The sequence below is a fragment of the Humulus lupulus genome, chromosome 3 (assembly GCF_963169125.1).
Source record: "Humulus lupulus chromosome 3, drHumLupu1.1, whole genome shotgun sequence".
NCBI lineage: Eukaryota > Viridiplantae > Streptophyta > Magnoliopsida > Rosales > Cannabaceae > Humulus > Humulus lupulus.
This window is the reverse complement of record NC_084795.1, coordinates 135,917,783-135,989,871: the sequence shown is the minus strand read 5'-3', so window position 1 is coordinate 135,989,871 and position 72,089 is coordinate 135,917,783. Positions and strand designations below refer to the sequence as shown.

Here is a 72,089-nt window from a genome sequence, read left to right as displayed (position 1 = left end):
AATCTTTGAGAACACTGAAGCCCCTTGTAGCTGATCAAAAAAGGTCGTCTATCCTAGGCAAAGGATACTTATTCTTAATGGTGACCTTATTGAGCTCTCGATAATCAATGCACATCCTCATACTCCCGTCCTTCTTCTTCACAAATAGGACTGGTGCTCCCCATGGCGAATGGCTAGGTCTTATGAACCCTTTGTCCAACAACTCCTGTAGTTGGTTCTTAAGTTCCTTTAACTCTACCAGCGCCATTCGATAGGGTGCCTTAGATATCGGTGCAGTTTCAGGTGCAAGCTCGATCACAAACTCGATCTCTCTGTCTGGAGGTAGTCCTGGTAATTCCTCGGGAAACACCTCCGGGAACTCACAAACGATGTGAACATTTTCTGGCTTTGGTTCTGACTCCTTGGTCTTATCCACTACACTGGCAAGGAATGCCGAACATCCATGTTGCATCATATTCCGTGCTTCCAGTGCAGATATTATGGGTGTTCGAAGGCCTGCTACTTCACCTTTAAAGGAGAAAATCTCTCCTTCCTTTGGCCTGAACTCTACGATCTTCTTTCGACAGTCTATCGTAGCTCCATGCTTGGATAACCAATCCATGCCGAGTATAACATCATAATCCGGTATACTTAGTTCTATGAGATCTGCTGGGCACTCTCTACCTTCTACCGTTACAGGTGTTGACGGTAACCACTTATTTGACAACATCATATCTCCCGATGGCAACAATGTACTAAAGTTATGTGCAAACATCTTACAAGGCATATTCAGTCTATCAATCACATTCATGGAAACATAGGAATGAGTTGCTCCAGAATCAATTAAGACTCTACACATTGTACCATATATAGGGAGCTGACCTGTAACCACGGTGTTGCTATTGGCCACTTCGTTCTGAGTTAAGGCGAAGACTCTTGCTGGCACCAGATTGTTATTGGTATTCTGTCCCGCCTTCCATTGTGGGCAATTCTTCCGCAAGTGTCCTGCCTGGCCGCACTTGAAGCATTTGTTGGTACCGGCCTGACACTCTCCTGGGTGTTTCCTTGTGCATTTAGGGCAGGTAGGATGCTCAACTCGGTTGCCCTGTTGGTTCCCACGGTTCCGGTCATTGAAGCGGTTATTGCGGTTGCTATGGTTCTGAGAGTTGTGGTTGCTACTGTTCGGGACTGGAGGTCTAGGCCTTTTATCAACCCCACTATTCTGCCCTTCAATATCCTTTCTCTTGTTGTTCTCATGGAAGTTCTTGTTACGGTGGCTCTCTCTTCTAGCGACATTATCCTTCCATATTCGATCCTCCAAATATTCAGCCTCAAGAGCTCTATCCAATACTTCTGCATAACTGGCCACCTCAGCGCTGGTCATCCTAACATCCCTTGCTATCATTGGTTTGAGTCCCTTTACAAACCTCTGAACTCGCATTGCATCAGTCGGCACCACTTCAGGGGCAAACTTGGCCAATCGATCGAACTTCTGTGCATAGTCGGTGACCGAAAGGCTCCCTTGAACCAGAGTTATAAATTCATCAACCTTAGTTGCTAGCACCGCTGGACTATAATACTTCTTACTGAATGCCTGGACAAACTGCGCCCAAGTCATGGTATTTGGGTCATGGGTCTGTTTAGTCACGTCCCACCAAATACGTGCATCCATCTTAAGTAGATAAGCTGCGCAGGAAACCCTTTGGCGATCATCTAACTCCATACGATCAAAAATAGCCTCGACAGACCTTAGCCAATCTTCTGCCACCATTGGATCAGCTTTCCCCTCAAACGTCGGTGGGGCTTGTTTCCTGAAGCGTTCATATACTGGTTCAAACCCATAGGCTACAGGTTGTGGTGCAGGTGGTGGTACTGGCTGCTGCGGTTGTGCCACTGGTACTTGGGGTATAGGGTGCGTTTGAGATGTCTGTGGTGCTTGTCTAGCTTGCGCTAGCTCCTCATCTCTTAATCTCAACTCTTCTCTTAACCTTGCCACCTCTGCAGCCAGGTCCACAGTTGGCGCTGCTGGAGCTGCAGGTTGAACAGTTGGCACTTCAACATCAGGGATGGCCGTAGTTTCAGACCTTGTGTGCTCCTCTACTACTCAACGTATCTATCTAGTTAACAACATCACCTCGCAAGATGATGTTGTGGAGTAAACTCCCTAACCTATGTCTATATTAACAATCGTGTCGCAAAGCATATGTGTCCTTTGATCTCCATCCTCGCGGTCAGACGCGGTATAGCTCGCAGTACTTCCTTAACTGCTGTTTCTCCTTCCACGTCATGCACCGTCTCTATACACTCCTCTATTTCGCCATCATCCGTCATTACTAATACCAGCTCCTGATGATCTAGCTCGTAACTTACCAAAAAGTCGAGAATCGTAAACTCCATAGTGCTAAACTCCATGTCATCTATCACAACGTTATTCCATGATTGATTTAACTGTAAAAGAGCCTCTGGGTACATTGACAACGCTTCACTCATTACCCAGTATTGTTCTATGGGCCAAAGCAAGGCTCCTCTCTTATTCATCATTCTTTGTATCCATTCGCAAACCTCCTTCGTCGTCTTTAAGACTGCTATCCTCCAATCGTAAAAGTCTTCGTCAAGCTCAACTTTAGGAATTGCACGGATCTCCTTAATCAATTGTTTCTTTGTTGTTCTTAATACAGGAGGCATATTTACTACAGCAGTTAACAAATAGAAACATTAAATAAAATAGAAACAAGCAATAACACATAAGCAAATACTTACGACGCGGTGAAGTGAGATTTTCCCATCTTTAGCGTGTATGGGGGGGGGGGGGGGGGGTCCTTGGAAAACATGGACGACCGTCTCTGATACCATTTGTAAAGAACGCCCCAGACTAATACTTACAAAACTTTCGCATAACATAACTTATAAAAGAATACCGTCCATTATTAAAGTCTCAGGGGGACTTATTTAAAATCATGCAAGTTGGCGCCATAAGTTTAAAATAAAACATAGGTTTTTATGCAAAGTTCAAGAAAAACCAATTAAGTTAAATAACAGAGTCCCACTGATAATTTAGGAAAAAGTCCCTTAAAACAAAACATAATTTAAATGGCGTTCTACGTTGATCGTTTTATCGTCCATAGGATTGCCCCACGCCATACACCCCATGATGAAGAACTCCTCACGTCACCACGCGTGCCATAGAGAAATCCTATTTGCTACCTGGAAGGAAAGTAAGGGGGTGAGCTAAAAGCCCAGTAAGGAAGTACAAGCAAATAAGCAAGTAAGAAAAACAACAAACAACCAAACACTAACGTTCATCTAAAAACATAATGGTATATCATAACATAATCGTAACATTTCATCATAACATAACATAAATGTGACATATCAACATATCATAACATAAATGTGACATATCAACATATCATAACATAAATGTGACATATCAACATATCATAACATAAATGTGACATATCAACATATCATAACATAAATGTGACATATCATCATATCACAACATACAGCATACATGATGAGCATGGAACGCTAGTTGTCCATGTCACCCTATGAGGTAAACAGGAGATCACTGGTCCTTGAATAACCTCGGCGCGTCCGCCCTAGGAGTCACGTCTCAATGTCCTTAGTAACTCGGTCGATGTATCTGACATCGAAATCTGTTTGATGTATCTAACATCGTATTCTGTTTGATGTATCTAACATCCATACACATATCACATTCAACATTTCATCACATTAAGGCATTCATAATTTCATAACAGTTCATTCATATAACAGCCTTACCATTCATAGTATAAAAATCATAAAATCTATCTAACTTCCTTACCTCAGGTCCAAGCTAAGAATTTCACAATCTTTTCAACGAGCCTATATCATAATCAAAATAACGTTTCTTAGGTTCATAAAATTACTATTTTGCCCTTCCATACAACTCATGTGTGCATGGGCCATGCACTCATGATAACAGTTACACTAAAACATGCAATTATCGCCAAAAAGAATAATGCTCGTTCTACCCATTTTACTAACATGATTGCTTTATAAAAATTACATAGTTGCATAATAATCATGATTTTGGACGTAAAAGTTGATTTGCATGTAACATGCATACGTGGGAACGTTGCGCAATAAAGACGTTTTCAAAAACGATAATTCTACATTTCTTGCTTTTATTGTTTGAAAATCAATGGCCATATTACATGCTTTATTTTTCTTAAAATTTCTAAGTTGATTAAATTCCTCAAAAACTTTATTTTATTTTATAAATTTATTTTATTTTAGCTCAAAATAAAATATGTGACATTTTCATTAAATAAATATTAATTTACCAAGAATTAACCAACAAGCTTGGATTTAATTAAAATACCTATTTTAACATGTTTCTTTAGAAAAATATATTTTATTATTGTGTTACAAAAATGATGTGAAAAATATATTTTAAGTGTGGAAAAATACATTTTGATTTAATTTATTTAAGACTTAGTTTTTAAGTAGTAAAAACCCATATGTGACAATTTAATAACAATTGTTAACCTTTTTAAAACAAAATTTCAGCCACTATTTATTTTATTCAAAAATCACAAATAAATAGAGTTTAAATATTTTTCTCAATCAAAATAAAGAAAAATCATTATTTATCAAAATATGCATTCATACCATTAAAATATCATTTTTCAATATTACCATAACTTAGGAAAAATAATTTATTCCAAAAATTAATCAAATTCATTTTTAGTGAAACTTACTTCACATTTTATTACAAAATTCCAGCAACCATTTTTTTATCATTAAAATCACCATATTCAATTTTATAAACTCATTTTTTCTCAAAATTCAATAAAATTCTGTAGGAAGTTAATTGAGTAAAATATCATAACATGAGACTTAAAATCCTCTTTTAATTTCATAAAAAATTAACGTATTCATCAAGAACATTATTTATGCATGCAACTCATCTTTTTATCAACTTTTACCCAATTATTTGAAAAAAACAGCAAGCTTAATTCTTTGTAAAACTCAACTTTTGTCTCAAAAATTACATAAAATCATTCATGCCTATAATCTCATTATGCTCTTATAATATGCATGATTCTACTAACATAATCACATGAATCCTTTTAAAATCATTTGTTGCAATTCTATGAAAACCAATCAAAACATTAACAATAAAAATAGCATATAGTAAATTTATACCATATTCACATATGCCTTATTTTAACCTAGCATATTTCTATCATTATTTTCATGCATCTCATAATTTAATCATTCAAAATATAACATGCATCTAACAAAATTTCATGATCAAAATATCAAGATTACCACTTGTTCTCTTACCCATATATCAAAGGTCCTAAAACATGGATCAAATATTTTGTAAATCACACAACATATCAAGAACACCCTTGGGTGTACCTAGGCCGAAATCACCTTACAAGTGTTCATAGATTATAACAATTTTTTTATGCATAGCAAAATCAACATCACAACCCTTAAACACAAATCATGCCCTCACAAAAATCCAAATCCTATACATCAATCCTACCCAAATCAACCATTAGCACCATTAGCAAAACCTCATATACAACCCACCAAAAACAATATAAGGCTAAGGAAAAGACCATTACCTCTCTTGATTGTAGAATCAAGAACACAAAAGATCAATACCACAAACTCCACACCCTTGTTCAAGCCTAGGGTTTTTATGGGAAAGCCACCATGAAGAGAAGGAAAGACCCAAACACACACAAGAAAAATAACACAATCAAAATCATATTATCAAATAAAAAGATTATGTAAAAGAGAAAACAAGAAGACATACTCTAGGGGGGTTCCTCTTCACTTTCTTCTTCCTTCTTCCTTTCTTTCTTTCTTCCTCTCTCTCTCTCTCTCTACACGCCACTCTCTCTCTCTCTCTCTCTCTAGGTCACGGCAGCCACACACACACACAAGAGCAATGGCTCTTCTCTCCTTTCTTAGCCCCTTTATCACAAATCCTCTCATAAAGTCTCCCCAAACAATATTAAGGTAAGTTTCCATTTCTCTTTTATTTTCCTTGATTTTTCTTTATTTCAAAAAGATACAAAGGGATAAGATATGATCATGCCTATCCCCAAATGATCATGGTCTTCAAGTCTTGATTTTTTTACCATTTTAAGGAAATATTCCATTCCCACTAGGTCACACGCCCACTCCTCATTTCCCTTTTCTTTTCTTCTTTTTTTTTTTATAAATAAATTACTCAATTAAATCTAAAATAAGGAAACCTAAAATGTGTAGAAAATCTACACATGTGCACCATGCTACCATGCACTAGCACACACTAAATTACTAGGGTGCATTACTATCTATCATGCACCTTAGTGCATTCCACCATAGCTCACATAAATACCTCATTTGTCACACTTAAATAAAATGTAACACTAATAGTAAGATAACATGTTACACAATTAATCACTTATTAAATTAATTAACCAAAACATTTCTAACAATTAAATAAAATAACAAACAATCAAATAAAACAATTAAACAATTAAATAAAATAACAACACTTAAATAAAACAATTCATCACACTTAACATTTAAATCAAATAAAGCACAAAATTTAAATAATCTAAAAAAAAATTTTGGTGCACTACACGTTCTTAGGGCCTCGCCCAGGTGCGCCTCGCGTAGGCATTCCCATGGCCTCGTGCCTCACACTGCCGTAGCCTCCGCCTCGCGAAGCCGTCTCGCACGCCTAAGGGCCTCACCTAGGTGCGCCTCGCGTAGGCGTTCTCAGGACCATGCCCAGGTGCGCCTCACGTAGGCATTCCCATGGCCTCGCGCCTCACACAGCCGCAACATGGGTCTTGCGCTGAGCACCCCTCGGCCATGCACCTGAGGCCTTACGAGATGGGTCTCACGCCAAGCACCCCATGGCCTCGCACCAAGGGTCTCGCGCATGAAGGCTGCAAAGCGATGGTCTCGCAAGGTGAGATCCAAATCACATTTGCAAGCATCATGCCACACCGCACACACAATAGGCCCCATTGAAGAGGCCTTACCTCCTTTCCTGAGGAAAGCGCCACCAATGGGGTACAACTCTCCCTGTGAGTCCCATGAGATATAAAGTCAGAAAGGGCCTCACAACGATTCGACATGAAGTCAGGAGTGACACGGAGTGAGCCTGCAGACCAAGAAGAGTTAGAGTACGGATACGGTGTCCATGCCAGACAGGTAGTGGCAGTACAAGAATGGTACATGGTCAGGACTCCCTCAGCGTGCTTATGAGGTCAGTACCCGACAAGTAGTGGGGGCATAATGTGGTACCAAGGAAGGAGTGCTTTTGTAGACCCCTGACACGTACTAGAGTAGACCACCACTCTTCTGACACCACTACCCCCTGTGCCATTATCCTGACAGTGTACTCATGTACTATTTTGTCCCGAGGGACCACCATGTATAAGGGGCCATTAGAGCCCAGCTATAAATAGAGCCTGACCCCTCTGAATAAGGGGTTGGAAAATTCATTGTAGGCTGAAGCTATTAAGCAATATATAGTTTTTACTCCATTGTTGATCTGTGTTTATCCTTCCATAAGTCCATTCTAAGTTCTTATCTAAACATCACCTTATTGAGTTTTCCGATCTAATTTCGTTGACGAGATTTCACTGTCAACTGCAGGTCTTGCAAAACTTGAAGCATCGGGACGTTTGTTCAAGTGGTCCATCGAACTCATTTAGTTTGATATATTATATAAGCCATGAACAACAATCAAGAGTCAAGCGCTCACTGATTTTGCGGCAGAATGCGCAAGTTTCTAGGATGAGCCAATGAGAGAACTAGTGCATGAATGATGGAAAATCTTCGTTGATGGATCATCTAGCAAGAACGGATCCGGAGCTGGGATAATTTTGATCTCACCTAAGGCACATCGATTCCATACATCCCTGAGGTTCGGTTTTGAAGCATCCAACAATGAAGAAGAATACGAGACTCTATTGGTGGGAATACGGGTGAAAAAAGAACTGAAAGTAAAGGCGATTCAATGTTATAGTGATTCCCAGCTCGTGGTTAATCAGATATTGGGGGGGTATCAAGCTAGAGGTATCAAAATGGTGGCTTATCTAGCTAAGGTTAAAGATGAGTTGTTTGAGTTTGAGTTATGCTCCATTGAGCAGGTACCCCGCAAGTAGAATTTGAATGTTGATGCTTTAGCTTGACTTACCACCACCGAAGAGGCAGACACGCTAAACATAGTCCTAGTAGATTTCTTAGAACAACCAAGCATAGCGGAAGAGTTAGTTGAGGTCAGAGTGATCGACACAAAACTGACTTGGATAACTCACATAGTAGAATACCTCATAGTCGGTAGGCTACCGAATGACCGAAAGAACGCAAGAAAATTGTTATATCAAGTTTTTAGGTATGTTATGGTTGAGGGGATTCTCTACCGACGAGGGCATTTGATACCCCTCCTATGGTGTGTTCTGCCCGAGGAAGCACAGATTATCCTACTTGAGATGCATGAAGGATTCTGTGGAGACCACACTGGGGGGCAAAACCTGGCTCTAAAGATATGGAGGCAGGGCTATTTTTTGCCTACAATAAAAAAAGACTCGGCCTCGTATGTCCAAAAGTGTGATAAGTGCCAACACTTTGCCACAATTGTTCGAGCAGCATCCATGAGCTAACCATGATTTCATCTCCCTAGCCATTCGCAGTATGAGGGATCACCTGATTGGTTCACTGCCAACTGGAAAAGGAGATGTTTGCTATGCAGTTGTCACCATTTACTACTTTACAAAGTGGGTCAAGGCCAAGCCTCTGACGACCATAACCTCGAAGAGAGTCTTGGATTTCATCGTGAAGAACATCACATGTCATTTTGGGCTCCCAAAGAAGATCGTGTCTGACAACTGAACCTAGTTCGATTGTGATCTTTTCACGAACTTTTGTGAGAAGTCTTAACCAAGAGTTTTTCTTCAGTGGTGTATCTGCAAGCTAATGGGCAGTTTGATTCTGTAAATAAAACCCTAAAGGGGATCCTAAAGAAAGGACTAGATGAAGCTAAGGGATTATGGCTCGAGCAGCCCTGGCAAGTACTTTGGCCCTATAAGACCTCACACCACACCTCCACAGGGCATACCCCCTACTCTTTAGCCTTTGGAAGTGTGGCTATGCTCCCAATTGAGGCATTAGTGACGTCACATAGACAGAAAACCTTCGATCAAGAGTGAAACCACGACTTGCTTAACGCATCTCTGGACCTGATCAAGGAAAAAAGGGAAGAGTCACAATTACAGCTCACCTATTATCAGCAGAGGATCACTCGCTATTTTAACTCGAAAGTCAAAGGGCGAAGTTTCGATCTGGGTGATTTAGTGCTCCGAAGGGTATTTTTGGTGAACAAAGATCCTAAGGGTGGCATATTGGGACCGAACTTAGAAGGACCCTACCATATCGTGGAAATCTTGCATGAAGGAACCTTCAAACTAGCTTGATTAAGTGGATAGTTAGTCCCACAGACCTGGAATGCTCTACATCTCAAAAAATACTACCAATAATAGGACAACTTTGTTAGATTTTTATGTTTTTAGCAGTACTTCTTTCTTGTAAGGCTTATTTATAAAAGCCATTGTTATTTTTCAAAATTTGAATAATATAAGGTTACCGCATAATTTAAACGAGGTACCAAAGTTATCATTTCTTTTTGTAATGCATCTCAAGCTTATTTTGTAAAAATGACCTAGAATACTTATAAATTATGATCGTTTGGGAGCATATAACCCTCCATAATCTTTGAAGTATTTGACAAAATTTGATAAATTTTTTAAACTTAGAATTCAGAAAATTGATTATTCTACGACTTTTTAAAGCTTGAATTTTCAAAGAAATTCTGAATATGAACTAAGTTAAGAAAATTCAAAGAAACAAAACCTAGAATTTGACTAGGAAAACTCCTGGATATAACCAGGCCCAAGGCCTAATTCCTAACAGGTATAATGCTATTAGGCGATCAAACTCTTGGATATAACCAGGTCCAAGGCCTAATTCCTAACAAGTATAATGCTATTAGGCAAGCAAATTCCTGGATATAACCAGGTCAGCGACAAGAATTAATTGGTCGATTTAAAGATAACCCCTATGATTGCAAATGTACAAGAACTTAAAGTTCATAAGCATAGCAAGATAATAGGTTAAAGGGAAAAAATAGATCAGAAATTAATGAGCATGTACTAACACAAGTATATAAATAACTCGAGGAGAAATAACCTCGAACTGAGCCCGAAGGCAATTGTCTCAGCTTTTGAAAGCTTAATTACAATAGTTTCAAAGAACCTGAAATAAAGCATTAAAAAAAGGATGAGGGCGCCTTAAACATCACTGAGCTTCGGTAACTTGCTCTTATGATGTCAACTCATCATCGCCCCCTCCAGCAGCTCCAGAAGCCTCCACGGTCTCGAAGGGCTCTTGCAAGAGTCGGCTCTAGAACTTGGCGAGGTAGCGCCCCCAAAGCTTTGCATCTAGAAATGAGAAATCTCCTTCCTAGTTGTATGCCCAGCACCGGTATAACTTTTCCTCCAGGGAGTTCGTTGCCTCATCAACATCCTTCTTCGCCTTCTTAACATCTTGCTTATCTCTCTCTTCGACCTCAAACAATTTCTGTTTGAGCATATCGACTTCCTCAAGTTTCTTGTTGAGGCTGTCGACCTCAACCTACAGCTGGTCTCGACGCTTGCTCACTTCGATGACCTGTTCCTTGGCAATTTTCTCGTTGTCTTGGGATGCCGCCAGAGCAGCCCTAACCTCATCTCTTTTAGCTCAGATCCGGGCGATGCCACAAATTTTAGCTAAACAAGACTACAAAAGAAAAAATACATAGCAGGATTAGCTCGCAAAAAAAAAGGAATCTAGAGAGAAAGAGGATAACTCACTGTCAGATTCATTCCCAAGGCTGACTCCAAGACGTTCTCTGTGGAATGCTCCTCTATGGTCCTCAGGTCCTTGATGTTCACCTGGTTGGCATGACCAACCATGTGATTTTCCATGTCGTGAAGGGGTCCACAAAGTGCTTTTGTGATCCTTGCAACTTCGAGCGGCATGACTGGGAGCTACAAGTTTGGGAGCTAAGCAAATGGGGCCTTGCCTTGAATAACTTGGGGAATCGAAGCCGGTTCACGAAGATGAGGATGAGGAACTTTATGAATGGTAACTGCAATTACCTGAGCTAGCAGTTGCTTTTAATATTTTTGGGTGAAGCTAGCACCTTTATCCTTTGCAGGGGATCAAGTGGTAGCTCTGGCTCTGGAAGTGCTTTCCTTCGATATTCTCACCTTCTTGACGACAAGTCCAGTTCTGACCCCACCAGATTTGAAGGCTCTCTTCAAGTCCATATCTTCATCTGCAAAAAGGGTGAGAAGAAGAGTCAGATCCAAGAAATGATTAGTAAGGATAACACAAAGAAAATAGTAGAACAAGAACCCTACCCTCCGAGCTAGAGGAAGAAACTACTATGATTGGCCTAGTATTACGAACCAGGATGGGTAAAACCTCTAACTCTTGGATTATCAGAAGGGGAGATTCTAGTATTATCACATTTTGAGAACTACAGTGTTCAGGCTCTTCATCTGGACTAGACTCATACTCAGCCTGCCTAATACCCAGGGTAAAAACACCATGACACAGGGAAGGCCATGACAAAAGGTTTGTATCGTATTCTTCAAAAATAAAGGACCTGAAGTGCAAGGTGTTATCTACCACCATGGTACATCTGGGGTAGCTATGGTTGTTGTAACACTCTAAACTCCAGGGATCGTTACGGTGTGCCTTGTAAACAGTGCTAAACTAGCTAATCGAGTCATTTGGCCAAAATCGTGTAACTAAGTATGATTAGCAGTTTAGGGATTAAAAATTTTGGTTAAGATATAACGTTTCATTAGAACGTTTATTGTATATATTGGGATCCCAAAAATATAATTAAAAGGTCTATTACAAGAAAATATTTACAACAGGTCGATCTAAGCGGCAAAATAGGGTTTAACCCTAGTTCCTCTTTCAATCCTCGGCCGTGGCAGTCGAGCAACTGCATATGTACACGTCGTCACCTAAGCTCTCCAACTCAAGGATGGTCCAGCTTTCTTTTGCCTTTACCTGCACCACATAGCACCCGTGAGCCGAAGCCCAGCAAGAAAACTCAACATGCTCATGAAAAGTAATAACATGTCATCGAATAATAATGTGCATGCCTAGCAATAATAGCTTCTGTCATGCATGCAAACAAATTCAAATAAATGATTATGGGGTCCTGCATCTAAATAGAAGACTAATGAGTCATTCTCTGAGGACCTGCTTCTTGGATAGATGATTAATAAGTCGATCTCGGAGTGGGTGACTAATGAGTCACACCCTGTATAGGTGACTAATTAGTCACACTTTGTATAGATGACTAATGAGTCATACCCTGTGCAGATGACTAATAAGTCCATCTCTGTCTAGGTGACTAATGAGTCACACTCAGTATAGATGACTAATAAGTCAATCTCGGTGTGGATGACTAATGAGTCATACCCTGTATAGGTGACTAATGAGTCACGCTCTGGAGGTCCCATACCCTCCTAGCCACGTGACATGTAGGTCACCTTAGCCATTCTGGCTCTGGCTCTAATTAACTAGCCCATAGACTAGACAAGTGCTTTTAATTATCATCGAACTTGAGGTCGGTCCAGCATTAATGCTCATTTGAGTCATTCAATGCAGATGTCGATTAGATCTAATCTTTTATCAGCTTACGTTAAACGCGCTAAGGCCATACTTGACTTATAAGTCAATCCCATTTGACCAGTGCTCAATACCACAGCCGAACTTGACTAATGAGTCACAGCTTCACAGTTGATATTGACACCATTGCCAATCCCTGACTAATAAGTCAGTGCTTCCTCATTTAGGTAATACAAACAGGCATATATCATATGTCGAATATTCAGATATAAGGCATTTGGCATGCTCACTCAGTAATCAAAAGCATAATTATAATCATGCACAATTACAGAGACTCAAGCTCTGATCAATCTCATAATCAATATTCATAGCATGCCCTAATCACATGTTTCTCGTGCATCACATTTAATCACTTGACATGCCTCAACAATAACTATGCATATCACATTTAACCATCGAACATGCATCAAGAATAACCATGCATGCCATATTTACACAGGGTGTAGTTTTCTTACCTCTGATTTGAGCGAGAATGAATAAAAGAACGACCCTTGAGAACGATCTGACTTTTAGCCCTTTAGCGGTCACCTAGTCATAACCAAATAAGGGACACCATCAATAAAATGAATAACAAAGGTTCCCAAACCAAGATCTGGCCTTTGGGACATCAATCCCCACTAATCCGGGTAGTAGGAACAATCTCGAGGCCTAAAACCGAGTTCCCGAGGTCAAAACACTCAAAGGGGCTCAAAACCAACCAAGGGTTGTGGCCCTAGCACCTTGAGTCGCGGCGCCCAAGAACAGGGTCGCGGCCCCCAACCCAGAACCATCCACAAACTCGGTTTCCATCATCCCAAACCCTCCAAAAACATACCTAAACACTTCCAAATCCACAAATCAAAGTTCCCAAGCTTCCTAATGATCCAAAACCATCAAATCCCGAGGCTCAAACGAACCAAAAACTCAACGATTCACAAAGTTCAATTCTAAGCTTAAAATCTTAAAACTTGAATTAACTCCAATTGAGTTGTTTCCAACTAAATCCTTCGGCTAATAAGCTTCTAATCTTCCCTAGGATCGCTATACCTCAATCCTTGCTTGAATCCAACTTCTAGAACTCGAGATTCCTTCGAAAATGCTTCGAACGGTAAAATGAACTATTGGGAGGAGAAAGAGAGGTTTTCTAACGTACGGTTATATCTGACAAGCTACTTCAAGCTTAAATAACCTTAAATAAAACCTAGTGCTCGGGGTCCCAAAAACACCCCCGGGGACATTATAGTCAAAACTCCCAGAATTTCCTCTTGATCTCAATAACTCCAAATTTATCATCAAATAACATCCTCATAACTCAATATCCCAATAAAAAAACCCCGTTATGACAAAACCGCTAATTTATAATGTAAAACCGTCTCATGCCGAATAGCTCGAATATATCTCCATAATAATGGGATCTCATTCACAAATCACAATATGCACCCAAATATACAAATATGCCCTCAACGGGCCAAATTACCAAAACACCCTAATAATCAAATGTGGACCCACATGCATGCATATAACATCATATTATAATATAATTCACATAAACATGCATATTATCAGTTAATGGCATAATTAAATAATTATGGCCCTACCGGCCTACTAATCCAGCCATTAAACCGTATTAGGGATTTCAGAGCATTACAGTTGTGGTACAATCAAGTGATCCACACACTGAAGGAGGGTCACATTAAGCTCCAGGTCAATCGGGTGTCCACTCACGAGCTGCCTTGGTTTGAATCAGACTAACTTAAAATTGGCAGCAACTCGGCTCAGTTCTCTATATGTGTTACCTTGGCCAGAGGAGCCAGCTGTTGCCCCTGATTCAGCTCAGCCTTGGTCAGGATCTTGTCCATCCTCAAGAACCTTTCTTTTGCGCACCAACTGTGCGACCTCCTCTTCTTCATCAACCTCTTCAGGGGCTAGGATGAGCTCCTTGGGAGGCGGGAGCTTGGGGAGGGGGCCCCAAACCCTAATGGCTAGTGTCTAATCCTTGCAGATCAGCTTGCAGGCCACCATGGTGGCATCATTCACCACCATCTAGAGCTCTTTCTCCCTGGCAAGATTATGGGCCAGAGTCTTATATTGACCTCCGAGGGTCTCTAACCGCTATGTTCTCTTATATATATCAGCACAAGATAACAACTCGATCATAATATGTTTAAACTTGGTTAAGAAAGAATTCAAGTACAAAGTTCAAGGAGCTGAGAAGCTTATGAGGACAGTTGAAATATCAATGGGTGCAGTTCTTGAACTTGTTTGACATAAAGAATTGATCCTTGTAGTCATTCGGGTGGCTGGGGAGGTCGATGATGGAGGCTATACTAGGGAATCTGGTGAGATAGTAGAAGCCATCACCTCGTCCCTTTGACTTTGGATTGGCCTTGAGGAAAAATAAGTACATAATGTCGGCGGGGGTGGGGACCTCCCACTCGTGCTTCAAAAATAGATATTTTAGCCCCATCAGAGGTTAGTACGAATTTGGAGGGAGCTGGAATGGTGCCAGTTTGATGTAGTTTAAAAAATCTACAAAATATTGGTCTAGGGGAAGAAAGGCACCTGCCTTCAGGTGCTCATCATGCCAATCCCCAAAGTCATCCTAGAGTGGAGTGTAGCTCCGCTCTTCCTCCATCGAAGGGCGGGCAACAAGACCCTCAGACCCCAACTCGATCCCGTGACTCAATAAAATTTGATTCACCTTGCCTTGAGTCTTTATCCGGGATTCAATATGCTCAACCTCAAAGAATGCGTTTGATGATAACTCTAGAATATAGAGTTATCTTTAATACTTTTAGCTTATAATTTGATTAAAAAAAGATGAGTGATTTGTGTCTTTGTCTATAGAATTGAGTCATTTTCTTTTATTTGGGTTCAGGAGTTAGTTTTGATTTTATGAGGAAAAATAAGTAAGAAAATGATAAATTGGATGAAGTTGAGTGAATTGGAAATGATCTAATGTGATTTAATATGATAATTTTTGGTGCAGAAATTCTTAGGTTGCTGCAGCAATGCTGAAGCATTCTGTCCAGACAACAATCATTTCTTGGGTCACGTGAGAAGTTGCCACCTCAGCAGTATAAATCTATTTTTTTTTTAATTAACTTGACTTGGGTTGAAGATTAAATGAAGAGATTTGGGCCTTTAATTGTGTTGGTGCATGTTTAGCAAAAAGACAACAAATGGGAAGAAAAAGGCCCATGTGGGCCTAAGGAAAAGAAAGAAAATGGGAGACATAATATCATATATGATCATCCTCACTTTAAAAGGGACACGTACAGTAGAAGCAAGGGCCAACCAGCAGCTACCATTGAAGAAGAAGAAGAAGAAGAAGAAATTCTAAGCTTGAAGAGAAGAATCCAAGGAAGAAAAGGAAGATGAGGAATATAAGATTATTGATTCATCATCTTTGGCTTGTTTTCTCTTCTTTAATCTCATTTAAGTTTGTAATTTCTTTAACATTTTCTATTTAAATACCCATGGGCTCTTTTGATTTTGGATTTGTTCTCTTGAATTTAGCCATGAACTAAATATTTTGAGGCTTGAATTATTGATGAACTCTATGTCTTAATTCTAATTTTCTAGCATTTTATTTTAGCAATTGACCTATTGTTCATTCAAATGTGCTTATTGATGATTTCTTATTGTTGATTGGCCACTGATGGCAAGATATTGAGTTATATTTGTGCTGGGAAGTTTGAATATAATTGAAAGATTTGAATGACACAAGTGAATAATCTTGTTAGGTTATGGTTGTGAATAGCATAGGAATGTGTTATTTACCTTATGTAACCATTATGAATTGATGCTTAAATTCTGGGTTCTTAAACTTGATTGGCATAGGAATATGTTAAATTAGGTGAAATAATTAATACCATAGGATTTGGAAAAGTTCTATGAATTAGTTTGGATTTTGCTGCAGCAAAACATACAGGTCAATTAACATAGACGAATTTAATAATTCATGCCCATTTCACCAAATTGAAATTTTCTTGCTTTTATATTGTCATCTTAGTTTATTTTTAAGCATTTTCAATTTATTTTTCATCACTATTAAATTGTTTGGTAATTGATTTGTGCAAAATTATTTTCTAATTCAATCCCCATGGAGACGATACTCAACTTATCACTTTATTACTTGTTTGTCGACTGTGTACACTTGCACAATTTTAATTGCTTAAATTTACGCAACAAGTTTTTGGCGCCGTTGCCAATGATTGATTTTAGTGAAATTTTGTTTGTAGAATTCCATTACTTTTCAATTTGGTTGCTTATTTTTCATTTGTTTATTTTTGTTTTTCGTTGTTCTATTTTAGGCTTTGTTTATTTGGTTCTTTTGCGAGGTACTTGAGATGTCTCATTGGCAAGTTCTCATTAACTTTGTTCAACATGACTTGGAGCCTTTACATAGAGCATGGTGGAGATACAAAAATTTGTTCATGAGGTTCCCTTACCATGGTTTCTCTAGAGAGTGTTTACTTAATGTCTTTCTCAATGGATTGCATGCCATTACAAGAGAATGGGTAGAAAGAGGAGAAGGTACCACCGATTTCTACCAAATATCCATTAATGAAGCCTATTGGATGTTGGAAGACATGACAGAATATGACGAGTGGTGTTGTTTAAACTCTCCAATATCCAACCAAGTTTGGGAGAACAATCTTAGCCATATGGAGCCTATTTTTGAACATTGCACTCGAGAGCCATTTGGGGAGACATTGGAGGATTTTCAAGACCTCATCATGGAAGAACCTCAACAAGTTGATCACTCAAGTTTTTTGGAAGCGTTGATGATGGAGTTTATGGCTAAAAATGATGCCTTCATTCAAAGCCAAGCTACATCCTTGAGGAATTTGGAGAATCAAGTTGAGCTATTGGTCAATGAGTTATATAATAGGCCACACAATGATGTGCTTAGTGATATGGAAAATTCAAGGGGGAAAGAACAAAGTGGAGAGGTCATTTTGAGAAATGGTGAAGATTTGTAGATGCTTTGGGAAAATTTTGAAAGGCAAAAGGAGCCCACTTCAATCCAAAGTAGAGAAGAAAAGAGAGAGAAAAAGCATTTCCAAGATAATCAAGTCTTTGGTCTCCAATTTAAAGAGTCAATGGTCATAGAAGAGTATGCATATGAAGATCCGTTTTGGCCACCACCACCTCCACCACCATTGGTATGGTTCCTTGGCATCCATCATGCACATTCATCAAAAGCAAGTCGAGTTGAGCACATGAATCCATCAATATCACATCTCTCCAAGCTTGAGGGTGTCCACAATGGAGACCCATGTGTGAGGGCGTATGCCACTCTCTATGGACGAATGCCACTCTTTGATGAGCATTTTTCAACAAAGTCAAGCCGACGACTTTAAATCAAGCGCTTCTTGGGAGGCAACCCATGTTTCTAAACTTGTTTTTAATTTTGTTTTAGTTTAGTTAAGCTCATTGCATTTCCTTTATTAAATATTTTTATGTTTGAAAAAAAAAAGAACAAAGTTATTTTAATTTTTGTTAGTTTAATTTTATTTTATTGTGTTGTTTTTCTTGGAGTGGTTTTACGTTTGTTCTTGTGTTTCAGGTGTTAAATAGCAAGAAAGTGGTGTTTTGGCAGTAATTTGGGGGTCTGAAGATTTTGCGAAAATTTTGCTGAAGCAAAATGGGGAGCGAAATGTGTGAAATTTCTAAAAAATGAAGGGTTCTGCCTGCTGCAGCAAAATTTTTACTTGTAAAATTTTGCTGGGGCAAAATTTTGCAATTTGGGAAAGCACCCAACTCCTCAATTCCACAACCAACCAAAAATAAGGCCATCAATTCAAGTTGACCATATCCTTTCGGATGACAATTCTGAAGGATAGGCGGGGAGTTTTCTTATCTCAGATCAATTTTTTTTTTAATTTTGTTTTTTTTTTTTGTTTTTTTTTTTTTTGATCTGTGGTTGTAACCTTGTTTTTAATTCTTGTTAGTATCTTTGTTTTGTTTCTAGTTTGTCCTTGTCTTGTCATTATTTTGTTGTTGTTTTGAGGATATTATTTGTCTTTTTTAGTGTTAACTAGGGGGCTCGATGACAACCTTTCAAAAGGTAAAAAAAAATGTAATTAAATTAAGTTGAAGCTAAATATCTCTCTTACTTAAGTTTTAAACTAAATTCTTTGGGTGTGAATGTTGCTAGCAATTGATTGATGAGAGTGTTTTTATTTTTAATGTATGCATATATTGATTAAACATTTTTGAGACCCTAGAAAGAGCTAGTTTCTTGTGAGAGCTTAAGTTTCTAGAATTACTTAATGGTTTTCCATGAGGCAAAATCCTAGACATCACTACACCAATGACATGATTTAGGACATCTTTGGACCGTTTGAGCCTTTGAAGCCTACCCGTTATGCATTTTTATCCCTAGTCACCCTGTTGAGCTTAAGAAACACTTTTCTTTCTTAGCTACTCATTAGCCTAGCTAGATATAATAACTTCCTTTAACCATACCCCTTTAGCACCTTGATCTTTATAGGATAGATTTGTGCATTTTGGGGGGTTGAGAGGAGTTGAGTGTGAGAGGAAATTGGGTGAGTGTTTTCATTTTCTTCTTTTTCTTATTTTCACCATTGGGGACAATTTTGAATTTTAAGTTTGGGGGAGAGTGTATTCTCATTTTTCTTGTTCTCTTGCCATTTAGTTTGTTTATCATTATTCAAAGAAAAAAAGTAGAAAATGTAAAAAAATAATAATAATAATAATTCAAGAGTGCACTCCCTTGAATCAAAGGAAAGTTTTGAAAAAAAAAAATCAGAAAAAAGTCAAGAAAAGAACAAAAAAAAAAAGTAATCAAGTATGTTTGTAAATACGTTTGGGGGTATAACTCTTCAAATAAATGAAAAGTTTGTTTTAGTTTTTGTCTTTGTATGTTAGTAATAAAGGTTAGTGGCAAGAGTTATTTGGGGAAATTAATGTGTGCATTGATTTATGTACTAGAAAGATTGAGGTGTTTAGGGTGATTCGAGCCCAAATTAATATCTCTTATCCTATCTTCACCCTAGCCTATCATTACAAGCTTGATAAAGTCCTACTGATCTTTAGTGTGGTGTTTGTCTACATTAGCGGAGAGGGTATCACTAAGTAACTTATAGAGGCATTATTTAAGCTTTAAGACCAAGGTCTAGTTTGATTTTTGGTGATTGAAATTGTTTAGGAAAAGCTATGAATGCACTAAAGGGAGAAACACTTGACTCATATTTTGACGGCAATATTAATACTTGAAGATTTTTGTTTAAAGCTTGTGTAAGTGTGAAATTCAGTTTCTCTTATTCAACCATAAAATTCCCAAGAGTTTTCCCCTTTTTAAGCATTGGCAAAGCAAAGTATATCCCCTCTTGTTGTGTCTTGTTTTTGTTGTCTTCCAATTTTGTTCTTTTGTTGTTCAATTTGTGGTGTCTTTTGTTTCTTTAAAATCCTTTTTTGGCTAAACTTTAATTTAGACAAAATATTTTAATTGTTTAAAGAAAAATCAGTAGCAAATCTCCTTATTGATATTCGGTTTTATTAGCAATATTTTCAGCTGATTTTGTAATGTGAAAAGATCTCTAAGTGTGAATATATTTGTTGCCTTATTTATCTCAAATAATCAATTTTTGGTAAAAATATATTGTGCAAATATCTTGAGATTATTTTCAGGGATTATATGGGATTATGTCTATTCTGGAAATAAAGAAGGTGTCGAAAATGAACATGGTCAAGAGAAATAACCATGTTCGTTCTGCCAGATAAAACGGATTACGTTGCTGACTCATTAGTTTCCTTTTCTGTCGTCACAGAATCCATCTGGCTGGCTGTTTTCCTAAATCAAAGGAATTTGCAAATTGATTTCAAAGATACCAGAAAATCATGGCCTTGGACGATTTCCCTTCCTATAAATACCTTGCCAAGGCCTTTGGAATTTTCACCTCTTCCATTTTGAATATTTGTAAACGTTATGTTATTTTGAAGAGTGTGTTTATTTGTAGAGATTAAGTTTGTTCACCTTAATCTTTGTGAGAGTGCTGAGTGTACTTGTGGATATCTATCTAGTCCATTGTAATCAGATAGTGTCTATTGTGAATGTGTTCATAAGGATCTTCGGGAGAGGATTCGATCTAAGTCTCACTTCGGAAGGAAGTGTGCACTCGCTGTTCTTTGAAGGGAGTTCAAGAGAATCAGCGTTTCATCAAACCAGATTCGTAGAGAAGAGTACAACAAGATTGCGGCAATAGTTTAAGAGGGAGTCTTACATTGTTTAAGTCAATGCTTTTGTACACTTTGTTTCTTTACTAATTGGTTTATTCTCTGGGCGTGGCCCCAAGGAGTAGGATATCCGAAAGGGTTTCTGAACCTTGTAAAAATTCGCTGTGTTCTTTAATTTTTACACTGTTTATTTTTTGTGTTCAGTTCTGTCATGACAGGTTTGGATTCTGTCCCGACAGAACCGTTTTCTGTGTAAACAACTAATTACCATTCCGCATTTTAATTAATTCATTGTTTAATTAATCTGGTAATTACTAAAAACGGAATTTCAATTGGTATCTGAGCGGGTCACTAAACTCTTAGTGCGATCTTGTATTTTTCCGTTTGTTTTGTGCCTTGTGAAATGTCTTTCTTTGTAGAAGGTGGATCTATAACTCGTCCTCCCTTGTTGAATGATTCCAACTATCCTTATTGGAAGGTTAGGATGAGAGCCTTTATTAAATCACAAGAAGAAAAGGCATGGAGATCAATCTTAACCGGTTGGACACCCCCATCTAAATCTGATGATGTCACAAAGGTAAAATCTGAAATTAACTGGATTGATGCTGAAGATAAATTATCCAGTTATAACAACAAAGCTTTGCATGCTATCTTTAATGGCGTTGATGAAGGTTACATAAAATTAATATCTTCGTGTGAATCTGCCAAAGAAGCTTGGGAAATCCTTCAAACTCAATTTGAAGGAACTGCTGATGTAAAACGTTCTAGGCTTGTTATGTTAACTACTAGATTTGAAAATCGTAGAATGACAGAGACTGAGTCTCTCACAGAATTCTATGAAAGATTGTCTGATATAGCTAATGAATATTTTGCTTTGGGAGAAAAATTGGAAAATAATGTGTTAGTTCGAAAAATTGTTAGAGTGCTTCCTGACAGGTTTCAAACATAGCTCACAGCAATTGAAGAAGCCAAAGATCTCGACACAATGAAAGTAGAGGAATTGATGGGCTCATTGCGAACGTTTGAACTCAATCAACAAATTCGCCAAAAGGAAAATCCAAGTGCTCCCAAAGAAAAATCTGTTGCTCTCAAATCATCAAAAATAAAAGATTGTGAAGAAAATGATGGTGAAGACGAAATGGCTTTGTTGACCAAAAATTTTCAAAAATACATGAAAAATATTGGCAACAAAAAATCCTCGTTCAAATCTTCCAAAGGTAATCAATTTTCTAGACCTTTTGAAAATAACAATAAAAGAGGCGTGCAATGCAGGGAATGTGAAGGATTTGGTCACATTCAATCAGAATGTGCTAACACACTGAAGAAAAATAAAAAGGTAATGGCAGCTACTTGGAGTGATCAGGACTCTGAAAGTAGTGATGAGGAAGATAACTCGAATCTTGCCTTAACCTCTGTTGTTTCTGCATTAACTCTAAATTTGCAGGATAATAAAAGGGTTGTTTGTCTAAACAATACTGTTCAGGAAAATAATTCTGATTGTGAATTTAGTGAGTCTGATCTAGACGAGGATTCTCTGAAAGAATCATACAAAGATATGTATGATCAATGGTTAAGGGTTTGTTCTGATAATCGCTTAATGACAAGCAATAATAAATTCTTACAGGAAAAGAATGATGATCTTGTTAACACTGTGAAGAATCTTGAAGAAAAAATTATTGCAAAAGATTGTGAAATTAAGCGATTGGCAAATGAAATTAATCACATGATTAAAGGTGTTAAAATGCTTAATCCAAATTCCAGGATTTTGGATGATGTCATTGATGCAGGTCAAAAAGCTGGTAATTTTTCTGGATTGGGATCTGATGGTTTTAAATCAAAAGGAAAAACCATTTTTGTGAAATCTGGAATACATTCTATTGCATCCGCTAACCCTTCTGCAGGTACATTTCACACAGTTGATCCGACAAAAAGCAAATCTGTTTCCACGTCTGTTAAACAGACCAATTTTCTCAAAAGACCCAACACAGATCGATTCATTCCAATATGTCATTTCTGTGGAGTGAAAGGACACATCCGGCCCAGATGCTTTACTATGATGAATGTTTTCAAAAACAATTATTTAAATCATTATAGTAAAACAAAACATGTTGTCAGAAAACCTTCAAAATATGTTTGGGTTGAAAAAGCAAGAAAAACTTGTCTTGCTGCTTTTACTTGTCATAAATCTCGTGCTTCTAATTCTTGGTATTTTGATAGTGGATGCTCTAGACATATGACAGGTGATGCAAATATACTCACCAATTTCAAATCTATGAAATGTGGTGGAGTAACCTTTGGTGATGGTATGTCAGGTAATATTCTTGGAAAAGGTACTCTGAGTCTTGATGGTTTACCAAAATTGAGAAATGTTTTACTTGTTGAAGGACTTAAGGCTAATTTAATTAGTATAAGTCAAATTTGTGATCAAGGCTTCACAGTAAATTTTTCTCGTGATGATTGCAATGTTGTTGATCAAAATGGCGTGAGTATATTGAAAGGATATAGATCCATTGATAATTGCTATACTCTTTCGCCATCTCTCACATGTCACTCGGCTATAAGTAATACCACTAATTTATGGCATGAGAAACTGGGTCATATAAATTTCAAAAGTTTGAAAAAAATTGCAAGTGCAGGATTAGTTCGTGGTTTACCCAAGTTGGGTAGAGAATCTGCAGGTAAATGTGAACCATGTCAGTTGGGGAAACAATTAAAAAACTCCCACACAACTGTCACGGGAATCAATACTTCAAAAGTTCTCGAACTTTTGCACATGGATCTTATGGGTCCCATCCAAGTTGAAAGTATCAATGGAAAAAGGTATATCTTTGTGTGTGTTGATGATTTTTCACGTTTTACTTGGGTTGACTTCTTAAGGGAAAAATCAGACACGTTTAATGCCTTCAAAAATCTGTGCATTAAATTGAGAGTTGAAAAAGATTGCAATATAGGCAAGATTGTGAGAATTAGAAGTGATCATGGTAAAGAATTTTAGAATACTATTTATGATGATTTCTGTAAATCTCTAGGAATCTCTCATGAGTTCTCAGCTCCCAAAACTCCAGAACAAAATGGGGTTGTTGAGAGAAAAAATAGAACCTTGCAAGAGATGGCCAGAGTAATGCTAAACAGTAAAAAACTCTCCAAGCGATTGTGGGCAGAAGCAATTTTCACTGCGTACTACACAATCAATCGAGTGTTTCTTAGGCCAGGTACTTTCAAAACTCCCTACGAAATTTGGAAAGGTAAAAAACCCAATGTAAGTTACTTTCATGTTTTTGGATGCATATGCTATATTCTCAGAGATCGTGAAAATATTGGAAAATTTGACTCAAAAAGTGATATAGGAGTGTTTCTTGGATATTCTATGAATAGTAGAGCTTATCGTGTTTTTAACATGAGAACTCAAACTGTAATGGAATCATCCAATGTTGTTGTTGATGATTTAAAAGATTTTTCTGAATATTCCAATGAAGAAGAAATTGACAGGTTTATTGTAGAAACCTCTCAGACTGAATCTTCTTCGGTGAAAAAAGATGAAGTTGTGCCCTCACATACCGAATTGGTTGTAACAAAAGCTGAATCTGTTCCAACATCGTCCGATCGATCAACAAAGGAAAGGCCAGAAATCATCACAGATTCAATACAGAGAGAACCTTCTGCCAAAATAAAAAAGAATCATCCTTCAAATCTCATTCTTGGTGATATTGAAGAAAGCATGGTAACAAGAAAAAGGTATGTGAATTTGGTTCAATTCGTTTGCTTTACATCCAACTTTGAACCAAAAAATGTGAAAGAAGCCCTGAATGATGAGCCATGGATAAAAGCAATGCAAGAAGAATTGGAACAATTCACAAGAAATGAGGTATGGACTCTTGTTCCTAGGCCAAATCATACAAATGTTATTGGTACCAAATGGATTTTCAAAAATAAAACTGATGAATTTGGTACAATAATAAGAAATAAAGCTAGGCTAGTTGCTCAGGGGTACACTCAGATTGAAGGAGTTGATTTTGATGAAACTTTTGCCCCTGTCGCAAGACTTGAGTCAATAAGATTTCTTTTGGTTGTTGCCTGTGTTGTTGGATTCAAACTTTTTCAAATGGATGTCAAATCTACATTTTTAAATGGAAATTTGAATGAGGAAGCATTTGTTGAACAACCAAAAGGATTTGAAGATCCTCATAATCCTAATCAGGTTTTTCAACTTAAAAAGGCTCTCTATGGTCTGAAACAGGCTCCTAGAGTTTGGTATGAAAGATTGACTCAATTCCTTGTTTCAAATGGGTATAAAAGAGGAGGAGTAGATAAAACTCTTTCCATCAAAAATGTTGATTCGGATATTGTCATTGCTCAAATCTATGTTGATGATATTGTTTTTGGCTCTACTTCTAACACCTTAGTGCAGGAATTTGTCAAACAAATGATGAATGAGTTTGAAATGAGTATGGTAGGTGAGTTAACCTATTTTCTAGGTTTGCAAGTCAAACAGTCAGAAGATGGAACCTTCATCTCTCAAAGTAAGTATGCAAAAAATCTGGTCAAGAAATTTGGGATGGAGTCTACCAAACACGCCAAAACACCAATGGGAACCACAGTCAAACTAACCAAGGATGAAAATGGTGTTAAAGTTGATCCAACCTTGTACAGAAGCATGATTGGAAGTCTTCTGTATCTCACAGCCAGTTGTCCTGATATAAGCTACAGTGTGGGGGTATGTGCTCGATATCAAGGAGATCCTATGGAATCACATGTGACAGCTGTAAAGCGAATCATCCGTTATGTAAACGGTACTCAGGAATATGGAATTTGGTACTCAAAGGAAACAAACTCTAACCTTGTTTGCTTTAGTGATGCTGATTGGGCAGGAAATGCAGATGGCCGAAAGAGTACAAGTGGGGGATGTTTTTATCTGGGAAACAATCTGGTTTCCTGGCATAGCAAGAAACAAAATTCAATCTCTCTGTCTACTGCTGAGGCCGAGTACATAGCTGCAGGAAGCTGTTGTACGCAATTATTGTGGATGAAACAAATGATGACAGATTATGGGTTTGATCTTAAAACTTTGACTATATTCTGTGATAACACTAGTGCTATTAATATCTCAAAAAATCCTGTCCAACACTCTCGCACTAAACACATTGACATTCGTCATCATTTTATTAGGGAACTTGTTGAAAATAAAACTTTGATCTTAGAATATATTGAGACTGACAAACAGATTGCAGATATTTTTACAAAAGCCCTTGATACAGTCAGGTTTGATTCCCTCAGGAAATCCTTGGGGGTTTGTCCCAATTAATTTGTTTTTTGCTGTACCTTATCCTTGTGCTTGAAAAAGTTGTGTAATGTCTTCTTGTCCTTGCTCACCGAAAACGTCTCAATCATTTTGTCAAAATATATTTTTACTTTAGGTTACAAATTGTAGTTAATATATTTCATGCTATTTTTCTTCAAAATAAAATTCAAAAACACATAGTCCCTCCAATTAATATTTCTTCAATTCAATCTGTGTTTTTGTGTGTGAGCTTTTTTGTTCCTCAAAAAGTATTTCAAGCTCCATCTTAGAATAGAGCTACCTACACTGTTGTGTAAATTGCTTAACCTTGAGTAAGTTGGAACTATGTAACTAACAATTATGTAGAAGATACTCTACCACTGTTAAAAAAAAAAAAAAAACAAGCCTTCAGTGTAGTGTGAAAGCGTCTAATTTGGTTACTCATTGAGAAAAAGGCTAACAATTGCCACATAGGGCAATGTCCCTGAAAAAGGCTAAAAATTGCCATACAGGGCAATGATCTCTGCTTTCACAATCACACACAAATGCTTGAGATACACTGTTGGGAAAAATTTGTAAGTCTCATACACACTGATTGATTTGAGTGAAATATTTTTTGTGATTGGAATAAATGTTTTGTGATATTTTATTTTGAAAAATAAAAGCATGATTTATATTAAATATATTTTCTAAACCTTATAGTAAAGATGTGTTTTGATATAATGATTGTTTCTTTCTCCACATGCAAGGGCACGAAGACATTGGGCACTAATCAAAATGGGATATTTTTTAATTTTTTTGGTACATTCGGTTTTACTTCTTAAAATAATAAAATATATATATATAATAATATATATTTATTTTTGAGGGAAATCAAATCTGCGTGTGTCAAAAAGGGTAAGTTGTATTTTGATTGTTTTTGTCCTTATCTCATATTTTATTAAGATCAAAAGTTTCCATTTTTGGCTTGTTTCCCAATTTGTGTCGTGCACTATTGTTGGCAGTTATTATTGAGATATTTGGTGTGTACTTTCCTAAAGTGTTTATCCTTTTTTAATTGTCAAATAAAGGAATTAAAGATCAAATCCCTACCTTTTTCTGTCTTTATATTCGGATTTCCTTGGGCCCAATTCTTCAATCGTCTCCTTTCTTCTCCTTTTTGGTTCTTTGTTTTCCTCGGAAGTTTTTCTCTCATTCTCGTGCAACAATGGTGAGAACCAGAGGTAGTGGCTCTCGGTCTGTCAAGTCAGTGGCTGGTTCATTGATTGCATCTCCATCCCTCACCAAGAAGAAAGCTCGGAAGAATACTTTGTCTCATCCCATCCGCATTGATGGTTCCATCACCACGAGCAAAGCCGTGGTCATTCCGGACCTTGAAGCCCCCAAAGTTCCATCTGAACCTCCTTCATCGGCGGCTCCGCTCGCCTCTGTCCCAGGGTCTTCCAAAAGAGGTCGAGCTTCTCCATCAGCGGATGTCTCTGATCATGGTCGTGATCCTGCCAAAGCCCTTTCTGATTCCTCCGAGTCACCTGATGTGCTTGCACCCAAGAAGAAAAGCAAGGGTTGGTTTCAGGTCTCTTCTTCTCGAAAATCTCCTCGTTCCAAAGGGACTGATCCTTCTGATTCTACGCCGAAGGCTTCATCACCCGTGGGTTCCACTCCTCGTTCCAAGTTTAGGTCAAAGGTAAAGAAAATTCCTCCACCTTGTTCTTCTTCTGAAACTGACCCTTCTTCAGATTGTGTACCCTCTGATGAAGATCCCCTTGAAGATGACCCCTCTCTTGAGGAAAATGTTGGCTCTGAAGATGAATCTGACCCATTAGAGGACCCTCCTGTTTCACCAAAGGGCAAGAAACCAATGAAAATTCCTGAGATTCGCACCAAGTCTCCTTTGGGTCCCAAAGTATCTCCAGGTTCTTCCTTTAAGGCTCACTCTTTGAATTTTTGTTTCAATGACAATGAGAAAAATATGAAGCATTATGTGCATCGTGATTTTATCTGTGAGAAAAATTTTCATTCTCGGCCCTTAGGGTGTTTGGGGTCATCAAAAATATTGAGGATCGAGGGTGGTTAGGTTCTTTAACCGGGCTGGATGGTTTTGTTCCTAGAGTTGTACAAGAATTCTATGCCAATCTCAATGATGATCTGTTTGATAGGAAGTCTTTTATGTTTGGTCAAGTTTATGTCCAAGGGAATTGGTATTTGTTCAATGTTGCTGAAATTACCAAGGTTCTTAATTTGCCTCTTTCTGTTGATAATGTTGCTGTGGAGTTTAGCAAAGATAAGGTGCTTTCGGAGTTGGTAGGACAAAATATGATGTGGGAACCTCACTCAGTCCTCAAAGTAACAGACCTTACTCATTACTATGCTGTGCTTCACAAATTTGCCACCTCCAACTGGATTCCCACTACTCATACCTCCACCATTACCTTTGACACGACCTTCTTTCTGTACAAAGTCGGAACTGGTCTCCAAGTTGATCTTGCCACTCTCATTTTTTACCAGATCACTACCTTAGGGAATGCCAAAAAGAAAGGTCAATATTTGGTGTTTCCCCATTTGATCTACAAGTTGCTTGATTCTCAAAAGCCTCTTCGCTTGGAATATGAGATCTTGACTCCTCCTAGTGCCGGAGCAGACTACAAACTCAAAAAGGAACCATCATCTGTTAAAGCAACTAAAGGATTGCTCTCAAGGCTGGCGATGCTGATTCTGTTGCTGCTGAACTTGCTAGTGTCAAGGCCACCCTGGAATCTGTTCAAACAGAAGTGATCAGCCTCAAGAGTTGTCTCTCAACCGTGGTGTCTCACTTTGCAGCCGGTCCTTCCCACTGAGTCCATTTATTTTTATTTTGCTCTTTTCTTTTTTTAATAAATTGTAAAAGAACGCTTTCTTAGTGTCTTTTTGTTTTTGTGTTACTCCTTTGGCTACTTGCTAGACAACAAGGGGGAGTAATTGTGGTTCATTTTGATCAGTTTATACTGTTTTAAGCTGTTGTTGTTTCTGTTTCATTTGAATTGCTTTTCGCAGGGGGAGTCATGCTATAATTTTTTGATCATTGTTACATTTGTGATCATTTTCGCAGGGGGAGCAATCCATTGCTATTTTGCTATTTGCTCTAACCATTCTTGTCTTGCAGGATTTTTTCAAAATAAACACTTAAAATATTCTTGTCTATCAAGTTGCCAAGGGGGGAGATTGTAAAATCCTTTTTTGGCTAAACTTTAATTTAGACAAAATATTTTAATTGTTTAAAGAAAAATCAGTAGCAAATCTCCTTATTGATATTCGGTTTTATTAGCAATATTTTCATCTGATTTTGTAATGTGAAAAGATCTCTAAGTGTGAATATATTTGTTGCCTTATTTATCTCAAATAATCAATTTTTGGTAAAAATATATTGTGCAAATATCTTGAGATTATTTTCAGGGATTATATGGGATTATGTCTATTCTGGAAATAAAAAGGTGTCGAAAATGAACATGGTCAAGAGAAATAACCATGTTCGTTCTGCCAGATAAAACGGATTACGTTGCTGACTCATCAGTTTCCTTTTCTGTCATCACAGAATCCATCTGGCTGGCTGTTTTCCTAAATCAAAGGAATTCGCAAATTGATTTCAAAGATACCAGAAAATCATGGCCTTGGACGATTTCCCTTCCTATAAATACCTTGCCAAGGCCTTTGGAATTTTCACCTCTTCCATTTTGAATATTTGTAAACGTTATGTTATTTTGAAGAGTGTGTTTATTTGTAGAGATTAAGTTTGTTCACCTTAATCTTTGTGAGAGTGCTGAGTGTACTTGTGGATATCTATCTAGTCCATTGTAATCAGATAGTGTCTATTGTGAACGTGTTCATAAGGATCTTCGGGAGAGGATTTGATCTAAGTCTCACTTCGGAAGGAAGTGTGCACTCGCTGTTCTTTGAAGGGAGTTCAAGAGAATCAGCGTTTCATCAAACCAGATTCGTAGAGAAGAATACAACAAGATTGCGGCAATAGTTTAAGAGGGAGTCTTACATTGTTTAAGTCAATGCTTTTGTACACTTTGTTTCTTTACTAATTGGTTTATTCTCTGGGCGTGGCCCCAAGGAGTAGGATATCCGAAAGGGTTTCTGAACCTTGTAAAAATTCGCTGTGTTCTTTAATTTTTACACTGTTTATTTTTTGTGTTCAGTTCTGTCATGACAGGTTTGGATTCTGTCCCAACAGAACCGTTTTCTGTGTAAACAACTAATTACCATTCCGCATTTTAATTAATTCATTGTTTAATTAATCTGGTAATTACTAAAAACGGAATTTCAGTTTCTTTAGCCGCCTTTTTAGACTCATCGCTCGAGGGTGAGCAATGAGATAAGTTTGGGGGTGTGATAACTCTATAATATAGAGTTATCTCTAATACTTTTAGCTTATAATTTGATTAAAAACAGATGAGTGATTTGTGTCTTTGTCTATAAAATTGAGTCATTTTCTTTTATTTGGGTTCAGGAGTTAGTTTTGGTTTTATGAGGAAATATAAGTAAGAAAATGATAAATTGGATGAAGTTTAGTGAATTGGAAATGAGCTAATGTGATTTAATATGATAATTTTTGGTGCAGGAATTCTCAGGTTGCTACAACAATGTTGAAGCATTCTGTCCAGACAACAAGCATTTCTTGGGTCATGTGAAAAGTTGCCACCTCAGCAATATAAATCTAATTAACTTGACTTGGGCTGAGGATTAAATGAAGAGATTTGGGCCTTTAATTGTGTTGGTGCATGTTTAGCAAAAAGACAACAAATGGGAAGAAAAATGCCCATGTGGACTTAAGAAAAAGAAAGAAATGGGAGCCCTAATATCATATATGATCATCCTCTCTTTTAAAAGGGGCACATATAGTAGAAGCAAGGGACAACCAGCAACTACCATGGAAGAAAGTGGAGAATGAACAAAAAGAAAAAGAAGAAGAAATTCCAAGCTTGAAGAGAAGAATCCAAGGAAGAAAAGGAAGATGAGGAATATAAGACTATTGATTCATCATCTTTGGCTTGTTTTCTCATCTTTAATCTCATTTAAGTTTGTAATTTCTTTAACATTTTCTATTTAAATACCCATGGGCTCTTTTGATTTTGGATTTGTGCTCTTGAATTTAGCCACGAACTAAATATTTTGAGGCTTGAATTATTGATGAACTCTATGTCTTAATTCCAATTTTCTAGCATTTTATTTTAGCAATTGACCCATTGTTCATTCAAATGTGCGTATTGATGATTTCTTGTTGTTGATTGGCCACTAATGGAAAGATATTGAATTATATTTGTGCTAGGAAGTTTGAATATAATTGAAAGATTTGAATGACACAAGTGAATAATCTTGTTAAGTTATGGTTGTGAATAGCATAGGAATGTGTTATTTACCTTGTGTAACCATTATGAATTGATGCTTAAATTCTGGGTTCTTAAACTTGATTGGCATAAGAATATGTTAAATTAAGTGAAAGAATTAATACCATAGGATTTGGAAAAGTTCTATGAATTAATTTGGAATCCTTGTTAATTTTGGGTATTTTTGCTGAGATTTTGCTGCAGCAAAACGTACAGGTCAATTGACATTGATGAATTTAATAATTCAAGCTCATTTAACCAAATTTAATTTTTCTTACTTTTATATTGTCATCCTAGTTTATTTTTAAGCATTTTCAATTTAATTTTCATCACTATTAAATTGTTTGGTAATTGATTTGTGCAAAATTATTTGCTAATTCAATCCATGTGGAGATGATACTCAACTTATCACTTTATTACTTGTTTGCCAACTGTTTACACTTGCACAATTTTAATTGCTTAAATTTACGCAACATTTGGGTCAACCACGATCTCCATATCCACCACTGGGCTGAAGTGGGGAATAGGGGTCTTAGATGCAATTTTCAACCTTTATTCTTATTTTGGGGAGAGGAGCTCACTATTGACTTCTTCTGGTTGGCCATAATTTAGTTCGCCTGGCGACAAAGTGGCATGCTAGAGGCGGCCTAAGATACAACCTTACTACGATAATAAAGGTAAGGCAACTCGGGGTTTTGGATTCGATCTATTTGATCTAAGATATATATGAGCCAAGATTTCCCCTAGCGCCAATGCATGTGCTCACGCGCGGTCAGTGACCACGCGCTGTAACCTCGGGAAATCCCTGATACTTCAGGATTCGTGTGTCAGACCTAGTACCTTTTTGGGAAAGTGGTTTAATGCTAAACCACTCGAGAAAACTTGACCCTTAAGTTACCTAGAACTGAACCTAAAAACCCTCAAATCTACGCATTCACGTATAAAGGTGATCCTCTTTCAAACCCAGAAAAACCAGGAAATCACTTGTTTCTTTTTGTGCATTATTTCTAATCAGATCTAATGCTATTGTTTTTAGCCTAACAAAGACTCATACTAAACTCAAACAGAACCATAGTTAGAAAATATACTGGAAAATTTCATAAAACTTTTTGAAAAATAAGAAGATGAAATTTAAGCAAGATATAAAGATACTTACAGTTTGATTTATTGGTTGAGGAAATGATAGCAGCACCCAGGGTAATAACTTGAAAGCTTCTAGAAAATGAGGGAATGCAAAAATCTCTCAAATAATTTTGAGAAGAAAAAGAGAAAATTTTTTTAATGCAAAGGTGGTAAGATTTAGGTCTGGTTCTCCTATTTATACGTATACTTCGGGAACCGATCTAGGCCACAATTAGATCAGTTCAAGATCCAAGGGCCTGGATTAAATAAACCAGGCAGCGACAAAAGGTTGGCAAGACAGTTCTCACAATACTCGAAACCCAAACAGACGCCTATTACAGACCGACATGTGTCACGTACTTGAGTGAATGGGTAGGCACGTTTTCACATAACAAAAGCTAAAAAGCTCCTATTGTGCATGTTAGAAGCGACATCATGCACGAGCAGGAGCTTGGGGGGAAAATGTTGTACCCTAAAAATACGAGCTGAATTACTCAGCACGGGGTATAGGTGGAAGACAAACATATGGAGAAAATGTACAGATAGAGCCTCTAGCTAACTCATGAGCGAGTAGCTCGAGTCAAACTTGACAGTTTACGACAACCAGATAGTCTCCAGATCGCCTCTTGTGCCAAAAACTTAGTTCGAGATGTGCGAGAGCCAGATCGCCTTCGTGAAACTCTGAACGTGACATGTGTTAGTTCAGATGACTTCTCCGACACCCAACTCAAAGGAAGTGTTCAGCTCGCAGAAGCTTGATCAAGACGCACAAGGAAGGATCCCAAAAGACTTAAAGATTCATTATACACTCATTAATGCTCATATAATATTCTGTATCTATTACCCGATACTGTGGGCATAGAATAAATAAGCATTAATGTATTTATGTAAATGAGATGTACCCAAAAATGTATGTTACCCTGTTTATGCGCAGTTACCCAAAACTGTCCAAGCAGAATTCCTTATGAAAACATGGGAGAATGGACAAAAATGGGGATCGACATTTTGTATACTGAAACTCTGGTGAAATTGTCACAAAGAATTTCACAGTGAGAACAAAACAAATTAATAAGAGTGACTCGTGGACTAGGTGAATTTTAACCATTGAACCACGAAAAAAGTGTGTGAGTGTTTTGTATGCTTTTTATTTGTCTAATTACAGTTTGGCAAAAGCCTAATATCACTATTTTTCAGATTTCTTAATCCATTGTTGGTGAAAAACCGCATCAACAATAATGTTTGTTGTTATTTAATATGAATATATATTTATGTAAGTTAGAATAAATAATAAAAAAAAATAACACTGTCTCTTTTTAAATATAAATGATAATTTTTTTTTAATAAAAATTAAGATTATGAATTATATATTATTATAATAATGATATTTTATAATATTCAAATTTATGTTAATATAATTATTAATTATCTAGTTTTGTATTAAATATTATTATAATAATTATATTTTACAATATTTGTGTTACACCCAAATTTTGAGAATAGAAATTTTGATCTCAAAAGTTAGGCTCGTAAAGTGTAAGCTCGAAATAAGCAGGTTCGTCATAATCGACTTTAATGAAAATATCAAGAATAGCCTTGTTGTGCAGTAAGTGTGACAACATCAGAATTGGTGAGCTCGGAAACTATGTGGTCTCGGAGGTGTTCCTAGAATTAATGTCAAGCTTGAAGCTACAATGACAGTGGTTCAACACTTGTATAAATTCCATGATTCCTTTCCTGCCATCAGATAAGACGGTTCGAGCTCGGGCATTGTGAGCTCGAAAAGGATGATATGAACAATGTTACTTGTTAAAAGTCGAGGCGAACTGAGGTAGCGAGCTCGTGATGGTTGATCGGTCTCGAAGGCGTGTGAATTGAATGTTCAAGATCGTGAGCTGAGTGTGAACATCTTTATTGTTATAAAATCCCTATATTTAAGGGATTTGTTGTAAATATCATGAGATTTATACGTGTACGTAGTAACTACACACATTTAATTACATTTATTTAATTGATTTGTATAATAACTCCCTAAAATATGAGAGGAGATATTCGGTAAACCACTCTATAAATACTGTGGAGCAATTCATTTATAAGGACTGAGAAATTCGTATTGGGAAGACTCTGTAAAATTGCTTCAAGAAAACTTTGAGAGAATTCCATAAAGTGAATAACATTGACTCGTGGACTAGGCAGATTTTAGCTGCTGAACCACGTAAAAATCGTGTCTATTATTGTTTGTTTCCTCTGGTATTTTGTTTAATTGCTCTACATTTATAAGTTGACGAAAAACGGCATCAACAATTTGATTTTATAAAATATAATTATTATATTAATAATTTTTTATAACATTTGAATTTATATTAATATAATTATTAAATATATTGTTTTATATTATATATTATTATAATAATCATGATATTTTATAATATTTAAATTTATATTAATATAATTATTAAATATTATTATAATAATATTTAAATTTATATTAATATAATTAATAAATATTTATTTTTAATTAATTTTAAAAATATATTCGGTTAAATATTTGTAATATTTCGTTAAAGTTAATAACAAAGAAAGATTAAACATAAAAACTGTGAAATATACAAATTTTATATAAGAAAGATATCTTGTATTAAAATACCTACCTCCATGTAATAATAATTATTTTAATCGGTAAAGTTGTACAATAGTGAGAAAATTATATATAAATATATAGGACAATTCTTTTATAAGGGCTTTACTTTAAGCCCTACAAGTGAGACTTCATTGTTCTCGACCCGTGAACAGTTTTCGGTGCGATTTTTTTTATGATTGTGTATATTATAGCTATTTAGAGCATCCTGCAAATTTTCAAAAAGCTTATAGTACAAAAAACTAAATTTAAACATGTTGCAAGCCTGACTAATATTTTTTATGTGAATGGAAAGCAACATGTTTGAATCTAGTTTTCAGTACTGTAAACTATTCGGAATTTTCTGAAAATTTGCAGGATGTTCTAAACAACTACAATATACACGGTCATAAAAAAAATTGTGTCGAAAACTGTTCATGGGTCGAGAACACTGAAGAGCCCCACCGGTAGGGCTTAAAGTAAAACCCCTATATGAAAATTATCCTAAATATATATGGGAATTCTTTTACAGGGGCCTCACTTTAAGCCTTATCGGTAGGGCTTTCAGTGTTTACAACCCGTGAACAGTATTCGGCGTGACTTTTTTTTATGACTGTGTATATTGTAGCTATTTAGAGCATCCTACAAATTTTGCAGAAAATTCCGAATAGTTTACATTACCGAAAACTAAGTTCAAACATGTTGTTGCACGCGTGACTAATTTTTTTTATGCGCGTGGAAAACAACATGTTTGAACCTAGTTTTTGGTACTGTAAACTATTCGGAATTTTCTGAATATTTGCAAGATGCTCTAAATAGCTACAATATACACAGTCATAAAAAAAAAGTCGCGCCGAAAATTGTTCACAAGTCGAGAAACACTGAAAACCGATAAAACTTAAAGTGAGGCCCCTGTAAAAGAATTATCCTATATATATAAATATAAAGTGAGTAAAATTTTCATTAATTGAATTAGAGAAAATAACCTTACTTTGCCTAACAAGTATTAAATAAGAAACTTTTATGATATAGGCCATAGAGGATAACTACGGGCCAAACTACCATTATTTATGAAATTACCAGTATTTTTTAAGAACCTAAAGCTTTAAGTAGATGTCTAGGCTAACGTATAAGCCAAAAAATCAATACATGTTTTATTGTGTTTAAAGTGGAAAGAGGAAAATATTTGGGTGTCTCCCTTACAGGAAGAAAAAACAGTAAAAGTAAAATACAACGAAGGAGGTGTACTTTCTCTCTACAAGCTCCAAAGTAAATTAATAAACTATGGTTTAAGTAGCTCAATTACAAGTACACCTCACCTCACCAAAGAAAAGAAAGAACAATCCCCATCCTAAAGCATCTTTAAATACTCTTTTTAGTTTGACTCACTCGGAAAAAGCCTTTAATAAACCCCACACTAAACTAATCAACACCGACCGGCCGCAGCCCCCCGTTTCTTAATCTAGTCTCTCTCTGACTCTTCTTTGACGGCACCAAAGAACGCGTCGTTTAATCTCTCGCTCTCGCTCTCCCTCTCCCACTCCCTCATAGAGACGCATATCTGAATAATCTCACAAATTCTCCAACTTTGTCGGCTGCAGATCTGGACGTTCCCATATTCTACTTCGAGTCACTCCTAATAATCAAATCCTTTCTATTCCATTTTGGCTTGGAATATATATATATATATATTATATTATACCGTTTGGAATTGGCTTGGCTACCTTTTATGCTCGGAATAGTAAATACTATTTACTAATAATATGGATTCCGAGCAACGGCGCAAGCGAAAGCGTTTAGGTAGGCCCTACACTCAGGCGCAGTTCTGTTCAGTGAGATCCCTAGTCGTATGCCTCTCCTTCTTTGTCTTCCTCCTATTCTTGTCCTCCGACCGATTCCCCGTCTCTCCGACGTCGTTTCGACCCACTCTCAGCTCCTCCCCGACCTTCACTCTCTTCTACTCCGCCGCTAGCAACTCCATCCTTGATTCTTTTGGTACCAGACGACAACGAGTTTCGAGAGTTGAAGAACGAATCTTGTTCCCTGACCATGTGCTTCTACTGGTGGCCGGTTCTAGAATTCGCCAGCCTGCCCTGCTGGACTGCGTCTACTACATCTCCTCCAATGGTTCCGGGGAGTTGAATGGCGATGGGAAAGCTGGGTTCGTTGTTCGACCCACGTTGTCACCGGACGGCTACGACAAGTTCCGGTCGATCGTGAGGTGTCCACTTCCTCCGGCGAATTGCTCCGCCGCAGTGGATTTGAGGAGGCGCGGAGACTCGGCGAACGAGTACTGGCCCTCCTCGCCGGTTAACCGGTTAGTACATTTGTGGGACAAGGTGGTTTATGAGGTTGCTCTGGATGGGGATACGGTGGTGGTGTTCGTTAAGGGGTTGAATCTCAGGCCCCATAGGAAATCTGATCCGTCCCAGTTCAGATGCCGATTCGGGTTGAAGAAGGGGGATACAGACGAAGGGTATGTGCTCACAACTCCGGCTATGACGGCGGCCCAAGAGGTTGTTCGGTGTCCTTTGCCTAGGAGTGTACAAATTAATCCAGAAAAGGCTAAGGGGATTCGTGTGACCATTGGTCACGCCAGTAGGAATAAGAATTCTCCACACCATTCTTTACCTTCGGCGGCTAGAATTTACAGTTCCAAGTCCCGTGTACAGATTAAGAAAAGAAGAAATCAGTGGAAGAAGAAGAAGCATGAGCTTTGTGTGTGTACAATGGTGTGGAACCAAGCTCCGGCTCTGAGGGAGTGGATTATGTACCATGCTTGGCTTGGAGTCGAGCGCTGGTTCATCTACGACAACAATAGTGATGATGGGATTGAAGAAGTGGTTCAAGAGCTTGACCTTGAAGGATACAATGTGAGTAGGCAAAGCTGGCCGTGGATTAAAACACAGGAAGCTGGATTCTCACACTGTGCGCTGAAAGCAAGAGAAGAATGCAACTGGGTCGGATTTTTTGATGTGGACGAGTTCTTCTACCTCCCTAACACGTTTCGTCACCCCCAGGGACCTGGTTTTCCAGGTCAGAATTCGTTGGGAGAGCTTGTAGCCAACTTCTCGTCATCCACGTCAATTGCTGAGATAAGAACAACTTGCCACAGCTTTGGACCATCAGGGTTGAGCTCGCCCCCACAGAAAGGGGTGACTGTAGGGTACACTTGCCGGCTGCAAAGCCCTGAGAGACACAAATCTGTTGTGCGCCCAGAATTGCTGGACGTCACTCTTCTCAATGTGGTGCACCACTTCCGGCTCAGGGAGGGGTATAAGTACCTGAATGTTCCTGAAAACATTGCCCTGATTAACCACTATAAGTACCAGGTGTGGGGTAACTTTAGAGCCAAGTTCTACCGGAGGGTAGCTACTTATGTTGTTGACTGGCAGGAGGACCAAAATAAGGGATCAAAGGATAGAGCACCAGGCTTAGGCACCGCACCCATTGAACCACCCAATTGGAAGCGGCAATTCTGTGAAGTTTGGGACACTGGATTGAGAGACTTTGTTTTGGCGTACTTTGCTGACCCTGCAACAGGGTCATTGCCTTGGGAGGAGAGGTCCTCCTCTTCTGTAACAAATTCGAAGCAAGGGGTGCTTCCAGCTAGGTAGGCAGGCACCCATGTAAACACAGAACAGTCATACAAGCCTTTCTTTTAAAAAAAAAAAATTGGTTCTTCTTGGATCTCAATTTTTTTAACATAAATATATATAGGAATTTATGAACCAATTACAGGATTCTTATACAGTTGTAAATTTTTTGACGACATGAATTGAATTATTCTTCTCTTTGGTTCCCGTGTTTGGCGATTGTTTGGGGTGCTAATCTAGCCATGCAACTTCTGCTGGTACTCATGTGATGTACAATAGTGTCGAATTTAACTTGAAAGCTCTGCAGTTTCAAATGAGGATTAGGTGGGAGCGTTGAACATGATGCTACGGGGAAAGTTATAGTTTCGTAGGTATTCATTCAGATTATATGAACTAATTGTATTAAAGCTTAGTGAGACTAATCACGAAAACCACATGTCATCTATTAGATATTCATTAGCGGAGTTATGTATGTATATGCAAACTTTGCATTCAAGAGAATGGAATGGTAAAGTTGTCCAAATTGCAGTGCAAATAGTATGCTTAAGTTGCCAACAGAATCAATGCAGAATGTTTTTTTTTTTCCATAATAACTAAGTTTGACCAATCGAACTGAAATAAGAGATTGATATAGCATGACCGACTGCACATGCTATTTACAAAATGTATTTGACAGAAGACAGTAGATTCCTAGTAACATATCGAAGAAACAAATGACGATAACATTTGCGACCTTTTCATTAATCAATATAGACCATTTACATATAATAAGGCTGTAATAAACATAATATGCATTATATAAAATTAATTAAATATGATATAATAAGCCCCCGTTGCTAAACTTGCTGTGCTTGCTTTCAAACTTGATCTAGTAGAGAAAACGCCACATTATCGAAATATTTTGCCAAAGTCGCATCCAATTTCTCCCCAATCAATGATATCCACGCCTGTAACCATATAAATGTTTACTACATTTTAGAAGGGAAGAAGATAAAGACAAACACACAGACAATCGATGCCTGTCAAGAATTGTCTGACTTTTCCAACTACTTTCAACTATTAGTTCATGATTGTTGATTATCTGACAGCAAGTATAATTATTTTTATGCCTGGGAATACAAGTCTAGTGGTACATATACTATCAAATGTCTAAAATGAAAATGAAAACCAATAAGTTCCTAGCAAACATAGGGTTAAAACAAAACAAAAAAATTAATGAGTGAAAATTTTGGTTATAGTGAGAAAATTGAAGAGGCCTACGTATCATCTTGAATACATAGTTTGGTTAGTCCTTATTTTCAGCCAAGTTGTAAACATCTGATACAAATAAGAATTAGAAGTCTTTATAAGAAGAAGAAAGCCAAATCTTCGGCTCCACATTCAAAGGACCAGAATTTTAACTCCGACTCTTAAAGTCGAAAAATTACCTATGGCATATGGCATAGCATAAAGCATCTCGCACACCAATATAACTCAAAACAATGACTTTAATCCCACATAAGACCATAAGAAGAGTAGCACACAAATTAACTCCCACCAATGTAGATACAATTATTAACAGATATGTAAATGCTAAAAGGAGGGAGCACCTGATCCGATGTTGTGAAACCCCTAATTGTGTCGCCACCAATTATTGCTATCCCTTTGTCTCCAAGTGGCTGCAAAATGACTGCCTAACAGTCGGAAAAATGTAAACCTATATAAATTTGAAGGCTTGATATTCACTTAGTTAAAAGGCCTACTGATAACACGTTTCTCTTTCTTCTTGGCTTAGGATGATTAACATTCGAGTAAGGACCTACAGGCTAAAAAAACATTCTGTAAGATAGTCCTTTAAATTTGTAATCAATAATGCCATAATATCATAGCAGAAGTTTTGCGAACCAACCCAGCTTGTGTAGATGTGTACATCATCATAGCTCATTTTACATCTTTCATGGAGAAAGGAGAGGGACAAAAAACATTTAGTAGTTTTAAATCCAAAGAACAGACCAGACCATCATGACACTGATGTGCCCTGATGATAGGCTTGATAAGCCTATGATTCGGTTCACATACACTAGGAGGGGGTCGGGACACAGAGGCCAAGGGTAGGCTGGGTCATTTGATGGTTGACGTGGAGGGTAGTTTGTTAGAGGGGCAAATTGGGTACTAAGTAACCTATTAGTGGGAAAAGGAAGCTAGTAATTAGTTATGCAAGAATTAAGATAATTCTAGGCATCATGGAGATCTTTTTCTCTATGTTTGTATGAGACTCATATTTCTTTTCAATAAAGCTTCAGAATTATTCACTCATTGGTTACTGTTTTATTGCTTATTACTGTCAATTCTGGGTTATTGTTTTCTGGTTTATTGATTTACTGGGCAGGTCCTATTAATTGGTGTCAGAACCAGCACCTGGCGCTCTGTGTATGCCGGTGTCGACGAGGATAGACAATCGTGTTGTTGGCGTTGAATCTGCCTTATCCAGTGTCCAAACTCAGCTCAACAATCATGGCGTGTTGCTGAAGGATCATGCGCTAGAGCTGGGTTCTATGAAGGAGGTGCTGGATCGATTGGTTACTGCTCAAGGACGGGTTGCTGATGAACTTGCCTCTCTTCGCGAGGGGTCTCCTGGACTTCTGGGCTCGGGTCGTCGTCTTCCTGGCGAGGGGTCCGTGGCGACTGGCGAGGGTGCCTCCACGGGCCGTGTCGCTGAGGGTGGGGACCGGCGATCTGAATTTCGAGCTCGGAAGATCGAATTGCCCATTTACACAGGCGATGACCCGAATGATTGGACTTATCGTGCTGAGCGATCCTTTAACTTGCAGCGGTTGTCTCCGAGCGAGCAATTAGAGGCCGCTGTCTTGTGTTTGGAAGGGGCGGCTCTCAGTTGGTTTCGCTGGGAAAATCATAGGCGCCTCATCACCACGTGGGACGACTTGAAAATGTTGCTTCTCCGGCGATTTCGTCCCACTCACGAAGGCTCGGTTTATGATCGTTTTTTTGTCCTCCAACAAGTTACTTCTGTCCAGGACTATCGCCGGCGGTTTGAAGCTCTAGTTGCTTCGGTGGAGACGATGGGGGAGGCTGCCTTACGGGCTGCTTTCTTGAAGGGCCTCAAAGTGGAGATCCAGGCCCCCTTGAGGATTTTGGAGCCCAATGGGCTGTTACATATGATGGAGTTGGCTGAGCAGATTGAAGCCAATCAGGCCTTCACTAAAGGATATCGGGCTGGGCCGAGTGGGCCCATTAGGGCAAATCCAAGACCCCCTTCGAGCAGCCTATCTCTCCCTGAACACAGTAAGGGCACATTTGTCCTTTCACCTTCTTCTTCTTCATCATCGACCCCGACTAGTGCTAGCCCTAAGACTGCTTCGGCTCCGGCAACATCAGCAACGTACCGCCGCCTATCTGAGTCCGAGATTCAAGAGAAGAAACGCCGTGGGGTTGCTTCAAATGTGACGGGCGCTGGACTAGAGGGCACGAGTGCTCTCAAGCGGAAGTTCAGGTCGTTATTCTCCAGGAAGAGGCCGTGGACGAGCCTGCCACTGACCCGATTGGGGAGGTTCTCGGCATTGCCGATGCTACGGGGGCGGCTGAGGCTCATATGGTGGAAGTCTCTCTGAATGCCGTGGTCGGTTTGACTTCCCCAAAGACCATGAAAATTCTGGGCTCTATCATGGGTCACAAAGTGGTTGTTTTGGTGGATAGCGGGGCGACACACAACTTTATTACTACGGAATTAGCCCAGAAACTAGCGCTGCCTCTGTCCACGACTGAAGCTTACGGAGTACAGATGGGCAGTGGTCAAGCGGTGAAGGGGGAGGGTATTTGTCGCTCGGTGCCGTTACACTTGCAAGGATTGGAAATTATCGAAGATTTTCTGCCGTTGCAACTCGGCAGTACTGATGTTATCTTGGGCGTCCAATGGCTGCAAACTTTAGGGGAAACCACGCATCATTGGAAGGATCACACGATGAAACTACGAATCCAAGGTCAGCCCGTTGTTTTACATGGAGATCCTCAGCTTCACAAGACGTGTATATCGTTGAAGCAGATGATACAGCTGTTACAAAATGAGAGACAAGGCGTTTGGGTAGAGCTGGGTTGTTCATCGGTTTCTCAGGTTCGGGCTGCCTATTCAGAAGGGATACACGAAGTATTACAGCGGTACGGCACTGTGTTTGCTACACCGACTTCGCTTCCGCCGCAGAGACAACATGATCATGCCATTGTTCTTCAGCCCGGCACCACCCCCGTGAGTATCCGACCATATCGATACCCCCATGGTATCAAAGATGAGGTAGAGAAAATTGTTCAAGAGATGTTGCAGTCCGAGGTGATCCAGCCGAGTAACAGTCCCTATTCGAGCCCAATTCTCTTGGTTAAGAAGAAAGATGGTGGATGGCGATTTTGTGTGGATTATAGAGCTCTTCATCGAGCCACGGTACCCGACAAATTGCCCATACCAGTTATTGACGAGTTGATAGACGAGTTGCACGGGGCTCATGTATTTTCGAAGTTAGGGGTACCATCAGATTCGGGTGAGGCCGGAGGACATCCATAAAATTGCCTTTCGAACTCATGAAGGCCACTACGAGTTTGTAGTGATGCCCTTTGGGCTGACCAACGCCCCCGCCACCTTTCAATCTCAGATGAACGATATTTTCCAGCCGCATCTTCGTAAACGAGTATTGGTCTTCTTCGACGACATCCTCATCTATAGCCCGGATGAGGAAACTCATGTCAAGGACCTTGAGATAGTGTTACAAACATTGTCAGACCATCAGTTTTTTGCCAACTTAAAGAAGTGCTATTTTGGACAGCGACAAGTCGAATATTTGGGACATGTTATTTCAGGTGAGGGAGTGGCTGTGGACCCTTCCAAGATTCAATCTATGCTGGATTGGCCGCTGCCAAGAACAATTAAGGAGTTGAGGGGGTTTCTTGGCCTCACTGGATATTACAGGAAGTTCGTCAAGAATTATGGGGCCATTGCTAGACCTCTTACTGATCAACTAAAAAAGGATCAGTATGGGTGGACCAAAGAAGCTACTGCTGCCTTTGAAGAACTGAAGAGAACGCTGACCACAGTTCCTGTTTTAGCACTCCCAGATTTCACTAAGCCGTTTGTAGTAGAGACTGATGCTTCGGGGTTTGGGGTAGGGGCTGTTTTGATGCAGGAGGGACGCCCACTGGCGTATTTCAGTCAAGTGCTGAAGCCCAAAGCTCGACTGAAATCCATTTATGAAAAGGAACTCATGGCCACTGTCCTTGCGATACTCAAGTGGCGACCTTACCTCCTTGGAAGACGATTTATTGTCCGAACAGACCAGAAGAGTCTCAAGTTTTTGTTAGAACAGCGGCTGGTTACTCCTGAACATCAGAAATGGTTGGTAAAATTGTTGGGATTTGATTTTGATATTCAGTACCGCTCCGGGGAAACAAATCGGGCTACTGATGCTTTATCTAGGGTCGGCCAAGTGGAGTGTTCCTTGTTGACGTCTACTACATGGATGGATTAGGGCTTGTTAACCGTGAGGTGGCAGCGGATACATTTCTGTCTTGGGTTAAAGCGGATATGGAGCAAGGTAAACTCATTGCTGGGTTTTCGTTAAACCAACAGCGGCTATTGTACAGGGGTCGTTTAGTTTTATCCGCCACTTCGGCTTTGCTGCCCCATTTCTTACGAGAGTATCACTGCTCTCCCATAGGTGGCCATTCGGGGGAGTTGCAGACTTATCAACGGCTGAAAGGAGATGTGTATTGGGTCGGCATGAAGGCTAAGGTCTTGGAGTTTGTTCGTTCTTGTGATATTTGCCAGCGGAACAAATATTTGGCAATGTCTCCAGGGGGTTTGCTGCAGCCACTATCGCTGCCAGCACAAGATTGGGAGGAGTTAACTATGGATTTCATAGAAGGGCTGCCTAAATCGAAGGGTATAGATACTATATTAGTGGTGGTGGACAGGCTTAGTAAATACAGCCACTTCATAGGCCTTAGACACCCCTTTACTGCCAAAACGGTGGCTGAAGCATTTGTTACACATGTGGTAAAGTTGCATGGGGTTCCGCTGTCTATTGTGTCTGACCGTGACAGGATTTTTCTCAGCCATTTTTGGTCTGAATTGTTCAAACTGCAAGGGACGGAACTTAGCCACAGTACTTCTTATCACCCCCAAACAAATGGGCAATCGGAGGTAGTAAATCGATGCCTTGAGACATATCTCCGTTGCTTCGCTTCGAACCGTCCAAAAGCTTGGGCTAAGTGGTTAGCATGGGCTGAGTATTGGTACAACACCACTCATCACTCATCCTTGGGTTGCACTCCGTTCAAGGTTTTATACGGGCGTGACCCCCCACCATTGATTCGTTATGCAGCAGGTACCACACATGTACTGGCTGTCGACCAGCTGCTTGAGGAGCGAGATTCATTCTTGGACGACTTGAAGATGCACCTGCTGCGAGCACAACAAAAGATGAAGGAAGGAGTTGATGGGTCGCAGAGGAAGGTGGAGTTTGTGGTGGGAGACAAGGTATTCATTAAATTGCGACCCTACCGACAGAAATCACTGGCCACTAGAAAAAATGAGAAGCTGGCAGCAAGGTATTATGGACCTTTCGCAGTTCTGAAACGCATTGGCAATGTGGCATACCATCTAGACTTGCCTCCTTCTTTAGCTATCCATCCGGTTTTTCATGTGTCGCAACTCCGAGCTGCTGTCGGAACCGCTCATTCATCCACCACACTTCCACCTACTTTAACGTCAGAACTGGAGCTTATTGTGGAACCTGCTGAAGTGCTGAATGTCAGGCAGAATCCAGCTTCTTCAGATCAAGCTGTTGAGGTGCTTATTTGCTGGAAGGATTTGCCTGTTTTCAAAGCTACCTGGGAGAAGTTTGAAGCTATCCAAACTCAGTTTCCAGCTTTCAACCTTGAGGGCAAGGTTCACAAATTCGGGGGGAGTAATGATAGGCTTGATAAGCCTATGATTCAGTTCACATACACTAGGAGGGGGTTGGGACACAAAGGCCAACGGTAGGCTGGGTCATTTGATGGTTGACGTGGAGGGTAGTTTGTTAGAGGGGCAAATTGGGTACTGAGTAGCCTATTAGTGGGAAAAGAAAGCTAGTAATTAGTTATGCAAGAATTAAGAGAATTCTATATTGGGGTTTTATGCCCTAATTAAAACTCAAATTCTTTGTAATCTCATTTTATTATCAATAAAAGAATAGAAATCATTTTTTGACTTGGTCAATCACTTTGCTCACATGTTTTATTTTTATGATTATTTGTTTAATATAAACTTCTATTAAATCCCGAGCATATAGCTAATCTTATTTATAGTGACGTAATCACAGTGGAATATAAAATGATTATATGTTCAAAATAAATTAGTCCTAAGATTAGTCAGTGCACCGGATTTACACTGACTTGTCAATCTACGATATGATCTACTTACACATTATAGTGTTATGTTCTTTCCAGAACATTAGCAAAGTAGATAAGATCGGATGTATTTGTTACATCGAACAGGACCGATATTGACAGTTGATAAGATAAGTAAACATACCGTTATTATCTATTCTAGTCATATCATATAGTTGACCATAGGTCAATTCAATCTCAATTCTGAGTGGTTAGTATTCTAACTGATTGTATTATTTGAGTTCTTTGACTTGTTCGTTACCAGCTTACCCTACGGACTAGCCCATACTTACATCTTGAGAATTCGGTAATATAATTGAGTAGAAGTGTTAATCATAGATATGAACATCTATAGCTTCTGATGAAGAAGTGAAATGATGGTTTCCTTTTAGTTTGGTTCAAGGTGTTAAATGATAGAGATCTCATTTCAGTAATTAAATTAGTTTACTGAAATATCATTTACAAGGAACTAAGTGTTTTAAGGATAAAATACAATGAGGGGTAAAACGGTATTTTAGTCCTATCTCATTATAGACCATCTATAGAGGATTGAGTGACAATTATGGTTGTAACAATGAATAATTAATAGCGTATCTATATTTGTTATAGAGCGTTCTATGAATTCAAGAGTGCAATTCCAAGTCTATAGTGAAGTCACGAGAAATTAATAAGTTAGTAAATTTATTTGTTAAATTTATGATAACTTATTGGAGCTTGATTTCATAGGCCCATGGTCCCCATTGTACCTTGGATAAAATCATCTAGATAGTCTCAATTAATTAATTTAATCATCAATTAGAATTATCAAAGTTGACCAAGTCAATTTTGGATAGTTTCACAGAGTTGTGTAATTTTGAGAAGAAAAGAGAAATTATGGCAGATTTATTAATTAAGATAAATTGGTATCTAAATTAATAAATAAATTTAAATCAATGTTCAAATTATCAATAATTAATTTGATAAAGGATTTAAATAATTATTTAATTAATTAAATCAATAGAAAATAATACAGGTCTTGATTTTAAGTCCACTGGGCTTATAATCAAATGGGAAATTTCACGGGCCTATAGCCCATGATAATTTTGACCTAGGGCTTCAAAATAGCTATTATTTTATTGATTTTTTAATTAAATTAAATGGCTTAATTGAGTCTATAAAAGGAGAGCTTATAGAGAAGTCAAAACATAAGTTTGATAAGTCACAAGTCAGATTTTCTGATAGTTTTAGATTATCTCTAAACACAAGTCCTTTTCTAAACCTCTGTGTTATTTTCTCTTCTTCTCTCTATATCTATCTCATGTGTTGAGAATTGCCCACACTAGTTTAGGTGGTTCTAAGGATACATTGGAAGATTGAGAAGAAAATAGAAGATCGGTTCAGTTTCTTGATAATACTCTGCGACAGAGAGGATATAAGAATTAGAGAAACTGAAGGAAGGACTCTTAATTCCGCTGCGTATACTGTAAGTATTATATTATTTATTTCTCTTTGAATTCAATTTTAGAAACATGTTTTAGGCTATCTTGTATTAATTTGTTTAATATTAGATATACATAAAAATAAATAAAGATCCTGTATAAGCTAATCCAACATTCTAGGCATCATGGAGATCTTTTTCTCTATGTTTGTATGAGACTCATATTTCTTTTCAATAAAGCTTCAGAATTAATCACTCATTGGTTACTGTTTTATTGCTTATTATTGTCAATTCTGGGTTATTGTTTTCTGGTTTATTGATTTACTGTGCAGGTCCTATTACCCGACCACCTGTACAAGGGTTAGAACTAATAGAACAGTACATAGAGAGAGGTGAGCAAGAACCAAAGAGAGAGAGCTGTTATTGAATTAGGAAGAAAGCCAAACGCCAAGTACACTTTCCACAGGTATTCGAGAGCCTGGGACTCTCCTGATGCAGAAAGTAGTAACTAATTCCAGCATACCCCTTACCCCCCACACGCAGACACTAATTCATCTTTCTAACACTAACTCTGAAATTACTAAAATAGCCCTCTCTACACCATAAGGTCTAAGCTGCACTACACCTGACCATTCCCTTTCTTACCTCTCCTAGCATAAGTAAACCGTATCTCGGGCCTATCATTACCCCCAAATTTTTTGACCTTGTCCTCAAGGTCAAAGCAGATAATTTGAGACATTATGGTGTCAAAGAGCTCCCAAGTGGCTTCAAACAATGGTAAGTTCTTCCATTTGATGAGCACCTCCAAGTGTTGGCCCATCTCAGTGGTACGACAGCGCACGTTCAGGTGTTGGCCCGTCTCAATGGTACGAGGGCGCACATTCAGCACTTCAACTGGTTCCACATTCATCTCAAGATTAGCAAGAAAATTTTGGGAAGAATGGACAGACCCAACAGCAGCTCGAAGTTGAGACACATGGAACAAGGGGTGAACGACCAAGGAGGCAGGAAGATCTAATCGATAGGCCAAGGCTCCAATACGGCGCAACACCCAGAAAGGCCCATAGTAACGAGCTGCCAGCTTCTCATTCTGGCGAACCGCCAATGTCTTCTGACGATATGGTCGTAGCTTCACAAAGACTTGGTCACCTTCCTGAAACTCCACCTGATGATGAGACGAGTCGGTTGTAGCCTTCATGCTCTGCTGGGCACACGACAAGTGCATCTTTAGATCATCCAAGAAGGAATCACGTTCCTCTAGCCATTAATCCACGACTAAGATTGTGGTGGACCCCGCTAAATGATGAACCAAGGAGGGAGGGTTATAGCCATACAGGACTTTAAATGGTGTGCAACCCAAGGAGGAGTGGAAGGAGGTGTTGTACCAATACTCAGCCCAAGCCAACCATTTGGCCCACACCCGAGGACAATCTGAAGCAAAACAGCGGAGGTATGTCTCAAGGCAGCGATTGACCACTTCTGTCTGACCATCTGTTTGAGGATGGTAGGTCGTGTTGTGTCGTAACTCTATACCCTGTAAGCGAAACAGTTCGGCCCAAAAATAACTAAAAAAATCTCAGTCTTGGTTGGAAATGATGGAACGAGGAACTCCATGAAACTTGAACACATGTTGGAGAAACGCCTCGGCCACAATCCGAGCGTTGAAGGGATGCTTGAGAGGAATGAAGTGGCTACTTACTGAGCCGATCCACCATGACAAAAATAGTATCCACACCCTCCGACTTTGGTAGCCCCTCGATGAAATCCATAGTCAAGTCCTCTTACACTCTCTGGCAATGCCAAAGGTTGCAAAAGGCCGGCAGGAGACATGGCCATGTGTTTGTTGTGTTGACACACATCACACTACTGCACAAAGTTACTCACCGTACGCTTCATAAAAGTCCAAAGCACATCTCCACGGAGTTGCTGGTAAGTCCTAGACTCCCCCGAATGGCCCCCAATAGGTGAGCAGTGATAGTCTCGGAAAAATGAGGGATGAGAGTAGATGTTGCAGCCAATACCAATATGCCATTATACACTAGGCGCCCATGTTCAACCGCAAAACTCACCACTTCCTTACCCTCTTCTAAGTCAGCGAGAAAACGAGAGGAAAAGATCTTGCCTCACTTCTTGAGCCACGGTATCCCAATCTAACTAAGCGGACGACGTAAGCACCGAGCACTCAACAGAACCCACGCATGACAAGGCATCTACTGCCCGATTGCCCTCTCTCGGCCTATACTGAATCTCAAAGTCATACCCAAGAAGCCTCACCAACCACTTTTGGTTGTCCGGAGTCACCAACCGTGTTCCAGTAGGAGCTTCAAACTTTTCTGATTGGTCCGCACCACAAACTTCCAACCCAACAAGTAAGGCTGTCGATTCAGAACGACAAGTATGATAGCTACGAGTAGGGGTGTTCATATAAACTGCAAACCGCAGTTTGGAACCAAACTGCACCACACCAAACCGCCAAAAACCGTAACTAATGAAACCATTTTTCGATGGTTCGGTTTAACCAGACCGCTCAACTTTAATGGTTTGGTCACGGTTTCTAATTTTTTAAAACCAATTAAACCGGACCGGACCATGATTTTTTCTAAAAAATAATTTTTAGAAATGATGGTTCAAAGGTTTGAACCCCTACACTTAAGTTAATATAAAGTATACCAAATCATCCAAGCCAAATAATTTAATTGTTTATGATATATTTTTAGTAGTATTTAATACATGCACAAATTTCTAAAACTAAAAAAAAGAAATGTAAAGTCCCACATTGTTTACAAAGTAAACATTTCTTTTTCTCACTTCTATAAAATGATTCAAAATACTTAAAAGACAATAAGCTTCTTGTAGACTTTTATGGTCTTAAAAGTAAAGCTAAAATTATTATTATTTAAATACAATTATTTAGTTAATTATTTTATAATAAAAAAAGTTTTAAATTTTAATAATTTGGTTATATGGTTAAAACCAAACCGCACCAAACCGTTTATTTATGGTTTGGTTTGGTTTGATTTTTTAATTTTAATGTTTGGTTTGGTTTTTCATTTTGAAAAAACCGCATGAGCGGTTTGGTTTAAAAATTATTCTAAACCACACCAAACCAAACTGTGTACGCCCCTAGCTATGAGCTCATTTCATAGATGGATTTGAGTTGGGCCTGGGGTTTCAAGAATCAACTAAAATACGCAAGAGGCCTCCCTTCTTGCATCAAAACGACACCAATTCCATAGCTCGATGCATCAATTTCCACCACAAAAGTCTTCGAGATGTTTGGAAGAGCAAGGACAGGAATAGTGGTCATAGTTGTCTTGAGAGCGTGAAACGCGGCAGTGGCTGCCTCAGTCCACCTAAAGTGGTTCTTCTTGAGCTGGTCTGTGAGAGGCTGAGCAATGGCCCCGTAACCCGCAACAAATTTCCGGTAATAACTTGTGAGCCCCAAGAATCCTCGGAGATCCTTGAGAGAAGTGGGTAGTGGCCAATCAACCATTACCTAAATCTTGGTGGAGTCCACCGCCACTCCTCCCGAAATTATATGCCCCAAATACTCCAACTTGTGTTGGACAAAACAACATTTCTTCAAGTTTGCGTACAACTGATGGGTAGCTAGGGTGTGAAACAATGTCGAAATGTGCTGCTCATGGGTCTCCTTGTCAGGACTATAGACCAAGATGTCATCAAAGAAAACCAATACAAACCGACAGAGATATGGCTTGAAACCTCGTTCATCAGTGACTAGAAAGTGGCGGGGGCATTGGTGAGACCAAAAGGCATGACCAAAAACTCATAATATCACTCATGAGTCTGAAATGTCGTCTTATGCACATTCGTAGCTCGGACACAAATCTGGTGGTATCTGGATCTCAAATCTAACTTCGAAAACACTTGGGCTCCATGTAACTCGTCAAGGAGCTCATCGATGACGGGAATGGGAAACTTATCCGCCACGGTTTCCCGATTTAAAGCTCGGTAGTCTACACAAAAACTCCAACTGTCATCATTCTTCTTAACCAACAAGACGGGACTCGAAAAGGCTGGTACTAGGTTGAATAATATCAGCTGCCAACATCTCACCAACCAATTGCTCAATCTCATCTTTTTGAATTTAAGCATATCATTAAGGCCGAACACTCACTGACAGAGCACCCTCTCTCAAGGGAATCGCGTGATCGTGGCTGCGTATGGGCGGCAATGTAGTAGGGACCTCAAACACTGAATGAAATTGTTGCAATAGACTCTCCACAGCTACTGGAAATGCAGAGGTCTCGGAAGCCACTGAAGCACACCCCAATTTGATCCATACACCTTGTCGCTCATGTTGGAGGAGCTGCATCATAGACTTGAGAGACACCCGAGTCTTATGCAACGATGGATCACCTCAGAGGGTGACAAACTGATCGCTGATATTGAGCTTCATGATGTGGTCCTTCCAATGATGATAGGTGCCCCTAAAGTCTAACAAATGTATTCCAAGGATGATATCCGTGCTGCCCAGGAGTAAAAGAAGGAAATCATCGACGATTTCCAACTCTTGCAACACGAGAGGGACTGCCCTACAAACGCCCTCCCCTTTCACTGCCTGCCCAGTACCTATCTGCACCCCGTAAGCTTCAGTAGTCGAAACTGGAAGCTCCAACTTAGTGGCCAACTCGGAAGTGATGAAGTTGTGGGTCACCTCACTGTCCATGAGCACCACTACTTTGTGGCCGTGAATGCTACCCAGCAATTTCATAGTCTTGGGAGAAGTTAGTCCCACAACTGAATTCAGCGAAACCTCCATCAACTGAGCTTCAGTATTGGTCGTGGCAGGAAGGCCCAAGGAGTCGTCATCCTGAAGGAGGATAATTTGGAGCTCGGGAAACTTACACTCATGGTCGCGATGCCACTTCCCATCGCATTCGAAGCACACCCCGCGTGCCTTCTTATTGTTAATCTTAGCCTTGGTAAGGGGACAGTAGGACGCAGTAGGATTCGTGGGAGAAGACTTTGAAGATGAAGAAGAAAACGTGCCCCATGGCCCAGCAACCTATAACGTACCCAAGGGACGAGTTGGACCCGATTTAGGAAGCCCAGTCCGATGGGCCCACACCAAAGCCTAATTGGCCTCAGCAAGCTCCATGGTCTTCACCAGCCCAACAAGCTCTAAAATGCGAAGTCGGCCTTGGATCTCCAACTTCAAGCCCTTGACGAAGGTGGACTCAAGGATAGAGTCGGAGACAGACCCCAAAGAAGAGGCCAACATCTCTAAGTGACACCAGTACTCTTGCACCGTCGACATCTGTTGAAGCCCAAAGAATCGATCATACACCATCCCTTCGTGAGCTGGTCAGAAACGGCGAATGAGCAGAGCCTTCAGCTCATCCCAAGACGTGATCGAGTGACGAAGGTTCTCCCAACAAAACCAATACAATGCTGCCCCTTCCAAACACATGGCAACGGCCTCCAGCTGCTTAGCTATCGACAACCGCTGCAACCCAAAGTAGCAGTTAGCTCGATAGGTCCACTCATTGAGGTCCCCACCCGAATGGACGAGCAACTCAATCTTTCGAGCCCGAAACTCAGGTCGATGACCATCAACCCCCTCACGTGGCCTGCTGTCGCTGCTTTGCGCGAAACCAAACGGCAGTGCCTCGCCGGTCCCCCTATGACCAGGACTCAGCCCATGGCCCGCCAATTCAGAGAAGATGAACGCCTAACCCTTGAGAGCCAAATCTAGCTTTTCCGTAATCACTGGCAAGCCAAACGCCAAGTACACTTTCCACAGGTATATGAGAACCTGGGACTCTTCTGATGCAGAAAGTAGTAACTAATTCCAGCATACCCCTTACCCCCACATGCAGACACTAAATCATCTTTCTAACACTAACTCTGAAATTACTAAAATAGCCCTCTCTACACCATAAGGTCTAAGTTGCACTACACCTGACGATTCCCTTTCTTACCTCTCCTAGCATAAGTAAATCGTATCTCGGACTTGTCAAACACACAATAGTAGCTTACATGCACAATTGATACATATTAGTATTTTGTGGGTACAGCTACTACCATAATTTCACATACAGTGTGATTTTTTTTAACATAGTTAAAGAATATATTGCTAGGAAAGGTAAAATAGAATTCCCTAAGTTAATTACATGTAATAAGTGCCAGAACTGCATCAAACTTCCATTATTCATTGTTTTATTAGTTGCAGAATAAGGCGAGGCACACATTTCTACTTTCTATAACACATCTAAAGATATTTATATAGTATATACCATTAATATAAATGAACAAAGTACGAGGAAAATATTTTTCAACTTTCTTTTGGCACCTAACTTCAGAAATATGTACAAAACTATTTGACCATTATTATTTTTCTATACACTACCATCTTTGAAGACAGAAAACTCTAGCATATTATTAAGTAGATCCATATGAGAAATCTAACCAAAAACTTCATGGGAGTAAGCCTCCCATGACTTACACAACTCGGCCTATCCTCATGTGTACTCATCAAGTTATCATTAGTCAAAGACAAGCATATATTAATCAGTTAAGATATATAAAAACAAAGTGTGTTGTAAGATCTGACACTAGTTTTAGGCTAGAAGTACCTGTGTACTCATCAAGTTATCATTAGTCAAAGACAAGCATATATTAATCAGTTAAGATATATAGAAACAAAGTGTGTTGTAAGATCTGACACTAGTTTTAGACTAGAAGTACCTGTGTATTGGATGGCAGAAATGGAAGCTCAGACTTTCCAGGATAAAGCGATAGGTTGGCCAAGTAGCTCTCTACAAGCACATTTACAATGTTTGGTGTTAAGATCAAGTACCTAGTACCATGTAGTTGAGAAATTGATGGACAACTTTCCTCACCCAGTTAACTACTTACGAGCTCCTGACTTCATTACACCTCGACAAAGCGATCCTTGCATCAATTTACCAGCATCCACAGATGCAGCCTTTCCATTGTCTTTCAAAGATTCAGCTGCAAAACCAATTTGAAGGATATAACTGCTATTGTAAACAACAACAAGAGACCTGCCGCAAGTAACCTCTGAAAGAGATTCCCATGTCCTGTGAATTGCAAGAAAAAGAAAAAATGAATCATCCATCGTCCTATACACACAAAGGCCTGCCAAGTAACGCAAACATGTTTTCCCCTCTGTAGACAACACAGACATATCACATTCAACTTTCCTACAACAGGTTTTTCATTACTCTAGTAATCCCAACAGAATAGCAAAATTTTGCCCCTGTTTACAAATAGTTCCTGATTATGTGGTCACTTGATTTAAAGTTTCAATTAGCTGTTAAAAAATCTCAAATTATCAATTATACTTTTGCAACTACATCAATTATCAATCCAGAACAAATTACTAATCAGTTTTGTACCAACCATAAACTATTTGGATGTTTGAGGTGGTGAATCATTACTATGTCAGCATTAAGCAGCAAATGAAGAAAGCCAAAAAAAAAAACATATAGTAATAACACACTGTGCACAATACCATAGTAACTCTGAAACTACAAGATTTGGAAGATCAGGATTGATTACATGGCATTCGATCCCATCAGGATTTACCTGAAATTAAATGCACAAAAATTGAAGTAAGTTTTGTGATGGGAAAGGAGCAACAAAAGACCTACCAAATCCAATTGGCTCATAATATAATGGGATAAGCAGACAAAGACTCTCACCGTAAAAACAGGTTTCGGTCTGATAGAGAGCCATACCAGACCAGCAAGAATATTGGTTACAGCCAATCCAAGCGTCAATAAATCAGCTCTTGACTGTGAACTACATATATAACAAAGATATAACCCGTAAGAATTTACCGAATCAATTATAGAAAATACCTTAATTCTTGATCAAAACTTAAACCAATTCAAAAACGAAGAAGTCTGCAAATGCACTTAACATGGAATTGTATGTTAATCTTGCAACAAATTTGAACTACTGGAGTGAATATGACTGGAGTTTGGAAGTGAAATATATCAAAGATAAGAATTCCCCGTTCCCTACTTACATTCTTGATCAATATTTAACTAAATGTCTATAATTGAAACCCATAACAAATTTTAAGTTCAGGATTCACGAATTTTGAACTACTGAAATCAATAACAATGAAATTTGAAGTAAAATCAATCCAAAGCAAAGTTACTCATTTCCTCACCTGCTGGCATCAGCGACCGGAGCAATCCCCGAAACTGTTCGATTAAATAGAACAGCCAAGAGAGAAACTCCTCCGGCATAAATGGGCAAGCTCCGAACGACGTCGTCGTTCTTCGAGACCCACTCGGCGACCCAATCCCTCCCCGGCTTTGGTCCTCTATAACGTCCATTTGAATTCGCAGAAGTAGAAGAAGCCCTAATGAAGCGCGGGAAAGTTCCATGAAGACGACGAGAGAGAAGGCGTTTGGGATTAGAAATCCTCTGAAATGGAATGTTAGTTCGAAGGAATGTTCCCGCTTCCATTGAAATTTCTTTTTAATTAAAAAATAATTTGAAAAGCTGTTGAGCTAGTACTTCATATACGAGTATGAGTCATGACCATCATATCTACATAGTAGGGATTATATACGGCCAAGAGTAAAATTTACCATGTACAACTACATTTCCATCTTCTAGACTAACAAGTTGTGGCCTATTTCTTTAAAAAATTATGCTTAATTTTATATGTAGCATTTCTATCAAGCTCTTTTCTTTGGTTGGGGAGAAGAATCTGCACAAAAAATATTTTTTGAAGAACATATCGAGGAAAAATTGGATTTGGTATGTCTAGATTGAGATTGAGGATGGGAATAAATGTGTAAGTTTTATACTAAAGGTATGTTTGGAAAGCCACTTTATAATACTAGATTTGATGCATTTGTTTAACTTGATAATTACAATCATATAATTGAAGATAATTGAGGTGTCTTAATTATATTCTACAATTCTTATGGCCCCTAAAAAGTGGCGTAATTGCATCAATAAATAATTTTAGTTATCAAATGTAATATTGTTTTATAAATTTTCTTTCAAATGTTAATATTTTCTTAAAATATTATTAGCATGTTACGCTATATTTTGTTAGCTTTGTTTTTGTTTGTGGATTATTATGAGAGAGGTTTTGGGCATTACGTGGAATGAAAAAAAGTAAAGAATGACCTAGAGAGGAAACTTATGAAGGATTTTAGGATGAGGATTTTCCACCGAAACTCTGTGTTTAGTATTGAAAACATTCAGTCTTCCCCTTACATTGGGATCACTTTAATACCCTGAAATCCCTAATGACGTTTAATGGTTGGATTAGTAGGCTGGGAGGGCCATAATTGATTTATTGCATCATTAAACTATGATATGCATGTTTATGTGAATTATATTATAATATGATGTTAAATGCATGCATGTGGGTCCACATGTTATCACAGGGGCATTTTGGTAATTTGGCCCGTTGAGGGCGTAATTGTGTATTTTCATGCATGCTGGTGAATCATTGTTGAGGCCACATAATAATGTGGATTTGTTCGAGCCCTTCAGCATGAGACGGTCTTTGAGTAACAAGTTAGTGGTTTGGTCATAACAGGTTTAAGTTCGGGGCTCGGGGTGAGTCTCGGGGTGATTTGATGACTAGAGCATTATCGGGAATTAAAGGGTAATGAGATATGATCTTATTAGTATTTGAGAATAGCGAGAATTGGAGGGCGTTAATTATGATTAACGAGATAGGTGGAAATGGACGGTTTTGCCCTTAGGGGCTGTTAGGAAGTGATTTAAGCATGGAGGGTATTTTGGTCATTTGACCTAGGCTATATAAAAGTTGAAGGCTGTAGAATCAGAACCAAAAACAGAGCCTTGTTTCCTTCCTCACAATCATCATTTTTCTCTTCTCCTTCCTTTGAATTTTGAAGCAAGTTTGGGGATTCAAACTTGGAGATTTAAAGCTTTAGGTCTTAGGCTAGTGTTCAGCCATTGAAGAGGATTCAACCTAAGCTTAAGGTAAGGTTTTAGTTCCATTTTCTAGTACCTTACCCTATTTTTGTGTTGGTTTTAAGGTTTGGAGTTTTGATTATGGAAATGGGAATTTGGTGAAGTTTTGATTGGTGCACGGCTTGGGTTTTGATGCTTATATGGTAGATAAGTTGTGGTAACAGTTGGTGGTTTTGCTTGGTGATATTGGGAGAGATTTTATGGGGTTTTGAAATGAGTTCGAAGGGGAAAAATAGGGGTTTTTGGCTGAGTTTCAACTGGGGCCGCAACTCTGTTCTAGAGCGCTGCGGCCCAAGCTTGAGGAAGAGGAAGGGAGAAGCTGCTGGGTCGTTGGGCCGCGACATGGAGAAGGAGGGCCGCGACCCGTGCTGGGGAAATGAAAGGGGGCCGCTTCTGGTTGAGGAGGTGGGTCGCGGCCCTTAGTGGAATTTTGGCCCAAATTGTGTTTTTGGCTTGAGGATTCAAACCTTAGGCCTTGGGATCAACCTTACTACCCGGTTTAGTAGGATATGATGTCTCGGAGGCTAGGTTTTGGTCAGGGAACCTTTGTTATTCATTTTATTGATGGAATCCCGTAATTGGTTATGACCAGGTGACTGTCAAGGAACTAAAAGGTTGATCGTTCCCAAGGGTCGTTCTTTTATTAATTCTCACTCGAATCAGAGGTAAGAAAACTGCACCCCATATGTAACATGCATGCTTATTCTTGAGGCATGTTGAATGTTTAAATGTGGAAATTGATTGCATATTGAATGCTTAGCAAATCGTGCTCACTTGTGCATGACACTGACTAAATAATCAGAATTGGTAATGGTGTCAATATTAACTGTGAAGCTATGACTCACTTGTCAAGTTCGGCAGTAGTACTGAGCACTGGTCACATGGTATTGACTAATAAGTCAAGAACAGTCTTAGCATGGTTAACACAAGCCAATAAAGGTTAGATCTAATTGACATCTGCATTGAATGACTCAAATGAGCATTAATGCCGAACCGGCCTCAAGTTTGATGAAAACTAAAAAGCGATTGTCTAGCCTAAGGCTAGTCACTTAGAGCCAGGGCCAGAGAGCCTAGGTGACTGCTTCGTCACATGGTTGTGGGTGTCGAGCTCGTAGTGACTACCCATCAGTCACTCATTTGATTGGAGCCAGGGCTAGAAGGTCCAGTGACTGTTTAGTCACATGGCTATGGGTGCTGAGCTAGTGACTTGCTCATCAGTCACTCATTATGGTTTAACAGAACCTCAAGTGTTAAATCACTCATCTAATTAGAGCTATACGCTCCTTCATGGTTAACGTAACCACAAAGTGATATTCGCTCATTTGTTCAGGGTTATATGCTCTGTATTATTATAATGATCATCATTTGATAATGTTTATATGCGGTATTGAGTTTTCTTGCTGGGCTTTGACTCATGGGTGCTATATGGTGCAGGTAAAGGGAAAGAAAAGCTCACCCAACCTTGAGTGGAGAGCTTAGGTGGTGATGTGTACATATGCGGCCGCTTGACCACCACGGCCAAGGAGTTTCTCGGAGGAACTAGGGGGTTTACCCTATTTTTGCCGCTTAGGTCGGCGGGTTGTAAATTTTAAACTGTAATGACCAAATTTGTAATGTAAATAACTTGTAAAAAATTTTATGGGCCCATGAACAGTTTTATGTTTATATAAAATATATCATTTCTTTTTTATTGGTTTTTCACCTTAAGCTATTAATGACATCTAGATGCACGTTTCTAACCAAAGAACTCGATTAGCGAGTTAAGCACGGTTCAAAGTTCACAGTAATGGTCTTGGAGTAACCAAGGCATTACAATCACTCTTCCTATTTGTAGGAGGAAAGATATTAAATTTACATTTAATGCCATTACACTTTAAGACAATGGGAAATACATTTGGTCAGCATCTTTCACTGTCCGTTGGACGTTTTTGGGGCAATGTGCTATGTTGGGAGCATGATTCTTAGGAAGAGATGCTAGTCAGAGGCGTTCTTTTTGGGAAGTGGTGTGTCAAATGCTTACTTCTACAGGGAAGCGTGTGTTAGTGACCTGCTCCCAAGATCTTGTAGGGTGTCAGTAGGATCTTTGGAATTCTGCTGCCTATTTCTCCTCGTAAATGTGCTTCTGGTTCCTCTTGAGGACTTTAGAAGATGCAAAGTGGCCTTTTGATTGGTGCTTTGTCCTGTTTTCACGTTTTTCTTAAGCGACGTCCTTCTCAATTGAAAGGCGGACTAGGATCTATATGATCTTTTTCTGATCTATGTTCGTTGTCGTGAATTATATGAGAAGGTTATATTGGCGACTTGTGTCCCTTTCACAGATTGTTCTTGCCAGAGTTTCTTCTTCTAACGTGGGAGATTGAGATTGCTTTTGGCTTATCTCGTTGATATTCTTCTTCATGCAAACTTTGGGCTAAGTTCCTCATTGGGCATTTTCATCCTTTGCAAGGTGATATGCACAAGGAAGATCCAAATTCTACGCTTTCAAGGGCATCAAATTATGCTTGAGCTTGACTTGGGTCTTCATGACTTCTCGTGGGGAGCCAATGCTTCTTTATAAAGCTTTCAAGGAGGTCGCTTTTCCTTGATGGACCCAATGGTCATCCTTTTTCTTTTTGATGATTTTTGGATATAATATTGTATTTTCTACAATATTTAAGATTCATTGGCAATACTTTTTTTTTCTTTTTCTATTTTACATTATTATTTATTTAATAACTTCTATAGAGTTTTTAGACTAGAGTAATTTTAAAATATTGTCGACATCGTGATTTCTTTATTAAATTTTGCTGGGAGTGTTCTTATACATATAATTAATTGGAAACTCAAATATAAATATATATACATAATATATATTTTTTTGGATTATTAACGGCATAATATTGAATGCTTTGGATTTGTTGATGCTATATAGCCAATCTTTTAATTTTTTTTCAGGGGACAAATACTTAATGTAACGACCCGAATTTGCTAATAGGGCTTAGAGCCTTGATTAGTGTGCTTGGAGGGCAATAAATGATTTAATATGTTGATATATGAATTAATGTGTATATATGATAATGATGCATGTTTAGTTGAGTTAAATGTGCATGTGGGCCCCGTCTGGATATTAGGGGTATAAATGTGATAAATGTTATGTATATGTGATATGTTTGTGCAGCATGATCCGAGACAGTCCTGGGGAGCTGTTAGCCTGAAAGTCATAACGAGGTTGAGAATCCGACTCGGGGCGAGTCGAGCGGTAATTTGGGTATTAGTTATTATATGGAGTTATCGAGTTATGAAAATAAATATTTGGAGATATATTTGAGGTTAGAATGTCTAGGAGGGAATATTTGGGAAATTTACCATTTTTGCCCTCGGGGACGTTTGGGTACCCCGAGCCTTGAGATAACCACATAGACTTAAGTTGAATAAAACAAAAAGGAAGAATCATTTAGAAACTTAGAGAAACCGACATATACTTTCTTTCCCAGCTGAGGATAACTTCTCATTACTCTCCCTCTCCCACCTTCTCTTCTCTAAGGCATATCAAAGGAGAACTTTGGTGGAACTAGTCAAGAATTGAGGACTTTGGGCTGTTGGAGTTAAGGGGCTAAGGGCTAGGCATTTGAGGAACCAGTTCAGAAGCATAACACAGCAAAGGTAAGCTCTAACTGTGGGGATTATGCTTGAATTTCAGTTGTGATTTTAGGTTATGCATGTGGGTAGAATTTGATCTGTTCTTGGGTACTTTAGCTGAGTTTTGGAGCAGGTTTTGATGGGTTTTGATGTTGGAACTGGGCTAGAATATTGGGGTTGATTGTCTGGAACTGTTAGCTTGATTACAGGATGATTTGGTTTGAAGAAAATGCAGGAGAAAGGTGAAGAATTATGGGTTTGGAGGAGAGGGCCGCGGCTCGTGTGCGCGCGCGGCCATGGGAGGCCGAGAAGTTTCATGCGCACCACGGCGCTTGGTGATGCGCGCTGTGGCCCGTGTGGGTGTCAGTGAGGTGCTAGCCTCTGTTTCAAGGCTAGCCGCGACACTTGTGGGTAGGGTCGCGGCTCTTAGTACCAGCTTGTGTTTTTAAGGGTGTTTAGGCTTGGGAACTCAGTGGTTAAGGCTCGGGATGGATTTTATCACCCAGATTGATAGAATTCAAGGTCCTGGAGGTTAGGGTTATGGCTCAAAGTTATTTATTGGATTAGAACTTGATGGATGGGTATTGTTAATGTGTTGTGACTAGGGTTCCGGCGAGGCTCAAGTTAGAGGACTGTGCTCGGGACATCGGTGCTCGGAGAGCTCGGGACATCGGTGCTCGGAGAGCTCGGAACTCAGGTAAGAAAACCCTTGTTCCCATAGAGCTTGTGTGCAGGGCTGAGCCCAACGTGTTTGAATTGTAGGGCATAGCCCTTTGATTGTATTTGCTAGTATTTTGTATTTGTCTATTATGCCATGAGTGCAATTATGTGAATGATCGGCAAGAGCCGGAAACAGTGTAGGCCGAGGTCGACAGGGGCCGGGAACGGCGTTGGGCACGTTGAGTGCAAGGCCGAGTACGGCAAGGGGCCGGGAGCAGCGTTGAGCACGTGGAGTGCGAGTTGCCAGGGCGAGTCCCTAAAAGGATACCTGGGATATCCTCACGGTGTGGACCGCGAACCCAGGGCCTGGTAAAGCGCCTGGGACAGCTAGGCCGTATGTGTTTAGCCTATTGATGGCTAGTTTATATACTTGGTGTATGTTTTGCATATGTTATCTGTTTTGGGTTTTCTTGCTGGGCTTCGGCTCACAGATGCTCTGTGGTGCAGGTAAGGGCAAGGAGAAAGCCAGCCAACCTTGAGTGTAGCAGGAATGAGCGGCGTGTACATGTTTGGCCAGCCTGGCTGCCACAACCAGTGGATTTTGGGAGATGTTTGTAAATAAACCTAGATTTTGTCGTTTAGTCGACTTGGGTCAATTTATATGTTTTAAATGTTTCTAAACTGTATTTTGGGATCCCAGGTGTTAAACTTTTATGATTTTCTATGAAGTAGAATTGTTTCTAGAGTTTTTTCTCTGTGTATGGCTTAATTACACTATTTGACCTAAAACCTCGATTAGCGAGTTACATGCATGTTTTAAACTCACTTAGTAACGGCTCTAAGGAAGTAGGGTGTTACACTTAATTTCACAAAAGTTGTAATTCCATTACTACTAGTCCATTAACCTTTGTTAAGTGTTGATTGTAGCGACACAAGTCACTTTATGATTGATCCAATTGATAAATATTTTAAAAATTAATTTTGATAAATTTTAAGATAAAAAGTTAATTACAAAAATAAATCTTAAAATATTAAAAAACTTTTCTTCTTCTTCCCAATAACAAAATCTCAGACAAACAAAAAAATGGATAAAAACTTGAGCAATATATATATATATATATATATATATATATGAGAATACCCATAAAAGCTTCAACAAAGAATACCCATCAAACATAAATCAATTGGAAGAAAGCTTGAACTATCATGATTTTATAAAACTAAAATATTTTTCAGATTATTTTTTATTTAATATGTTTTTCTTTGTTTATTTTTTAATCAATTTTTATTAATTTTTTTTATTTTAAAATATTTTTTTAATTTAAAATCAATTAATATATATTTTAAATTATGGGATGACTTAATTAGGTGGTGACGTGTGTCTAGAGGTTCAGAGACTAGAAGAGACATAACGTTGGATATTTATGCTGCTAAATATCTTTTTTTAAGATAATATATTATTTATCTTGTAGAAAAACATATACAATTTGATAAATTAAAATATTTAATAAATGTTATTTTTCATGCGACTCAATATAAAATTGTATAAATACACAACTAAATATATATGTGAAAAATATTTATGTTAATTGATAATTTTTATGATTTAAAAAAATTGTTTGATTTTAATTTTAAAAATAAATAGAATTTTTCCTCGAACTATTACCACTTTTAAATTGTACCCCGCAAAATTTTCACGTTATTAAAAATTTCCCTTGAACTATTCCCATTACAAAAGTGTGAGACTTCTGTTAGTTTTTGTGCTACGTGGCTAACATACTGTTTATCCCAAAAATAGACATGATGAAGTGACATAACAAAAAGACACATGTCAACAAGAAGCTCTAATTTCACTAGCCCAGGTCAAATGGGCTCGACCAGAAGATGAAGAGTTGCCTTCTCAAGTTCATCCGAATTTGTCAAAGGTTGTTGGTCGAATGGGGAATGCTGGTCATTTGAAGATCACAGAATCAGCTCCAACGATCAGTTCAATCCGTATTTCATGAGATATTTTGTTAACTATAATTTGAAAGTATTGTTTATATTCTTTTATTACACAATCAGTTGTAAAAGACCAACATTATACGTGTAGGACCCATTTCATACTAGTAAGCCCAAGATCCACCAGAAACTCTATAAATAAGACCTGTCACTGTCATTTGGTGGGAGATCCGACATCTAGATTTTGCAATACGCACTTACATAAAGAAACCCTTTCATATTGTATTCTTTCTCTTAGGCTTAAGAAACTCAGTTGACTCCGATTTATCTGATCTTGAGTCTGAGACTTTTCATGAATAATAAAAGTGCATGTTGACGTAGGTCATTACCGACTTGGGGCCAAACCACTATAAAATTTATGTGTCATTTCCTTAAGTTCAACTCTTTTTATTATTTATCACCGTTTAATTGACTCAGTGTCGGTTGACCAAATCGTTGGTAAACATTTTGGTACTTTCATTGATAGCTGAACTCAGAAAACACGCTGCATCTTTGCTATCAATCAACTAAATCCGAAAAAATAACTATAACTACAAGAAGTCAAAGCCAAGAGCCCCAAGGAGGAAACCAGACTGGTGGGCAACAGGACTGCCCCTCGAGTAATCAATCCCTCATTTACATCATGGCCAATAGGTTCCTCTGACTGGGAATCTGCCTCATCTTAAAATACCTAGTCGCAATGAGCCTCACGTGGACTTACAAGATTACCTTAATCATGATATCGAACAGTTGAAGGAAGTGGTGGGATGGATGTAGGAACAATTTGTTGCTTTGCATGAAAATCAGGCAGCAACACAAGAGGCAGTAGCTGAAGCCTTAAACAAGCATAGACATGATTTCCAAGCTTGGATGGATCAACGACAAAGGGCCATTGAGGCTCGGTAAGAGGAAGCTGATCATAGGAATGCTAAAGCAGCTCGATTACTAGAAGTTGTTTTACATCAAACTTAACTTAACCGACCATCGAATCCACTACCTAACAATACTGGTCGAACTAATGTTGATCAAGAATAAATTGGTTGAGTCATAGAGCCGAATCAACAATCAGATCCCGAGATCAAGTTGTTCCTCCCAGACAAACGTGGAGTAACCAAGCAGACAAAGATAATCAACCAAGGCTTCAGCACCAGCTGCATCAAGATGAGCAAATCTTTCCAAACCGTAACTTTGAACAAGGTTGTGACAGGCAGGTTTCTAGAGAAGGAAGACTTGTTGATGGATGAAAAATCAAGGCGATTAATCTCTAGAGGAGGGTTCCTCCTAATTAGCAAAATCAGAGTGTTGGTCAACAATTCCAACAACCGAGGAATGATCGACCAGAAAGTCAAAATCAAGGCTAACAACCTTGACGCAACCAATCAGCTGAATATAATCAAGACTAGCACCCTAGAAGGTACTTGTGTAGGAATGATCAGGAAGTAAGCAGTGGCTATCGACCATCCTATAGAGACAACTACAATGAATATGAGGGAGATAGTGGGTACTACAAACCTCAAAATGACCAATATTATGATATACAACCAAGGGAACAATATGCTCCACAAAGGCCACCTGGGCCCTAAGACAACCTTGCTTGGGATAACGTTCAGCTTGAAGGACCGTTTCTCCCACCAAGGCAGCATGTGACTGAAGGACTGCTTGTCCCATTAAGGTGGCCCAAGCAACTTAATTGTTTTCTTGGGCCACCTCCTACAACTCTTTGAGCTGATAGCCAAAATGATGTGGGACAACCTAGAGGAAACAATGTCTTCAATAGACATGGAAATAGAAGGCAATACTCGCTGTTACACCAGCTTCTCAACTCATGGTTACACCAACCATTCAAGCACAGTTAGACGCTTTGACTCAAATGGTTCAGAAACTAACAACCCCAATACCCACTGACATTTATCAAGAAAGAAGGAAATTGTAACGCCCTAGTTACTCCAAGACCATTACTATGAACTTTAAACAGTGCTTAACTCACTAAACAAGTCATTAGGTTATAAACGTGCATCTAGGTGTCATTAATAGGCCAGGGTAAAAATTTTGGTCAAAAGGAATGGATATATTGTATTTAAAACATTAAATTGTACATGGGTCCATAAAAATGTTTACAAGTTATTTACAATCCAAAATGGTCATTACAGTATAAAAATTACAACCCGCCGTCCTAAGCGGAAAAATATAGGGTTAACCCTAATTCCCCTGAGAAACACCTTGGTAGTGGTGGTCAAGCGGCTGCATATATACACATCGCCACCTAAGCTCTCCACTCAAGGCTGGGTGAGCTTTTCTTTCCCTTTACCTGCACCACATAGCACCCGTGAGCCAAGGCTCAGCAAGAAAACTTATTACTACATGTATACAACATCAATAAATGATTCTGATAATCATACTAGGGCTTTCAGCCCAATCAGATAAGTGAATATCAATAATGATTTTGGTAATCATGCTGGGGCTTGCAGCCCAATAAGATAAGTGACTAATGAGTCATGAACTTGGGCTCAGCACCCTAAGCCATGTGACATTACAGTCACCTGAGCCTTTTGGCTCTGGCTCTAAGTAACTTTAGACTACACAAGCGCTTTTGTTTTCATCGAACTTGAGGTCGGTCAAGCATTTCATGCTTATGTTGATAATGCTTATGTCGATTAGATCTAATCATTTCGGCTCTGCGTTCAATATGCTTATGCCGCTCTTGACTCATAGGTCAATTCCATATGACTTGTGCTCAGTACTACTGCCGAACTTGACTAATAAGTCATAGCTTCACAATCAATACCGACACCATTGCCGTTTCTGACTAATAAGTCAGTACCATTCACAGATAAGCAAGACTAGTAAGCATTTAATATGCAATCCATATTTACAAATAGAGCACTCAACATGCCTCATCAATAACCATGCATGTCACATACTGGGTGCAGTTTTCTTACCTCTGGTTCGAGCGTGGAATAATAAAAAAATGACCCTTGAGAACAATCGGTCCTTAAGTCCCTTAGCAGTCACCTAGTCATAACCAAATATAAACTCCCATCAATAAAAATATGTAATAAAATATTCCCAGACCAAGACCTAGCCTCCGGAACGTCGAATCCTACTAAATCGGGTAGTAGGAACGATCCTGAGGCCTAAGGTTTGAGTTCCCACAATTAAAACACCACTTTGGCCCAATCTGCCCTTAAGCACCGCGGCCCCACACCAATGAGCCGCGACCCCACACCACTAAGTCGCGGCTCGCCTCCCAAACAGAGACACCAGCCACATTCAGCCTGCACCTCGTGCTGCAGCCTGCCTCCCAGGCGCCGCGGCCCCAACGCCCTTCAGCCTCCTCTCTCATTTTCACTAAGCTCAGGCCGCGGAGCCCAAGAACAGGGCCACGACCCCATCTGGAACTTAGCCAAAACCTTCATTTTTCCTCTTTTAAATCATTTGAAAAACCTACTCAAACATATCCAAATCCCAAAATTAAAGTTCCCAAACATCCCAATGGCCCAAAACTATCAAAACTCGAGGCTCAAACAATTCAAAACCTCATCACAAACATAAAATCCAATTCAAAGCTTAGAAACTCGAAAACTAAAAACTTAAAGCTTGAATTACCTCAAATTGAGTCGTTTCTCACTAAATCCTCCGATTAATAAGCTTCTAATCTTCCCTAGAATTGCTATAACTCAATCATCGCTTGAATTCGAGTCCTTAAACTCAAGTTTCCTTTGAAAATGCGACGAACAGTAAAAAGGATAACGAGAGGAAGAGAAAAAGTGTTTGAACGTAATTTCCTTCTGACAGATTACTTCTAGCTTAAGTAACCTCAAGTAAATCCTAATGCTTGGGGTCCCAAAAACGCCCCGGGGGTAAAATAGTAAAAATTCCCAAAATTACCTCTTGATCTCACTAACTCCCAATATATCATCAAATAATCATTCTCGTTATCCAATATCCCAATAATTGACCCCGTTATGACAAAACCACTAAATTACATTCTAGGATCGTCTCATGCCGAATAGCTCAAACATATCCACATAATAATGTGGTCTCACCCATAAATCATCAACATGCATATAAATATACAAATATGCCCTCAACGGGCCAAATTACCAAAATACCCTTATAATGAAAAGTGGACCCACATGCATGCATTTATCATCATATAATAATATAACTCACATAATCATGCATATAATCATATAATTGCATATAAAATTAATTATGTCCCTCCTGGCCCCCTAATCCAGGCATTAAGCCACATTAGGGAATTTGGGTCGTTACAATTATCCCCTCCTTACAGAAATTTCGTCTTCAAAATTTACCTGAACAGCTTGGGATATTGCTCTGCAAATCTGACTCCAGCTCCCAGGTCGCTTCCTCGACCTTGCTATTCCTCCATAATACCTTAACCAAAGGTATAGTTTAATCCTGAGGACCTTGTCCTTTCTGTCTAGTATCTGGACTGGCTGTTCCTCATAGGAGAGATTTGCCTCAAGGTCCAGATCCTCGTAACTCATTACATGAGTCACATTAGATACATACCTCCGAAGAGCTGAGATATGAAACACGTTATGCCCAACTGACGCCTGTGGTAAGGCCAACCTGTAGGCCACCTGACCAATCCTCTCCAAGATCTCAAATGGACCTACAAATCTAGGGCTCAGCTTGCCCTTCTTCCCAAATATTCTCACCCTTTTCTATGGCGAGACTCTAAGGAAGACATAGTCCTCCACTTGGAACTCCACGTTCCTACGTTTGGGATCTGCATAAATTTTCTTTCTACTTTGAGAAGCGAGCATACGAGCTCTAATCTTCTCAATGGCCTCACTGGTCTTTTGAACTACCTTAGGACCCAAGTATCTCCTTTCTCATGTCTCATCCCAATGAATGGGTGATCTGTATTTCCTACCATACAACATCTCATCAGGTGCCACCCCAATGGGCGACCGATAGCTATTGTTGTAGGAAAACTCTATCAAAGGTGGATAATTACTCCAGGTTCCACCAAAGTCCAGCACACATGCACGCAATATGTCTTCTAATATCTGGATCATCCTCTCAGATTGTCCATCTGTTTGAGGATGATAAGCAATACTGAACTTCAACTGTGTTCCCATGGCCCTCTATAGACTTCCCCAGAACTTGGAAGTGAAAGTGGGGTCCCGATTTGACACGATCGACCTTGGTGCTCCATGAAGACACACGATCTCTCTCACATAAAGATCTGTGTACTGGTTAACTGTATAAGTAGTCCTCACTAGTAAGAAGTGAGCTGACTTGGTTTAGCAATCCATAATAACCCATACTAAATCATGTTGACCTACAGTCCTGGGTAACCTCACCACGAAATCCATCGTGATGTCCTCCCATTTCCACCCGGGGATGTCTAGGGGCTACAATAACCCTGCTGGCCTCTGATGCTCAGCCTTGACTTGTTGACATGTCAAGCACTTAGCCACATAATCTACTTCATCCCAGGCCACCAATACAGCGATCTCACATCCTGATACATCTTCATGGTGCTTGGATGCAAAGAGTAAGGAGTAATATAAGATTCATCCAAAATCTCCCGTCTCAAAGCAGTGTCTAACGGAACACATATCTAACCTTTGTATCTCAATAAACCCATCTCAGACACTGTGTAATCTCTGGATACTCCAGCCAAAACATCCTCTCTAATCTTGATCGGCTGTGGATCACCCAACTGATCCTCCTTGATTCTTTCCAATAGTATAGACTGTAGCGTAATATTGGCCAATTGGCCCACCAGCAACTCTACACCAGCTCTGGTCATATCTTCTGCTAACTCTCTGGCTATCAGTCTCGCACTATAAATCTGTCCCGGACCCTTCCGGCTTAAAGCATCAGCTACCACATTGGCCTTTCCTGGATGGTACAAGATCTCACAATCATAATCTTTTACTAACTCCAGCCAACACCTTTGTCTCATATTCAGGTCTTTCTGTGTGAAGAAGTACTTCATGCTCTTGTGGTCAGCATAAATCTCACACTTCTCCCCATAAAGGTAATGCCTCCATACCTTTAATGCAAAGACCACAACCGCCAACTCTAAATCATGAGTGGGGTACCTCTGTTCATATTCTTTCAGCTGACGTGAGGCATAAGCAATCACCTTCCCTGACTGCATCATAACACAACCCACAAACTTATCCTAATCTATTTGAAAACTCAGAACTGGAGCTGTAATCAACCTCTGCTTCAGTTCCTGGAAGCTGTTCTCACACCTGTCTGACCACACAAACTTCTGATTCTTGCGTGTCAGCTCAGTCAATTACATAGCAATCTTAGAGAACCCTTCCACGAAATGTTTGTAATAGTCTGCCAATCCAAGGAAGCTTCTAACCTCAGAAGCACTCTTTGGCCTTGGCCAATCTCTGACTGCTTCAATCTTGGCTGGATCCACTTTAATCCCCTCCTTACTGATAATGTACCCAAGGAAAGTTACCTAAGATAACCAGAATTCACACTTCTTGAACTTAGCAAATAGTTCGTGCTCCCTCAGTCTCTGTAGAACCAATCTCAGATGTTGTTCATGTTCTGACTCTGACTGAGAATAAACCAGAATATCATCGATGAAGACGATCACAAACTTGTCCAAATAATCCTTCAACATTCTGTTCATCATATCCATAAATGCAGCTGGGGCATTAGTCAATCCAAAAGACATGACTAAGAACTCATAATGCCCATATCAAGTGCTAAAAGCGGTCTTCGGTATGCTCCCTCCTTGACCCTCAACTGATGATAACCAGATCGAAGGTCTATCTTTGAGAATACCTTTTTACCTTGCAACTGATCAAACAAATCATCTATCCTTGTCAAAGGATACTTGTTCTTGATTGTTAACTTGTTCAGTTCTCTGTAATCAATGTACATCCTCAGAGAACCATCCTTCTTCTTCACAAACAAAATTGGTGCACCCCAAGGTGAGAAACTAGGTCTGATAAAACCTAAGTCCAACAGTTCCTGTAGTTGTACTTTCAATTCCTTTAACTCTGTTGGGGCCATTTTGTAAGGTGCTCTAGACACTGGCTCCATCTCTAGTGCCAGTTCAATCACAAATTCAATCTCTCTGTGTGGTGAAAACCCTGGTAGATCCTCTAGAAACACATCTAGGAACTCACAGACTAGTTTGGTCTCCTCTGGTCTCATTGGCATGACCTGAGCGGTATCAACCACACTGGCTAAGAATCCTATGCAACCTCCTTGCAATAGATCTCTAGCCTCAGCACTAATATCATAGGTATACGAGGTCCATGCACAGTGCCTACAAACATAAAAGGATCCTCACCTTCAGGCTCAAAGGTGACCATCTTCCTTCTGTAATCTATGGTTGCCCCATACTTCACTAACCAATCCATTCCCAGAATTAGGTCAAAGTCAGTCATAACTAACTCTATCAAATCTACTGACAACTCTCTGCCCTCCACTGTCACTGGTAAAGATCTGACCCATCTCCTAGATACTACTAACTCCCCAGTGGATAACAAGGTACCGAACCCCACAACATAATAATCACATGGTCTACACAGTCTATCAATAATTCTACTAGCAACAAAAGAATGTGTAGCACCAGAATCAATCAAAACAGTATAAGGGGTTCCAACACTAAAAAGCTGACCTGTAACTACTGAGGGTGAAGCCTCAGCTTTTGCTTGAGTCAATGCAAACACTCGAGCTGTCCCCCTTTCTGGGTTCTTCCTTTCTTGCTTTTGGGAAATCCTTCTTGAAATGTCTCACTGCCCCACATAAGTAGTAAGACTTTGCCTTACACTCCCCCATATGACGCCTCTTGCACCTAGGGCACTCAAGATAAGTCTAAGTCTACCAGGCCTCACTGCCACCCTGGCAGCCAACTGAAATACCACAGGGTCGCCTGTTAGGGCCTGGAGCTGGGAAGGTGTCAGGAGCCTTCCTCTTCTGATCACTGGGGTCTCTGCCCCTACCTGAACCCACAAATGGAGGTCTTGCCCTCCTAAACTCTCTTCTGGCTGCATTATCCTGCCAAATCTTGTTCTCTGCGCTCTCAGCTGTGAGCGCCTTCTTAACCACCTGTGCATAAGTAGTAACTCCAACCATAGTGATGATACAAAAATCCCGGGCTAATCTAGGCTGTAGC

The 72,089-nt window shown here is 39.2% G+C and overlaps 3 protein-coding genes and 1 long non-coding RNA gene across 5 annotated transcripts; 2 read left to right on the top strand and 2 right to left on the bottom strand.

Annotated features, from left to right (window-relative positions):
- Nucleotides 1-3,002: 3,002 nt before the first annotated feature.
- On the bottom strand, nt 3,003-6,582 carry LOC133821364 (uncharacterized). Its single transcript, XR_009887513.1, has 4 exons — nt 5,801-6,582; nt 5,607-5,672; nt 3,809-3,849; nt 3,003-3,183 (listed from the first exon to the last, which is right to left on the bottom strand). It is a non-coding gene; the product is annotated as an uncharacterized LOC133821364 (long non-coding RNA).
- Nucleotides 6,583-27,413: 20,831 nt separating this feature from the next.
- Nucleotides 27,414-28,978, top strand: LOC133825079 (uncharacterized). The gene is made up of 2 exons (XM_062258072.1): nt 27,414-28,119; nt 28,386-28,978. Exons 1-2 carry the CDS (start codon nt 27,414-27,416, stop codon nt 28,976-28,978), a joined length of 1,299 nt encoding a protein of 432 aa, XP_062114056.1.
- A 7,821-nt stretch (nt 28,979-36,799) lies between these two features.
- Nucleotides 36,800-39,111, top strand: LOC133823169 (glycosyltransferase family 92 protein RCOM_0530710). Its single transcript, XM_062255780.1, has one exon. The coding sequence runs from the start codon at nt 37,072-37,074 to the stop codon at nt 38,923-38,925; it is 1,854 nt and encodes a 617-aa protein (XP_062111764.1). The 5' UTR covers nt 36,800-37,071; the 3' UTR covers nt 38,926-39,111.
- Nucleotides 39,112-39,464: 353 nt separating this feature from the next.
- Nucleotides 39,465-56,347, bottom strand: LOC133823170 (protein COFACTOR ASSEMBLY OF COMPLEX C SUBUNIT B CCB4, chloroplastic). 2 transcript variants are annotated; one of them, XM_062255781.1, is made up of 7 exons: nt 55,899-56,343; nt 55,423-55,522; nt 55,233-55,306; nt 54,614-54,798; nt 54,443-54,513; nt 40,494-40,577; nt 39,465-39,851 (listed from the first exon to the last, which is right to left on the bottom strand). In XM_062255781.1, exons 1-7 carry the CDS (start codon nt 56,198-56,200, stop codon nt 39,762-39,764), a joined length of 906 nt encoding a protein of 301 aa, XP_062111765.1. In that variant the 5' UTR covers nt 56,201-56,343; the 3' UTR covers nt 39,465-39,761. The 2 variants fall into 2 exon arrangements, with proteins under 2 accessions (XP_062111765.1, XP_062111766.1); XM_062255782.1 differs by lacking the exon at nt 40,494-40,577 and having other exon boundaries at nt 55,899-56,347.
- Between the last annotated feature and the right edge of the window lie 15,742 nt (nt 56,348-72,089).

Coding starts and splice junctions, on each gene's coding strand:
- LOC133825079 (XM_062258072.1), top strand. CDS start 27,414: ATGGTGAGAACCAGAGGTAGTGGCTCTCGGTCTGTCAAGTCAGTGGCT. Junction 28,120..28,385: donor GGGTCCCAAAGTATCTCCAG/GTTCTTCCTTTA, acceptor TGTTTGGTCAAG/TTTATGTCCAAGGGAATTGG.
- LOC133823169 (XM_062255780.1), top strand. CDS start 37,072: ATGGATTCCGAGCAACGGCGCAAGCGAAAGCGTTTAGGTAGGCCCTAC.
- LOC133823170 (XM_062255781.1), bottom strand. CDS start 56,200: ATGGAAGCGGGAACATTCCTTCGAACTAACATTCCATTTCAGAGGATT. Junction 54,799..55,232: donor GTAGTTTCAGAGTTACTATG/GTATTGTGCACA, acceptor TGCAATTCACAG/GACATGGGAATCTCTTTCAG. Junction 40,578..54,442: donor TTCTGCCATCCAATACACAG/GTACTTCTAGTC, acceptor TCCGACTGTTAG/GCAGTCATTTTGCAGCCACT.